The 72,089-nt window shown below is 37.6% G+C and overlaps 1 protein-coding gene, 1 long non-coding RNA gene and 2 pseudogenes across 2 annotated transcripts; 2 read left to right on the top strand and 2 right to left on the bottom strand.

Annotated features, from left to right (window-relative positions):
* Nucleotides 1-2,853: 2,853 nt before the first annotated feature.
* On the bottom strand, nt 2,854-5,248 carry LOC113311778 (serine/arginine-rich splicing factor RSZ22-like). Its single transcript, XM_026560574.1, has 5 exons — nt 5,241-5,248; nt 4,255-4,343; nt 3,510-3,621; nt 3,371-3,455; nt 2,854-2,949 (listed from the first exon to the last, which is right to left on the bottom strand). The coding sequence occupies exons 1-5, from the start codon at nt 5,246-5,248 to the stop codon at nt 2,854-2,856; spliced, it is 390 nt and encodes a 129-aa protein (XP_026416359.1).
* A 38,580-nt stretch (nt 5,249-43,828) lies between these two features.
* Nucleotides 43,829-57,610, top strand: LOC113310679. Its single transcript, XR_003341316.1, has 3 exons — nt 43,829-44,068; nt 46,461-46,530; nt 57,402-57,610. It is a non-coding gene; the product is annotated as an uncharacterized LOC113310679 (long non-coding RNA).
* Nucleotides 45,802-45,955, top strand: LOC113314669 (annotated as a pseudogene).
* A 661-nt stretch (nt 57,611-58,271) lies between the features above and the next one.
* On the bottom strand, nt 58,272-60,016 carry LOC113311776 (annotated as a pseudogene).
* Between the last annotated feature and the right edge of the window lie 12,073 nt (nt 60,017-72,089).

The following is a 72,089-nucleotide window of genomic DNA, read 5'->3' as shown; positions in this document are numbered from 1 at the left end:
ACTCTTGTAGCTACCTCCACGAACCACTCGGAGATCATTGCCCTACATGAAACAGTTCGTGAGTGTATATGGTTAAGGTCTGTCATTACACATATTCGAGGGACTAGTGGTTTGAATTCTACAAATGAAGAGCCAACATGCATTTATGAAGATAATGCAGCTTGTATCGAACAGATGAAGCAAGGATATATCAAGGGTGATAATACGAAACATATTTCACCAAAGTTCTTTTACAATCAGCAACAACAGTGTCTCTTAATCATTGAAGTCAACAAAGTACCTTCTGATGAGAATGTGGCTGACTTATTTACTAAGTCACTTCCTAAGTCCTTATTTGAAAAACACGTAAATAGGATTGGACTAAGGAAATTGTCCGAACTCCCTTGATTCAAATCAAGGGGAGATGGCGACATCATGGGGAGTATCTAATGATATGATGTCGACATTAGGGGGAGTGTTTGTTGAACTCTTTTTCCCTTTACCGAGTTTATTTTGTCCCAATGGTTTTTGTTACTCGGCAAGGTTTTTAATGAGACAACAACAACACCATGGTAATGACTCCCGATTAAGATTATCTTTTTCCCAAAGGGTTTTTTATTTTAGGTTTTTCTGAAGAGAGGTGGCCAGCTTTATCAACACGATGTACTCTTTTCCCTTCGTCAAGGTTTTGTCCCACTGGGTTTTCTTTGTCAAGGTTTTAATGAGGCAATACATCTGAAGTTCCTCTTTTGAACCGCACAAAGGGGATTGTTATAGGGCCCATGGCCCATGGATGTGCGGTCCATTAGAATACTAGGGTTTTTGCCTTTTTCCCTTGTATAAATAGAACACTAAACCTATGTAATGGGGTTCTCTCCTCTGGTTAATGAAAAGTCTTTATCTCTTTCCATTATCACTCCAAAACTAACGAAATTTTTTACCTGGAAACATGGATAACCCCTATCAACCAACTTATTTTGATTCCCAATGTCATTGGCTTCGCTAATCAACTAAACAAAAAAATAAAAAAAAATACTGCCATAACCTAGCGATCTCAAAGCTAGAGTCATTGACTTGGCTAGCTTATCAATAGTTACTGAAGATTTAAGTAACAACTGGGAGTGATGGTGTCCATCTATAATTGAGAGAGTTCGACATCAACAAAACTATGAGAAGTTGTCGCATGTTTTTTTCTCTTTAGGGGAACAAGTTTTTGTTTGTAGCTTTTAACGCATACTACAGTCTAACAGCCAAGGTCACTGCTTTATGCAAAAGTTGTTTCCCAGTTGAAAATGAGGTCATTAAGATTGATCCCTGTAAACCACTTAAATACTGAACCCCATTGAAAGATGCATTTTTGATCTCACTTATGATCAATTCTTTTGACCAACCTCTTTTCTTTGCCATTGTTCTTTTATTTCTTTCTAGCTAGATTGACCAAACAATGGCAAATGGAAGCATCCACCATACTTTCTTGGCAATTGGTTTATTTTGACTTGCATCCGGATATCTCTTGAGGGATATCTCTAGTTTGTTACCTAGGAGAGCATTAAATTCTCATGAGGGATATCTCTTGAAGAGTGAAACTGAACTGTTTTTTAAATTGCCTCCGGATATATTTCAAACAAATTGATCCGAAGGTTATTAGGTTTTGTCAAAACCTTTTGTTGGTCTAGTCAATTTTTCGATTAGAATCGTGAGAGAATATTTCAAACAAACTGCAGATGGTTTTGGAAACACTAGTGGAAAATGGAAGTTAAACCACTGTCGGAACAAGAGGTTATATCACAAAAAATAACTGTGTTCATCAGCTCTAATTTTGAAGTGGTTTTTTCCAAAACGACTGTGTCTCACACAAGTTGATTTTGTTCAAAAAACCACTTTTTTCCAACAGTAATATCAATATCACTGATAGACACAGTGGTCCATATCGATTTTATTTTATAAAAAAAATTCAGACTTGATTCAGTTGAATCAAAAGCTACAACCAACAACACAGTATAGGAATTCATAATTATAAATGAGATCAAAATTATGATCATAATGAATTTATTCCTGAATGAGCATTTTATTGCAATCTTCATTACAACTGAAATCACCCTTATTTCATATCTGACAACTTTCAACCCTAATAGTACTCAACTTCAATTCCTTTCACCTACTTAACTAGAAAAACTTCAAAACACCCCCATAAAATTTAGTAGCATTTTACTGGCACCACTTCACCATTCGTGTCTTCATTTGCTGATTGACAGCTTAATTCAAATTATTAGGTCTTCAAAACAGGAGAGGTGGCGACAAGATGTGAATCATACACAATACCTGCATGATATAAGAATATTCAGATGATAGCACCCTCACAAATAGTATGTGGGATGAAACATAATGGTGGAGCTACACGACTATAAGTAGAGATAAATGTCAACCTGCACAGATAATTTCAACCTTGCAAATGATTCTTATGTAACCGAAAAACTCAAGTGGATGAGTTCACTCAAGACAAAAGTACGTTAATTTACCTTGATGAGTCCAATTCTTTTTTGTCGAGTTCATGTTTCACCTTTCCCCCTCTTGGTTCTACCACCTGAGCAATATGTGTAAACACTAATGTAATATCAATTTATCCCTTACGTGTAATATGAGCACTGTCTTGTTATGAATCAGCAACGTTGATTAAATTTTGTAAACACACGAGTATTCATTCGCATACAGGAGCACCAGAGGGTATGAAGTCTCAACTTCTTACTCCCCATCCTTTACTTGCCGTATGGAAAACCTATCAAGATAGACATAAATCCATACATTACAGCAGGGTTCTTATTGATACAAATGTTATCAGCAAAATAAACAGATATGCAACCTCTAATTGGTTCTTTACCCCATGTTGTAATGATTTGTTTTCACAACCATCACCGCAACCACACAGCAGACCACGTTCATATATATAGAATTGATATTGGTACAACAAGTCTGCAAAATTGAAGGTAAGATTACTTTTAGAGAATAAATATAAGATGAAACTAAGAAGCACCACAAAAAAAAAAATGCATATGATATAATGATGGTTCATATGGCACATTCAATCGACAAATTACAGACGGTGTGTACCTGCCCCCGTCTCTGCTAACATATGGAAAATCAACTCCACTTAATTTTGCACAATCATAAATTCTTGGATTAGTGCAAGTCCCTTCACATCTGCATCCAGAGGCTCTTACAGGGAGATTCACATTATTTGCAAGTTTCGTAGACTTGCAGTATTTGAGTCCTTCATGCATTTTCAACAACTCATCAACTATGTATAAACTTTGATTATCTTTTTACACAAAAAGAGAACTTGACTTGATAATGTATATGATAAGGTAATATGGTTGCAAAATTTTGAACTTGCCTTAGGTGCAAGAGGAGGATCAATTAAATTGGTGACAAGAATCAGACTGGCTTCTTGTCCTCCACTTATGTCATGGCACACCAACCTACAACAATTAGATATGTAGGTCAGATACAAGCTTATGATAATGGAAAAGAACTTGTCCTGCCAACTGCTTACACCGCGTCCACGACCACCTCCACCGCCACCATCCCTGCCTCCACCACTACCCTTAGAGTTATGAGAAAGCTCAACCCCCCAACCATTCTTCGCTGATTAAAAAAAAACATTTATGTTAGATTACCTCTAATAAGGATAAGTAAGACATGAGAAATAACTTCCATCTAGTCCAAAATACAATGTCAACAATAGAATACCAAATGAATAAGAAACAAGCTACCATAGAAGAGGGTAATCAAATGACAATAGCATCACTATAGAGTCTGAGAGCAGAGGCCAACTGTGGCCCACACTGCAAGTGAATTTCAATGACAATGTGTAGCCAAGATAATTTTTGGTGTATACTTGAATAGCATAAAGGCCAAAGCAAGTAATGAAAACACATAAAAGATCAAGCTTGTATGACACTTAATAAAATACGAATATCTAATTGTAACATGGATATAATTAATACAAATAGTTCAGTGCAGATCATGCTGCAATTACAGATGCCAAATCATGACTTTCACAGACTACAAATAATATTATACATCATGTGAAATAGCAGAATACATATCCAATTAAGGCAGAGAAGTCATTTTGCTACAGAAGGTTATTGGCGCATAAAACAAGGAACAGATTACAAAAGATTCAAAAAGGCCTGGAGAAGAAATTTGATTTACAAAATCATGTCATTGATATACTTACCAGCCAACTTGTTGACCAAATGCATATTGCAGACTTACCATCCAAATCATTGATCGCATCTAAAGCATCTCTACAGTCATCAAGTTCAACAAAAGCATAACCCGGTGGCTTCCGTGCAACCCAAACACTGCAATTTATCATGAGAACATTCAAGACAAACTACAAAAATTGGAATACTTGAATAAAACAATATGAAGATAGTGCACTGATCTGCAGTTCAATTAGAATTAAGTATCTGATGGAAAGGAAACAACTACTTTTCAGAAGATTCTTTCTACTCACAAATCATATGATCGAGTTCACAAGCATATACTGCGACAGACCTCCCAAAGCTAAATGCATTTAAATATACCCCTTAACTCATACTTCACTTGGTTGTTAGGAAGGTATATGCTTCAAAATATTTTACCTATAAATTTGTTGCAGAACGTAGGGCGAAAAACCAGAATTGTGACTATTAAGGCCCGTCGGAAAGCACAAAGCAAGAAAAAGCTATCTAAGAAGTGAGAATGCTGGCACGAGTGTTGCTCTTCTGCAACCCTGTTAAGAACATATCCATGTGTGAGCTATTAACATAAAATTTAAACAATTGGATCAGAAAAATAAATCCAAGCAAAGCTCAACAAACTTTTTGTATGCTAATCAAACACCATACCTATTTAGTTGTCAATGGAGGATGGCCTTAGAGTCGTTTAAGGTGAAACTTAAAAACTGTAAATTTGGAAACATCTATCTCTGCACAGTTCTTAATCACTTCTGATATATGCCCACGAATGAGTCTCACAGAGACATCTTGGTTATAGTTGTTCTGCATATGGGAAGTGAATTTCAGAACAACAACAACAACAAAAAAAAAAAAAAAACCGAAAAAACAGTGAATCTGCCAACCAACCACGAAATCGCAAAATCCATCAATACAAAATCAAATTTTGCAAAAACTGTCAATGAATCAGGTATTAAGCAAAATATATATATATGACCCAGCACAGGAAAAAAATTAGGGGTTTTGTTTCATATTTCTTACCCTGCCATTTGTAGATGTGATACTTTGAATTACCCAACACAAAGAATCCACTAGGGATGGTCATGGGGCGGGTATGGGGCGGGGATCTTGTACCCCAGTCACTGCCCCGTTCAAAAAAAAAAACTCACACCCTCCCCATTACCCGCTTGATCTGGGACGTGGCGTGTATGGGAAGTACCCGTACGGGGCGGGTTTTTTACGGGTTATCCATTGGAGAACTTGGAATTGTCTCGACATGGTGTTCAGACTGTTCGGATTCACCTCGTGTGGATATAGTTGTCATTTTGGGATCAATGTGTAATATACACATAAAGTAATATAATATATATAATAAAGAAAACTTAAATAATATAATATAATCAATACAATAATTAAATAATATAATATAATATAATTTCTTAGTTTAAATATAATATAAATAATTAATGATATCTTATACTTTTACCTTTTCTTTTCTTTTATAATATAATATAATATAATATCTTAGTTTAAATATAATATAAATAATTAATAAAAATATAAAATCCTAAAATGGGAACGTACGGGGCGGGTATGGGGCGGGGACGTAGAATCCCATCCCAGCCCAATCCCCGCTTCACTAATTTCGGGTATTACTCATACCCAACCCCAACCCCAACTCCGTTTGTACGGGTAAAATCCTACCCAATAGGGGCGGGTACCCACGGGGATGGGTTTGGGTGGGGCAAATGGCCATCCCTAGAATCCACTAATAATTCCTAATGGAAGAATTTCTTCAAACCAAATCCTCTTCATCACTGATTTCTTTGGTACTCTTTTTCAATGATTTCTTCTTTGATTATAAAACGAAATAGAAGAATGGTTGATTAGAACAGATCGAAAAAATAGAAGAAAGAATAAAATGTTACAGATCGAAGAAATAGATGCAAATCCAGAGATCAAATCATCCTTCTGGGAGAATCAATTCAACTTGTGGGACAAAGACTATGGTTTTGTGGTAGAAAGAATTATAATGAAACGAGGGATTCAGGGTTAGGGTTTTGGTGGAAAAGATGAAGAAGATGGAAGAGAGAGCGAATCTAGGCTAGATTAGAAAGAGAGAGAGATATAAAGTTTTAGGATAAATATGAATCTCTGAAACCATTTTGTCCCACAGTAGTTCTTCACAATCAGTATTTTTATAAAAATACCCCCTAAAGAACAACTGTGTGTGAGACAAGTTTTCGTTTTCCATGTTTTTTTCCAAAAAAAAACCACTGGGGCTCACAGCTCCTATAATTACGTGAGGCTGACACCAGTAATTTTCATAAAACCCAGAGAATGGTAAAAAATCCATTTTCAACTAGTGAAACCGATGTTAATATGGAAATTTAATTGTTAAAATAAAAAATAAGGAAATAAAAACTATAAGGAGAGGAGGAAAAAAAAACCTATATATATAAATTTCACGCGAGTAATAAGAGGAAATATTGGTGGTTTGTTTTTGTTTTCTTTTGACGGCGTGAAAGATAGGCATAGGAGTAATCACATCAACATGGAGAATTTTCCTACTGAGATCATAGAAAACATACTTTTCTGATTACCTATTGAAGTAGCTTTACAGGCCAGACGTGTATGCACAGCCTGGAAAACTCACCTCCGGAATTATAAATATGGTAAGACATGTGGTTTTCTTTTCGCCATCTATCTTAGTGCTAAACGTGGTGGCGACAAGCTTAGACAAGAACTTTTTTATGAAGATGAGTATGATCATTATGTGTTGGGGAATAACAATTAAAATTGATCAAACAACTAAATAATATAAGAGGCACTTATCTGATTTTTTGTGTCTTCTCCTTTAGTTAACTGTTGATGTCTTGAAGACTTGAACATCCTGCTAAACACCATAAAAAGAAGAAACTGGTAATGGTGGATTGAGGCGCATGTTCAACATATTGTCCTTAAGACAAGAATTCCCTGCTACGCTCCAAAAAAGGATGTTGTTATAGCCCTACTGGACATCTGCCTCCAAGATACAACAATCTCAAACCTTATTCTATCTAGAACTTGGCAGCGGAAAACACATGAAAAGTACTAAAACCCTCGTATCAAAACGTAGAAGACGAAGAAGTAATTCTCAATGTATGACTGAAAATAAAAAAAAAGAGGTTCTTATTTATTTTCTTTAAAACGCTAACCCAAATCCAAAATATATAAGGTGAACTTATCCCGTAAAAACTAAGAGATAAATTTGGAAGGTGTTTTTATTTTTGGAAAAACCTTTTTATTATTAATTTTTATTCACATAAAACTGTATTTTTCCAACAATCCCCCACATGAATAAAAATACAATAAAACACGGAAAACAGGAAATATCACGAATAGGCATAGGTGTTCGTAAGGTCTTGAACCTTTGCTTAGTGAGAGGTTACCTGAACTACTTATTAGCCAATGTCCATAAGGTCTTGAACTGTTTAACATTTGGTATAATTCGCGATAACAACCACGCATGATATCTCCAAAGTTGATGCCAAGCTCCGCCATTGTGTCCTTTTGGGCCCTGAACGTCTTGTTACTCAGAATGCTCTAGAGAATCAGCTTATATTCTCATAGGAAGCGACCCACTTCCTCATTCAGATAGGTGAGTTCTATCAAGAGTGTTCACTGCTACACCCCACTTCAATCTTAAATTGAAACTATAGAACTCATTAAGACTTATTAAAAGTCATCCTTCACATGCAGTCACACTATCACATCTACACCATAGGGAAGGGACAGAGAATTAATTCTCTGATAGTGTTTACCTTTAGCCATCACAAATTAGTTGTCTCTTTCGAAACCTTGATCTTGGGATCTCCAGTCAACAAGGTTGAGTATCCTTCATGGCAAGTTATAATTTTATGATCTTAAGTCCCATTCCTCCTCGATGTATAATTACGAACTATCTCTTTAGAAAATCCTTTCGTCAAAGGACCACTAATTTTTCTGTTGACTTCCCTAAGTCTATAAGGTTCTCTTTTGACTTTATATGTCTATTGAAACCTCTTTTTGGCTTCACGAATAAACTAAAATTACTTCATTAAAGAGTATAGTTGTCTTACCGAATTAGCCTTCTCCGAGTATGTCTAGACTTTGTCATCGCTCATTTACTTTAGACTTACATAGTCAATTGAGTTTCTGCAATGATGGCCACAGGCTTCGGTCACAGAGGAATATCTTCTAAGAAGCATCTTAGTAATCATTCGTCTTCCTCTTATGCTTGAATTAAAGCACATGAACTTTGATTTTTCCAAAATACAAGTTCATCTTGTCTGTTTTAAGGACTTCCTTAGACAGACACTCCTTAAGAGGATACACACATAGGCTAAGATTTTTCAATAGACTGAAACAACAACATATCTTAAGGTCGGTACAATATGTATTACATACACAATTTAAGATGTACCTCAAGCATGGCAAGTCATATCGCAAGTCTCTGATCATACCATCCCACTCTTTTGAGATACTAGTGTATTTGTATACACTTGATATACTGCACATTTACAACACACATTAAACGCATCGAGTTTGACAAAGACCATTTTCTTTAGAATTTCATCTGGTTCCCTTCGATCCTTTAGATCATATCAGCCAACTTGGCCTTTTTCAGTCAAATCGTAAATATCACATATTTCATATGTGGTTGTAAAGCATATAAAAAATACATGTACTATTTAGTAGTACATTCTTTACATCTTCCTCAAGATTAAGGTTAGTGCAATATAAATCACATATTTGAAATTAAAATATGTACCTCATGCATTCCAATCTCTGATCCTTTAGTCAGAGAATCCTTGTGATTTCCCAGGGTAAATGCGGATATACACATCTGTTTTACAACACGTACTAAACACGTTAGACAGAAACTATATCCTCAAAAGTTCTTTTGGTTACCTAGTAATCCTTTAGACCACGTCAACAACATATTAGTTTCCTCTCAAATCTTAATACACTTATTTATTAGTAGATGTAAAACATGTTTATGTTATCACAAGATATATCATAATAAAGGCAGTCTATAAGATCAGTATCTTTAAGCGTATACATTTATATGTAAAATCAGGCTGCATCAGGTATACTTCATTTTCTCCAAACCTTGTAGTTTGTCCCACATTTGATTAACCTTTTAGAATACTACCACAACGTCTACTTATGTATCATTACAGAGTGACACCCAATAAACACACATGGTAATATGATTTTACTAAATATTGAAAACAAGCCAACGTAATATCCATATTACTTCTTTTCTCTAGACACCACTGCCTAAAATGGTCCATAACCACATCTCGATACTAATTTCCATAACTCATTTTGCAAGAGTTTATGAAATGTCTATATTAGTCTAAGATTCGACTTCAATAATAGACCCTCCAAGTCAATCTCAATACTGACTTCCTAGCTTCTTCGTAATTACAAAAAGAATCAAAATGGTTTTCTAGGGGAAATTTCTAGGTTCCTCTTGCAAAATCGACACCCTCACATAATATTGCTAACTCCAAAACATCTCATAAATAAGGTGTACTAATTAAAAGATCAATCATAGATCTCATCCCCCACACTTAAATACTTCTCTTAAGAGTTATTTAAGACTTAACTCTTGCTTTGTGTAAGTGCAGATCGACAACAAATACTCGTGATGAGATGACGCTCATCCCCTTTTCATGAATATGAAACCGCATATTAACTTGCTCATACCGTCGAGTTCCTTAGTACTTTTGCATGATTCTCAAAGGATATGAATTTTATAATACTTACTAGTACCGCACCATACAGTACGGTCGCACATGCTTTTGTTGATGGAGAACGCACTGTTGTTGGCACAACCTAGAGTTCCAATTCATGCATCCATCGCCTCGTTGTTTGCATAAAAATTGTTTCCCTGTAGGCTGTAGATATCCGATATGGAAGTTAACAATATGCAAGATCCACCAACTATTAACGTGATTAGTGGATACATTTCAAACTCAACAATATGATCCACATCACTTTCTTCAGTAGATGCTCCCAAAGTCCCAGTAATACACTATCCCTTGCATGGTTCTTATCTCCTTGATTGCCACCCAGCACAGATCTTCAAGTTCAAGTCACGAATTTAACTTGGAAACTTCTAGCTGAAATCATTCAACACATTCATAAGGATAATTCTGGATTTTTAGTACATCTCTTGACTTGGTAAGATATATGTCTCTCCTCCTAAGAACCCCTGCCAAACTATGTGCTAATTGCAATATCTAGACTGTAGTAGTCCCGTTTAAATGAAAGGGAAGGAGTCCCCTTGGAGTAGATGGTCCACTCTGGAATACTTCTAACTGTGCAGGAATCCCACGACCTGGAAAGTTTAAGATATATCTTTCTAGGTAGTATTTCATGACTACTTCCATTGTCGAACATATTAGTCTCTGATGGAGGAACAACCCAACCATTCTCACGGGGAGACCTGGATTTTTACCATTACTTGCAAATTCGAATTCCTTACTAGGGAATGACCTCTCCCTTTAAATGAACAATAGCTCGTAGCCTGGGAAAACGTCCCTGTTCGTCGCAGCTTCTTTGTCTACTCGACACCAAAATATAAAGGCAACCGGCTTCAGCTCCTGCTCCGCTCTTGTCGATCTCTATTTGAATAAGGTGAGTCACGACGAGCATGACGATATGGAGGTGGAGACCTGCTAAAGCTACGGCCTCGTCGAGGTGTGATGCTACGACGTCGTGGAGGTGGAGATCTCCTTCCCTGGGGGATTACCACTGTAGCAGAATGGAGCAGAGGCAGAAGACAACAAACATCTGTGGCTTCTATGATGACCTATATAGGATAAACTTCGCAGCTTCAACTAATCCGTAATTGTGCAGGTGGGAAAGAACTACCGTCCTTCAAGTAACCGAATGCATCATACATGCCGGTATAATTATGTTGTTGTATATGTACCAGGCCGGATGACCACTATTCCTGACTTCGATTATGGCAGTTGAATGACCATAAAGGTTGTACCTCAGTAAATTCGTAATGAAAATAGCACAAGGACTTATTCCTTGCTCAAAACGCCAATTAATTCCAGTACTCACTTGTCAGCTCCTTAGCACGTCGGAACATCGATACCCTTGTGTAGGAAATAGACCAGATGATAGCTTGTTGCTGTCATCTCTTTCTCCCAGGTACCAAGTCGTGTTGATGCACTTGTGAAGGTACCATATATGTTGTAGCTTTATGCTGACCCAAAAACGAACACCTGATAAGATCATGAAATTGATGAGAAATTCACTTATGACAAACCAATCAACTAATACAAATCAATTTTTATGGTTGCAAATTGGAATCTTAGAAATTTCTCATTGGCGATATGTCAAATAGTTATATGCGAAGGCTGAAAACTTGGTTTTCACTTTGCCAATTAACACGTCTAAAGTTTTGTATAAACAAAGAACTAAAAGATGATCAAAAACCATGGTACACCATGTCCCGCATATTTGAGGATATATAAATACCATATACCCCACGAAATCTATTAACAAAGCACACACTAACCAGGTACAGTTTCATGACGACCACAATAGTAAAGAGACAAAACATTCACCGTAAGAAACTGATACAACTCAAATCTAACCCTATTTGATTATTTCTTAATTGTTATTTGTTAAGGATCAATCAAGAGAGAGGAGATCATAAACGCGCGGAAGCAATAGACTACATTGAGAATGATTCGGTATGTCAAGTTTCATGGCTCAACAGCCTATTTATATTGTTCACAAACTTGACGACCACTCAAGGCACTTTCCTAACTAAGATCAAACTCTAAACATAGACACTTTCCTAACATAAACCAAACTCTAAATAGAACTCTTCTAAAACTCTCATGAAGTATAACTCCAACTAACCTAAATTATATCTCCTAATTATAGTCTCCTATATTATTTCCTAATACCCTCCCTCAAGATGGAGCATGTAGATCACGAATGCCCATCTTGGACAAAAGAAATTTTTCTTCTTTTTTTTTCAACGCTTTTGCGAAAAAAAAAAAATCTTCAGATCGTAGTTAAAGAAAGGACTTTTCGGTCCTCTTCGTAGTTTAAGAAAATCTTTCGGTCCTCTTCGGAAGTTTAAGGACATTACGGTCCTCTTCGTAGTTTAGGGACATCTTTCGGTCCTCTTCGTAGTTTAAGGACGTTTCGGTCCCCTTCGGAAGTTTAGGGACATTACGGTCCTCTTCGTAGTTTAGGGACATTTCGGTCCTCTTCGTAGTTTAAGGACATTACGGTCCCAATGGAAGTTTAAGGACATTACGGTCTCATCTTCGTAGTTTAGGGACATTTCGGTCCTCTTCGTAGTTTAAGGACGTTTCGGTCCCCTTCGGAAGTTTAAGGACATTACGGTCCCAATGGAAGTTTAAGGACATTACGGTCCCATCTTCGTAGTTTAGGGACATTTCGGTCCTTTTCGTAGTTTAAGGACATTACGGTCCCCTTCATAAGTTTAAGGACATTACAGTCCCGATGGAAGTTTAAGGACATTGCGGTCCCATCTTCTTCGTAGAATACTTCTTGTACTCTTGGTTTCTTGGTTTCTTCGATGGAATACTTTTTGTACTCTCTCGACAACTCATAGGATTTTAACCTACTATTGTTGTTATTTTTCTCATCACCTCTTGGTGATTGTTTTTTTTTTCTTCACAACATGAATGTTGTTTATTCTTTTCTTCTTCCAGTCACGCTATTGTTGCGAAACCTTCACACTTCTTTGTTCTTAAAGATTCTCTCACAATCTTTCTCTTGTTACGTTTCTGCCACAAGCAATAACTAACATCAATTCTGCTTTCTGCAACGTCTATGCCACAAACTGTCACACTTTTGCACCGTCACAATTCTTTTGTCACACCTACTGTCACAAACTGTGACCCTTTCTTTTATCACACTTCTGTTATTGTTCAACTGTAACAGTTATTTAGTTACGCTTCTGTAACAGTTCATTACTGTGATTGTTCTTTTTTTTTTCGGCAAGCAATAATATTGGCTGATCTTAGGATTGTGAAACCCCAAATCTCCAGCAAACGCCGCCTCCATAACTCATACCCATCAACTTCTAAATACCGATCAACATCTCTGTTTTCTTCTCTAGATCGACTGCAAATGGCCATCAGCACACTCCCATCTCCATACGCACCATACCGTCCCTGTTTCCTTTCCTTCCATCGTAGCCTCAATCACCGATGGCTCTTATCCATGGCACCAAAGAGACGTATCAAGTATTCCTTTGTCATCCTCACTGCCACCATAAGCATCTCTTGGAGTTGCCACTAGGTTCACCATTAATAGTAGCAACCCATCTTTCTCAATTCCATCGTCATCATGATCATCACCACAATCAGCAATACTCTGTCTCCCAATACGACTCCTACAGCAGCTGCTCTTCCATCAAGTTTTCGTCACCAGCTCAAACTCTTTCTCTATATTCACCATCACGATCACCACCAGCAGCAAGCTCATGGCGTACTCAAGAAATCCATAGCATATCTAAGCACCTATCATCTGTTCCTCTTCGGCAACATCAACGAGAATCACCAACAACTCAAAACAATTCGAATCTCAGCATCTCGCTGGCAGCAACATCATCTTCTCTTCTATCGAGTTTCATCACCAGCTTGAGATCTTTTCTGTAATCACCACCATGATCGACCATGGTTATCAGCAACATCACAGATTCATGATCGATAACACCAAGCCTTCACAACGTCGAGTATCTCTCAGTTTTATTCACCTCCAATGGTAATAGTGAAACTATCTTCTATTGCTGTCATCTTCAGCTCCATCAGTCATCGGTTGTGGTATCACTTCCAATCACTCATCGTCCCCATCGCTGCCATGCTCCATGAAGATGAGCATTGACCATAAACACATCAACTCAGGCTCAAACTTTTCCAGCATCAACGAACTCGCCTAAACCAATGTTTTACCGGCGATGACCTTAGCACTTAATTAACATCCCAGCTTTGACATATTGAACTTACAGACGTGATTCAATTACCAACGAACACTTCAGCAACAACAACAAGGCTTGACAAACCTTCAACTTCTTTCTTCTTCACGCAAACAGCAACCAAACAACTATTTTTATTTTATTTTATTTTATTTTATTTTATTATTGTTATTATTTTATTTTTTTTGATAACCCTAAAATGAAAAACAATAGAAATTCTATATCTTTTTCTCCTTCTCCTCTCTTCCTCTCACCTTGCTCTGATACCATGTTAAGGATCGAGCAAGAGAGAGGAGAGCATAAACGCGCGGAAGCAATAGACTACATTGAGAATGATTCGGTATGTCAACTTTCATGGCTCAACAGCCTATTTATATTGTTCACAAACTTGACGACCACTCAAGGCACTTTCCTAACTAAGATCAAACTCTAAACATAGACACTTTCCTAACATAAACCAAACTCTAAATAGAACTCTTCTAGAACTCTGATGAAGTATAACTCCAACTAACCTAAATTATATCTCCTAATTATAGTCTCCTATATTATTTCCTAATATTATTCTATGATAATTTCTTGTCTTAAGATTGTTGGGGAATAACAATTAAAATTGATCAAACAACTAAATAATATAAGAGGCACTTATCTGATTTTTTGTGTCTTCTCCTTTAGTTAACTGTTGATGTCTTGAAGGCTTGAACATCCTGCTAAACACCATAAAAAGAAGAAACTTGTAATGGTGGATTGAGGCGCATGTTCAACATACTGTCCATAAGACAAGAATGCGCTGCTACACTCCAAAAAAGGATGTTGCTATAGCCCTACTGGACATCTTCCTCCAAGATACAACTATCTCAAACCTTATTCTATCTAGAACTTGGCAGCGGAAAACACATGAAAAGTACTAAAACCCTCGTATCAAAACGTAGAAGACGAAGAAGTAATTCTCAATGTATGACAGAAAATAATAAAAAAAAGAGGTTCTTATTTTTATTTTTTTAAACCCTAACCCAAATCCAAAATATATTAGGTGAACTTATCCCGTAAAAACTAAGAGATAAATTTGGAAGGTGTTTTTATTTTTGGAAAAACCGTTTTATTATTAATTTTTATTCACGTATTTTTCCAACATTAATTATGATCATGCAAACATAAACCACTACTACACTAACAAGACACTTTCGAAGATACAACACGGGAGATATATTACGAAATCTTCCCCGAGCACGGATATCGTAGGGTGTTGCAATGGTTTGGCTTGTTTTGGCGAATATATTACAGATGTTGAAGGTGTAGATCCTTTTCTAATCTGCAATCCGTTAACCGGAGAATCTATTCTTCTTCCGGAGTTTAATTACTTAGAATTGCATCGGGATGTGTCGAGCACGCTGAGTATCAATGGTCGTTTAGCAGCTAGTGGATTTGGCTATTGTCCTTCAACTAGTAAGTACAAGGTTGCTACAATATATTATTGTCAGGAGGAACAAAAGGGATATGTTCATGTGTACACTGTTGGAAGGGGATGGAGATTCGTTGGATTTATCGACCTTTACACTTTCGAACATTCTACAGGTATCTATGCAAATGGAGCACTTTACTGGTTGCACCAAAGTGATCGCGAATTAGAGGAATATGAGATCGTGGCCTTTGATTTGGAAGGTGAGAAGTTCCACTCGGTCCCATTGCCACTTTCAGAAGATTTTGTATATGAAAACGGTTTCCTCCTTTCTCGACGTAAGTTGCTTGGAGGGAATAATATATAATTTGTATCTGGCTTATACAAACTATACATTTTCTCACGCTGACACTGAAATATGGGTATACAAGAGTAACAATATCAACGATGAAGGTACTAGTTCGTCATGCTGGATTAAGGAGTTTAGTATACAACATAAGGACGGTTTTTCATATACTAGTCCATTTGCAATCACAAAGAACAGTGAAGTACTGTTTTGGTACAACCGCTGCATGCCTTCTCGCCCAAGACTGTATTGTTATGACACTAAAACTTAAACATAAATAATCTTTGGGATGAGAATGCTAAGGGTATGGATTCTATTGAAAACATTGAGGCAGTTCCTCACACACAAAGCCTTGTTTCTTTGAAAGATCTGGGAGAGAGTGGTCTTACTTATTTGAAAGATTTAGAGAAGCATTTGTCACAGAAAGATTTTGGCAAAAATGATGTTATGGGTTGTAAATATACACCAATACCTTCAACCGAAGACGAGGAGGGTTAGCAGAAGGAGAAAATATGTTTTTGAAAAGAAAAAAAACAGCCAGACCAAGAAATGCTTAGATCGAAGAATCGTTAATCATCCACAACAAGTAGTAGTTTAGGTTCATGCTCTCTTTTTTTTTATACTTCTAATAATAACAATGTTTGATCTATTAATTATCTTCCCTATAAACCAGTTACGCTAATCTCAATTATAAGTACCTCAGTTGGATTACAATGTTTGATACCCTGTGGCCTATGTCATTGGCTTGGCTAACAACTGGGAGTAGTGGTGTCCATTTATCTTGAAGCGTGTGTAACAAAGTCGCAAATTGTTTTGGAAACCGTTATTAATAAGGAAACAAACATGGTTACCACCAAAGTGGTCGAAAGGTAGAAGAATGTGAGGTTGTGGTCTTTCATTTGGAAGATGAGAAGTTCCATTCGATCCGGTTGCCACGTTCTGAAGAGTTTGAACTCGAAAATGGTTACTACCTTTCTCGACGTAAGTTGCTTGGAGGGAATGATAATTTGTACCTGGCTTATACACATTATACAGCTTCTCGGGTTTACAGCACCGACATATGGGTGTACAAGAGAAACAGTTTGACGATGGTCGCGGTACTAGTTACGCCACAAAAGAGTATAATCGGAAAGAAAGTAACCACAACGAAAGTTCGTCATGCTGGATTAAGGAGTTTAGTATACGGCACCAGGACAATTATTTAAATTTTAGGCCGTTCACAATCACAAGGAACGCTGAAGTACTATTTTGGTATGAAAGCCCCATAAGACTCTATTGCTATGACCCTAAAACTTCAACCCTAAGCAAACTCTGGGATAACAATGCTAAGATTGTGGATTCGCTTGTATACATTGAGGCAGTTCCTTACTGCCAGAGCCTTGTTTCTTTGAAATATTTGGGAGAGACTGATGTTATTTATTTGAAAGATTTAGAAAAATATTTGTCACAAGCCGATTCGAAAGATTTTGGCCACAAATATGTGCCGACACCTACAACCAAAGGCAAGGAAGATTTTGGTCGCAACTAATTAATGTTACAAGCCACTGAACTATCCAAACCAGCTGACTAAGAGATGCTAATTAAAAGATATTGTTAATCATCCGAAACAAGTAAGATCATTGTTGCTTTTCGTTTTACTTACACGTCCAGACGTCCTCAATTAGTTTAGGTGAATGTCTCATCTTCTTTTTTGGTGCTTGCTCCCATTTTTCTTTTATAATTCTAGCGATAACAATGTTTGATCCATCCTATTGTAAGTTACTCGATTGTAGTAGTGAATACTCGATTTGGAAGCTGGAACTTAATAATTGCTTGACATTCAAGAAATTTACTTACAGCGATTAACCGCATTGTCTGCTTACGTATCCTCTAAACACTGAGTTTACCCCCTCACTGTGTTTGGGTATCTGACATACAATGTTACTTTCTTTAGTAGGACACACTCCTAAGAATCCTGATATTAAACTTGTCCATATCCCATGTTATTGTTAAACAATAGTTTCATCATTTTGGAGAACCAAAGTGACAGATCAAGATGGTTCTCCTTTTTATTTCCTACAAATTTAGCAATAACTTAATAGTCTTTTTACATGCCAAGGCTTTTACGTTAACTTTCTAAAGACTTGTTGAGTTTGAATCTGGTATTGAGTGCTGCCTACAACCAGTGAACTGTCCCCCCTATCCATTAGAGTCGGACTGATCAGGAATTCTTATGTATAATACTAGGTAGTTAACTTGATTCTGACAAAAAAGTTGCCGTAATCTATTAATTTTCCAGCTGTTGTTTTATAGATATATATCTACCGTGTCTACGTTTGCTGCAACTGCTTCCTGATTATATGTAAATGGTTCCTATTGGGTTATGGAAAACTTCCTTGCCCTCCTTGTGGGAGAAGGGACCATATATATATTATTATTAATAATCTCTATTAAAGAAAATATCCTTGGTCCGCTAAATATGGTAGAATATAATCTATTACACCCCCTTAGTCTTAGCGGGAGAGGAACAAACACTAAGACTAGTACGAAAACGAAGAAATAATTGTCTAGGAAGACCCTTCGTGAAAATATCAGCGTACTGATTTTCGGATGGAATGTGTAGCACCCGAATGTCCCCAATACGGACGCGTTCACGAACAAAATGAATGTCGATTTCCACATGTTTGGTGCGTTGATGTTGAACCGGATCACCCGACATGTAGACAGCACTCACATTGTCACAATAAACGATAGTAGCCCGTCGTAGTGGTATATGTAGCTCAAGAAGTAAATTCCGGAGCCAAGTCGTCTCGGCCACGGCATTAGCCACACCCCGATATTCAGCTTCAGCACTGGAGCGGGAGACAGTCGCCTGACGTTTGGAAGACCAAGAAACAAGGTTGTCACCCAAAAAAATGCAGAAACCAGAGGTAGATCGTCGTGAATCAGGACAGCCCGCCCAATCAGCATCAGAGTATGCATGGATGCCAGAAATGGTGGATACAGATAAAAATAACCCATGGTCGATAGTGCCCTGGAGGTACCGAAGTATACGCCGAAGCGCCTGCATATGAGGTTCTCTAGGGTCGTGCATGAATAAACATACCTGTTGAACGGCGTAAGATATGTCCGGACGAGTAAAACTAAGATACTGTAAAGCCCCAGCCAAACTTCGGTATAGAGTAGGATCCTTAAGAGCTGGTCCAGAGGTAGCGCTAAGCTTGGAGTTGGTTTCGACCGGAGTGGCCACTGGATTGCAGACAGTCATGGATGCACGAGAAATGATGTCCTTCGTATAGAGTGACTGAGACAAAAACAACCCGGAGGATGACCGAGAAGCAGTGATTCCCAAAAAATGATGTAAGGAGCCAAGGTCAGTCATACAGAACTCTTGTTTCATCATGTCAATAAAACGGGTGAGAAGAAGATCAGTAGAGGCAGTGAGTATGATATCATCAACGTACAGTAATAAGTATGCCGTGTCCTGTCCTGACCGATAAATAAATAGAGATGGATCACATACACTACCCTGAAAACCACATTGAGTTATGAAAGTCGCAAACCGCTGAAACCATGCCCGAGGTGCCTGTTTGAGACCATAAATAGATGTACGAAGGCGGCAAACATAATTCGGGTGAGTAGGATCAACAAATCCCGGAGGTTGGTGCATATAAACCGTCTCAGTAAGATCCCCATGAAGAAAGGCATTCTTGACGTCCAATTGGTGAATGGGCCAAGATCTGGAGGTAGCGATGGTGAGAACTGTGCGGATAGTTGCGGGCTTAACAACCGGACTAAACGTCTCAAAGCAATCAACAACAACTTGTTGTGATTTACCGTTAGCGACAAGGCGGGCTTTGTGACGTTCCAAAGTGCCATCTGCATGAAACTTGTGACGGAATAGCCACATGGAGCGAATGATATGAGCACCAAGAGGTCTCGGCACTAGATCCCAAGTGTGAGTTTTCAACATTGCAATATATTCATCTATCATGGCTTTCTTCCAGTTTGGGTCCCTAAGAGCATATAGGTGAGATTTGGGGAGGGTGGAGATGTGGTTTCTGGTTTGAACGTGGAGATTGAGCTTGTTGGAGGGACGGAAAATCCCATGAGAGGCCCGAGTGGCAGGGCGAGAGGGAGCAGCAGGAGTGTTGCTCGGGGGGGAGGGAGGGGGGAGTTGTTGTCGGACAGGGAAGGTACTGCTGGGTTTGAGGGGGAGTTAAGGGATGGGATGAGTTGTTTGGGATTGCTGCTTGGGCCGGAGCGGGTGAAGACGGCGGAACAGCAGAGTGAGAAGAGCTGGGCTGAGACGCAGAGTTAGGTGAGTTGGGCTGGGTAAGAGAGGGAGAAGAAATGGGCCTGGCAGAAGAGGGGGAAACGCTGGGCTGAGCAGGGGAATCAGAGTTGCTGGGTAATGTGTCCGTGTGTGGGAGAGCCGGACAGGTAGAGGGAGAACAGGAGATGGGTGGAGATGGGACAGCGCAAGAAGGTCGCCGTGGACGGCGGTGAGGTGGAGTGTAGAGGTGGTGAGACGACGGTTGGGTAGAAGGAGGAGATGGGTAAGCCAGTGGGAGTGGAAAATGAGGAGAAATGTATTGGGTAGATGGTTCGAGGTTGTGAGAGCGATGGTCGGAAGAAGTGCGGAAGGGAAAAACGTTTTCATCAAACGTTACATGGCGAGACAAGATAATTTTGTTAGTGTCTAGGTCAAGGCAACGATAGCCACGATGATGAGGAGAGAAACCAAGGAAAACACATCTAGAGGACCGAGGGGAAAGCTTGTGAGGAGTGGTGGCGGAAAAATTAGGATAACAAAGGCAACCAAACGTACGTAGGTGATCATACGTCGGTTGGCGTTGATAGAGAATTGACACCGGTGAGGCGAAGTGAAGCACGACGGAAGGGAGGATGTTATGGAGATAGACGGCCATATGGAGTGAATCGGCCCAATATTTGTATGGGATAGAGGCATGGGACATGAGAGTGCGGGTGATGTCGTTAACACGACGAATCATACGCTCCGCTTTCCCATTTTGAGATGAGGTGTGAGGACAGGAGAAACGAAAGACTAAACCAGAGTTCTTAGAAAAATCATAAAAAGAAGAGTTATCAAATTCACGTCCCATATCGGATTGAAAACATTTGATATATCGCTCAAATTGAGTGTTGACAAAGGACCGAAACTCCAAGAATTTGAAGTGGACCTGAGATTTGAGCTTCAAGGGATACACCCATAGATAATTAGTATAGTCATCCAACAAAATAAGATAATAGCGAAAACCAGTATCAATATGTATAGGACAAGTCCATAAATCACTATGAATAATATCAAATGGAGCAGAAGTGAAAGAATTTGAGTCAGAGAAAGGAAGACGAACATGTTTACTAACTTGACAAGAATGACAAAGTTTGGTAGACTGTTGTTTATTACATTGAATTAAAGAGTGGGAACGTAAATTATTTAAAATAGCTTGTCCAGGATGACCAAGACGGCTGTGCCAGACATCATGAGAGCAGACGGTAAGAGACAGTGGTGGAGACTGAGATGATTTTGAAGTGGGAACGGCAGAAGTTGTGAGAGGATAAAGTTCCCCAGAGCTATCACAGCGAAGAAGGATCGTCCTCGAATTCAAATCCTTCACAGAAAAACCATAAGGATCAAATTCAACAGACACATGATTATCAGTTGTGAACTTTCGAACGGAAATAAGATTTTTGATAATATCAGGAACTACGAGGGTATCGTTGAGGTGAAGAGGTCGGGACGAGAGGTTTATAGAGTGGGTGCCACTAGCCATAACTGGAATAGATTTACCGTTGCCAACCAAGATAGATTTAACATTGCTAGTGTCGAAAACAGTATGTAACGTACCTGGATCCGCGGTGGTATGGGATGTCACACCAGTATCCATGTAGAACGTTTCATATGGTGGCTGTAAGCTCAATGAACTGTAGGCTTCCGCAAAATCACTGGGCTGTAGTGTTTCAACTGAAGGAACAGCGCACGCATGGGCCTGTCCAAGAATTGAAGAGCGTCGCTGCTGGGCTTGACGAGGACGTCCAGCAGATGGGCCTCGAGGTGGTGCAGTGGGCTGCCAAAGTGGAGCAGTTGGGTACGGGCATGGAGGTTGAGCCCAGTATGGCATCCAGGATGCTGGGTTAGCTGGGTACACTGGGCCGCGTGGCGCACTGGGCTGGCGAGGTGCACTGGGCTGGCGAGAGTATCCTGGGGTTGGCAGAAGAGGACCGGAGTTTGCAGGGTTGACAGGTCTTTTTCCGTTGCTAGTTCGGTGATGGCGTTGAGAAGAATTGTTTCCAGTGGCTGCTAGGGCAGTGGAAGATATCATGGTGGTTTGTTGAGCACGTCGTATTTCTTCAGTGCGTAGTTGTGAACGAGCAGCATCATAGGTGGGCATAGACTGTTGTATGAAGGAAGCAACAGTGTTGTATTCCTCCGGTAGACCATTGACAAGTTGGATAACCAAACGTTTGTCATTCATGGGAAAATCGAGATCGGTCAGTCGATCCGCTAACGACTTGAGTTTGTCACAGTAATCATCGACACTAGCACAGTCAACAAACTTTAGATTGACAAATTTACTTTCAAGGGTTGCAGCACGATTACCTTTGTTATCTTGAAACAACTTTTGAAGATGATCCCAAAGTTCTTTGGCGGTTTTACCAGATTTTAGAACCGTGAGCATGAGATCCTTGGCCATGGTGGAGAACATCCATTGGTGGCATAGGGCGTCGAGTTGTTTGAGGGTATTTGCATCAATCCCTGTTGGTGGTGTGGATCCGTTGATGAGAAAAAGGAGATCGTGAGCTTGTATATGTAGTTCGAAGAGAAAAACCCAGGATGAGTATTCATCTTGTTTGATGTCAAGAAGAATAGGAATCAGGGTTTTGATGTTGGTTACGGCAAAGGCCGGATGCAGAGTTTTCTTATCACCTGTCATGGATTTTGTGTTGGAGGTTTAATGGAGAAGAAGAAGAAGAAAAGAGAGGATCGAGATTAGGGATGATACCATATTGGGTTATGGAAAACTTCCTTGCCCTCCTTGTGGGAGAAGGGACCATATATATATTATTATTAATAATCTCTATTAAAGAGAATATCCTTGGTCCGCTAAATATGGTAGAATATAATCTATTAGTTCCCAAACAGGCTTAAATGATTATAATTATTTTGTTTAAGCGAGACTGCACCACATCTATTGCTTAAAAATTGCTTACTTTTTTGCTCCCCTTAAGATTTTTGTTGTTTATGAAATGACTATCGCTAGTTTTTTGTTGTTGTGATGTGTCGATCGAATTAGGAACATTTGATCAGAGTGAAGCCCGACTGAGTTTGTCATGCGACCATAGACAAAAACTGCCAAGCAACAAAATAGTGAAGCTTGTAATTTTTACAACAAAAATTCTTAATAGATCGCAAAAAAGAAACACGTCTGAAAAAAAACCGCCCTAAAAGCACTCACATAAACAGCACCCCTTGACGTCCTCCGCGGGGCCAATCCGGACCCACCAAAAAAAAATGAGTTAGTGCAAGATTGTCCAGAAGGACAGCCTATTTAGAAGGCGTTGTTTTTACAAACTAATTCCTTGGACATATTGAACTAACCGTTTGTGTGGGAATTCCTATTAGTGTGTTCTTATAATACTCGTTCTAGAAGAGAGTATTATAATTAGTTGTAATCTCTTATATTCGCTTCATTCAAAGACTTTTTTGGGATCAAAGAAGTTCTAGTAGTACCGTTGGTGGTAAACTAAGACTCGTATTGTTACTGTAATTTCTGATTATTGATTTGATTGACTAACGGTGAAGTCTAACCTTGATAGATTTGGTTTGTTTATTATGTGATCCTTCTCTTTTGATATAAACATTGATGGAGCCAAAGTTTTTCCTTGGTGGGATCGAACCAAATTACACTACAAAAAAACGTAGCAAAGGCCACTAAAATCTCGCAACTGTTCCAAAAAATTAGTTTCCACAAGATTCCGAAACTAGTCAAAGGAAACTAGTAGTTCCTATGTACTTCAGCTACAATTTGACCGCAACTATTATTTTTATTAGTGTCTGAATTCTTTAGTAACAAGTATATGCCAACTACATGAAATATACTAGTAGCCTGATGCTTTAGGAACTAGGCGAAGACAACTATTAGTTCCTATATGGTTTGACAACACGTCAATCGCAACTATTGGTTTCATTAGTTTCCAAACTCTTCAGCAACAAAGATATTCCAACTACATATAATGCATTAGTTTACAAACTCTTCGGCAACTAAGCTTCCACAAGTAACAGATTGCATAGTTTCTTAAGACTTCGGAAACTAAATCCAGCAACTGTGATTGCGAAAGGTTTGAGCACCCAAATACACCAACTACATTATGTTAATTGTTAAAACACATGTTGACATTTAAATTAAAAGTTTGAGGCCCTTTGCAGTTATATTTCTCGTTCTTCGGTAAATAGTTTGCTTAAAAATAAATAAAATAGTTTGATGTTTTTCTGCTCTTGTTTCAAGAAGTCACCTACAGTATTACTCGTTGCAAACAAAGTTATATTAAAGAAAATACAAGGGAAAGGGTAAGAATATCCTCCGAATTGAGTTTCCATTAATTAAATAAGAATTTGCTAAATTATAATACTTGTTCTTGATTCGCTATCACACTCATTCTTGATCAGTCTTTTTGAAAACATTAAATTGTGATTTAAGTTAAGGAAGTTGAACTACTACTCTTCCTTTCGAGAATCCTTAACTGTTAAGATGGTGTCACTGTTTGGTATGGGATTTATAAAAGTTTTCACAGTTAAATGTGTAACTTAAATCCTTACAACACTCTGGTTGAATTATTGTTCGGAAATGGAATTAGTGATTAACTTAAATCTCTTGATTAATAAAATGACAGATTCTATCTAGTGATGATGAGCCCTACATTTATTATACAAGGTGGTCAAGTCAGTCCATATTGGCAGCATTGTGTTGACGTTAAGTGGTTGTCATGATGATTCTTTGATAGTGGTGGCTGCTGATGCATGAGGGTGATTGATGGATTGTATCAAAAAATAAAAATTGAAGAAATGTGACGAGTGAAAAAGAAGGGGCAGAGAATGGAAGGGCTAACAACGGTTCAGAGTGAGCTTTCCAATTACAAGGCTAAAACGACAACATTTTACAAAGTATAGACTTGTACCCAACATATCCGGAAAGATCGAGAATACAGGTTGAAGAAAGTGTTTGCACATGAGGTATGAATGCCTAGAACCACAGGTATCCTACAAATAATAGACATGAACTCGAAATAGGTCCAGACAAATCTTGAGAAAGGAAATGAACATCTACCCTTAACAAAAAAAAATAGAAACAAAGAAGAAAGAAAGGGACCAAATTAGCTGGCTGTAAACGAGCAACAGAAGAAATTTACAGTGGAACAGGAGTAGGAAGGTCAGGAGAGCTAACCAAAGCAAATGAGTTGATCTAAGTTAACTGAAAACAATTCTTCGAATTCAGATGCTTATAGCCAGAATACAAGCTCGGAACTGCGTTACACACATAAATGAGGAAGGACACCCGAGTGTTCAATATTTTCCTACCATTTGTGAACTGGGAACTATAGACAGTGCAATAACAATTGAGGTTTCTACAAGGCCGGGGAGAGTGGCACAGAGATTTTATGAAATAAAGATTACAATAATTGTTAACCGTCCATTTTGTAAGAGAAACGAAGAAACCCGTCCATTTTATAAGCCATTGGCAGTTGATAACCGGACAGGTCCTGCAAAATATGGATTACTCAGTAACTAACTCATAGATTACACTTAAATTCAATACAATCTAAGCATCACACAGGGAAAAACTTTTATTAGATCGATAAATAATGCTCACCACTATTAAAATTCCATATCATCGCGGTTGTTATTATCATCAAATTCATACTCATCCTCGTCATCAGAGGTGTAAACGGCATCCGTGTCATTTTCCTCTTCATCTTCTTGGCTTCGACAAGCTACTGCTGCTGCAGCACGACTGATAGTTTCTGGGGGAACGTCGTTCCTATCCCAAACAAAACTGTCACTGCGATCCTGATGTGGCTCTCCTCTAAGATCTTTTATCGAATAGCTTGAATGCCATTCTTGATATGCCTCACTAGAAGTCGAGCTTTCTGTTTCATTCTCCCCATCCGAATCTATTTCTAGAATATTGAAAGACCGACGAGGTTGTGTTTTTATAACCACTTCATTTTGTTTATTATATACATCATTGATATAGAAAACCTGTTGTGCTTGAGATGCTAAAATAAACGGTTCATTCACATAATATCTTCTATTCATATGGACACTAGTAAATCCAAACTCATCTGTTCATTTTTTGCGCGAGTTCACTTATATGTTCATTTTTAATATTAAACAGTTGTACCATTAAGGAAAAAAGAGGGCGCAGCTATATGAAGGAACTTTCCAAATTCAGGAGACAAATACTTGAATTGGATCTCTATGAAGGTAGACTATGTGGTTATAAAAACGAAGTCGCAATCAATTCAGTGTGCATGTGGACTAGGCAAAGTCAGAACTGTCCCTTGAATTACGATGCATTTGATGATATTCCTCCTGAAAAAAATTCAGCGGGTGATCAAAAATCTCTATGTATGTATTAGAAGTCACTGTGTTATTCCAATTTTAATAATATTTTTTGTGAAAGCAATAATTCGGATGTTTTAATGGCAATTATAACTCCCAACTAATCAGTTTTTTCTCAACCAGGACTACTTTACAATCAAGTCTCGCACTGGAGAATACCCAGAGGAAGCAATCAAGAAAATAATGAGGAATGCATATAACAGGCATAGGCACAAAATTCATAAAGCATACCTAAATATTCAAAACCTTAGTAGTCACGAGGTAGCTTTGGCCTCCGAACCACCCTCTGAACTGGAGATTAACAAAGAGGATTGGATATATATGTGCAAGACTTTCGACATGCCATATTTCAAGGTATATACATTCAGTTACATGTGATCTTTTCATCAAACTATCATTGCTTATGTGTTAGATTCTGAATTTACTTGTGGATACATTATAACCATAAAATTAGATAGCATATGCAAGTTTATGTCACCTAGTGATACACCCCTTATACAATTTCATTGCTTCTTTGAAAATTTATTGTTTCTAGTTAGGAGTGTGTTCTTTTCCGCAAGGGTATGCATTTGAACTTCTTATATGTTCTTCTATTGTCAAATATGCGTAGCATACCTAGTTTTAGACTGTCGTAAATAAAATGAAGTTTTGACTTTCCATGAAAGAGCCTCCTGTAGTATGTGTAGAATGTTTAAAATATCAAGCTATATATGTTATGAATACACTGCAGAGTTGCTTAAGCTAACAGATGGTGGAGTTTAAATGACAGAAAAATCAGACAGAGGGACTTCGGCTGCTAAAGCAAAGGAAATTAATCATAGTGCGGGCAACAGAAGTTTTGCCAGCGTAGAATATGATTTGGTATGCATTAATTGTATCTCATTCTTTATCTACTAATGTTGGTCCGAATCCGTGTTTTGTATACCGTGTAGTGTTAACTTACTTGGTTTGTATGCAACTGCTTGCTGCTTCAAAGATTGCGGAGAACAAGCCTTGTGATGCAGTGATTTTGTTTTCAGAAACCCATGGTTCTAAAAAATTACCACCGAAATGTCAGGAGATGAAAGTAACACATACTACAAATATACTTTGAATTTTGTGTCTAAATATATCTCTGCAACAGTATATGATCATGTATAGCTATCTGTAATTTATGTAAAAAACAATGGAGGACATGAAAGAAGCAACACTGTGAGGAGAATCTAGTAAAACTCCATCTGACATATATGAAACTGTCTATAATGAACAACGTGGGAGTCTTAACAAACGTCGTCGCAAAGCTTCTCACACTCACAAGAGTTTGGCTGATTTAAGGGAAAAAGAAATACAATTGTTGAATGAAAGAATTGAGTCTCTACAGACAGAAAACATTCTACAGAGAAGAGAAACACGTCGGCTTACTGATCTAATTAATAGTTTTTTTTCTAAACATTATCCTTCCATGGTTGTACCAGATGTATCAGATGATGAAATGGAGGATGATGCAGAGGCCAGTGGGCGAGATGAGGATCTTGATGTAGAAGGTCAAAATGATGAGGATGACTATGATGACCTAGAGGATGAAAACTACATCCGTGACTATCCTGATATGGAGGATCGAAATGTGGAAGGTGCCATGGATGATGAATGATTTTCTTTATTTGAAAGACTGACGTGGAGGATCCCAGTTCGGAGTGGGCCAGCCAGTGATGAATGAATTTCTATTTTATTTTGTTTTATGTTTTTTTTATTTCTTTTTTTTCTGGTATTAGGATATTAGGGTAGGGAGGATGATAACGTGTAGTATGGCTTTTTGAAGCATCCTGTAGTAAGGTGTTATGACTTTTTACTCTTGGTTATGGAAATGAAATGCATATTTTATTAATTTGTTTTGTCGATGCATACATTATACAAAAAAATTATTAATTAGGATATGATCAAAAATGGTAATTAACTAATTATGAGGTTAATTACGATATTATCATTACCATATTAATTATGATAATTATTTGAGTTTAATTACGATATTAATTACAAGATAAATGAAGATATTTATTACCATATTAATTATAATAATTAATTGTGATATTAATTACGATATTAATTACAATATCATCCATGCATACAACCAAAATAATTACATTATGAAATGTTAGTTTTCGTCACAGTTGTGGAATGATTTGGGAACCACATGCCAACTAGTAAATTTAATTGTTTAACGATTCGATAACTATCAATCAACTTCAACTTAATTGTCTATACCTATTGAACTTATGAAACCATAGTATTTGGCTACCACCAAATTAATTGCTAAATAAATCCACAACAAGATTTTAATTTAGTTGCCATATTATGTGGCAAGTTACTGACAACTACGATGACTATGTTGTTAATATGTTTGGCAACTCTAGAACAACTGCAAAAATTTGTGGTTTTAATTAATTGCATTTAACTAAGTAACGTATTTGGCTCATTTAACATAAGTTGTCAAATGAAACCATGGCAACTATGTATTTTTAGTAATTGCCTTTACATTTGGAAACACCCCATACGGCAACTTAGGCTCCGCAACTACCATTAGTTGCCAATGTGTTTGGCAACTAAAAACTCATATTCGGCAACCAAACTGGCTTGGTTGACAATGCTCAGGTTTTTTGTAGTGTTAGCACCCATGTTTGCCCCCATAAAATCCTAGAATTTCTAGGATCCCCAAGAAAATTACACTAAAATATACTAGAATTTGAAGACAAGTGGGAGATGGTGCACCCATTTGTATCCATATGGCTCCGTCACTGGATATAGGGTCACTCGAACTAGTTCAACAATTGACGATTTCAGATCAGATCTTTGGATTTAAGATCTGAATATGACTTTTAATTATTCATTGTTAATAGACTATGTTCTGTGTGTGTGCATGATCGATCATTTACGGAATCAAGTTGTTTGTGCAGGTACTTTGAAGAATAAAGATTGAATGCTAGAAGATTTTCTTTTTGGTATTATAATCTTTGTGATAACTTGGTGCACACTTGATTTACTAATTCAGGGTTCAGGCTTGTTGACATCACAACAGGCAAAGCATTATAGTATCAGACGAGAATATTTCCTTAATTGACATCAGGCTTGTTGTATAGATCAACAATATATATCTAGGTGTTTCTCTTTGAGATCTAATCTGATATAAAGTATGAGAACTAAGATTAGTTATTTCGATAATCTTGATCTTAATTAAACGGAAAAACCTTTGTAATCAACTTATATTTGATTAACTTTTTTGGTCTAGGAGATTTCAAGAGGTTACTGAAACATGTTTGTCCTTTATTGTTTCGGATTATGATCCAAAGAAGTTGAGTTGCTTAAGACTTCCCAACAGGTAAAAAAACTAGAGATAATGGGCCCTATCTTGGGATTCACATGTGAAAACCAATTTGGTTGTAGATGAAGGGATACATAAGAAACAGAGTAATGAAGAAGTGTTTATTAGGTCTCTGCTATACGAAGTTGTTGTACTCAATTTGTGTAGCGACTTTATTTTGAAAGTATTCAAAACTGGACTAGAATCTTGTATGTCGTGTGATTTACTTTACTTCTGTTACATTTCTTTTTCGTTATAATTAAAGTAAATACTAGTACGTTCATCAAACACTTGGTTTGATTCCATAGTTTCGTTACCAAATGTATATCCTGTTTAAGTAATTTGTCCTTGACAGTTTGTATCTGTATTAGATTACACAAGGTGTGTCTTGCATAAGTTGATATCGAAAATATTGTGGTGTACTTGTTATCCTCGCCATTTCATTATTGAAAGGGACATTTGGTGGACAAAGTTTAGTCCAAGCTCTGCAAACTAATGCAAAGGGGGGGCTTGGGATTTAGATATGCTCATAAAGAAAATTATAATAATCTAACTAAAGTGGTTAGGAGACTCATCAAAGAAAATGATGTTCTCTGGGAAATTTTTTTATACTTTCGAACTACATCAACATTAAAGGTTAAACCCTATAGGAATAGTTCTTAAAGAAAGAAATGCATTTGTAAAGATCCAACTCTCATTGCCCAGAATAATATTTGAAAAGTGGGAGATTGGAGAGATATAAATATTTGGGAGGATATCTAGATACCTTACCTAGAAAGCAATTTAGTTTCTTTCATTATGCTACTATTAACCATTTAACACTTGTGGAGGATCTTATTAGTCCAGCCACTCTGAAGTGGAAAATTTCTCTAATCAACCATGGGTTCACAAACCTTATTGTTAACAAAATCCTTAATATATATAAACCTATATATTTACTGGTAAAAGCAAAGTATCGAAGAATATTTTTCTTGTTAAGATGGTTGATTACACTATCTGGAGAATTTTCAGTTAAATTTATATAAGATATAATTCGAATGAAGTCAATCTAAATATCAATAACTTGAATATGCATGATCAGTTTTGGACAAAAAATTGGGACCTTGAAGTCTATCAAAGAACCAAATTATTGATGTGTGTTTACAAAATGTTATTGATTACAACTAATGGTAGGATGTTTGGCATCATTCCAGATATTTCTTGCAACTTTTCTTTTAGATGGGAGGAACCTGGAACTGTTGAATATTTGTTATTTCTTTGTACCTTCGCTAATCAGTTTGGGCTCTTCAACCTAACCTTCTCCATTTCATCAACACATTAGATAAATTTATGTACATTTGTAATATCTAGATGCAGCAACCTACTAACTCCTTACCTATAGAAATAACACTGACCAATATCGTTTATTTGGAAAGAGAGATGAAATAAAGTCTTTCAAGGAAAACATGATGATTATCCAAAGACACTTGCATTTATAGTCTAAAAATAAAACCTTTCCAAGAAAAGAGAACATTTGAACATACGAAAAATTCTAAACAATTAATAGATGTAACCTGAGATTATAAAATAAAAAATAACATTGATGCTAATTGGATATCTAAGTCAGAATCTTCTGGATTTGCGCTAATTTTGAGAGATGATGCATGCGTGTTTATATAAGGAAGAGCATGACCAACATCATCCACACAAAGGCAAAAAAAAAACTCAGCATTTGCAACTTCTCAACCGAAGGAGACTGTAAACTTTTGTTTGACTATCTTAATGGAATAAATTATTCTATATTTTTGAGAAGTATAGCTATTATGGAGGAGGCGAAGAAGTTAGTTGAATTTTGTTCGACCTTTCAGGACTTTCAGTTTATATTAAGAATAACAAACTAAGTGGCGGACGAATCAGCTAAAGAAGCAAATCTTTTATCTTGAATTTTGAATTGGGACTGCTTCCCAACCTCATGTATTAACTCTTTCTTATCCGTGGATAAATCTAATATCAGACCTCCGATAATATGGCTCTACTACCTTTGCTCATGTTATTACTAACACCGAAAGTTAGTCTTTAATGAATTCCTAATTTACAATAACAACAAAAAAAAAGTAACCTGGGTAGCAAAATTCGAAGTCGAATTTTCGACCGTCTAAAGTTTTAGACATGCCTCATCATTGTACCTGACTTGTATCCTTATATTACAGTATATGTCCTGATAAAGTTATGCGTAATTGGCCTTATGGTGTGTATTTCTAAGCCGTCAAACGGGTATCTCAATAACAAATGGTATCATATTTTATTATGTGTAACTCTAAAATGATATTAGCATATGATTGATAATTCGTAATTCTCAAGTTGCTCATACTCTATACCCATATAATAGCACCTTTGGATACAATTCTGCTTCTGATTTGTGCTTCTCCATAAGTAGAAGTCAGAAGAAGAAGTCAGAAGCCATGATGTTTTACTTCACAAAAAGTGAACTTTTCTGCTTCTTTAAGTCGTTTTAAAATTCTACACCCAAACTGACTTATAACTTTTTGACTCGTAGAAGTTAAAAAGTTACATCTAGACGTGTATCCAAACGCGCTATGAGTATGTATATCTATCTTTGTTTCTTTCTGTTTATGTTCTTAATAGAAAATGAAGAACTCTTTTCGGATTTAGGGGTTAGGGTTTTACTTTAAACAAAGTGTCAAATGAGTTTTTTTTAATAGGGGAACGTACCTTTTTGTCTTATGGCTACTTAATTTTTTCTGACCGTAGCTTCCAATGGATGGCTACTTGATCTTCTATTTTTGTTTTTGTTTTTGTTTTTCTGATTATATTGTGTGATGGATAGAATTAGATGGCCAAAATATCATGGTTTAAGCATTAATATTTCATAAAAAGATATCTAATTTTGGGTCTAAATGAGTGTAGCCGTACGAAGAAGGAAAAACACACTCGGCCATTATCATACTCTTGTGTATTATTGATGCATCAACAATTTAATCATTTGCAGATTCAACAGACCATTGACAAACCCAAATTAATTGTTTTGTTCCAATAAAACTGACAAAACATTTTAAAACTACGGTTTCAGCGGTTTAATTAATTTTCCAAGTGAAATGTTTCGGACGTCAAAACTATCTGTGTCGCGCAGAACACGCAACAATTTTCGGTCAACTTCCATTCAATCAGAGACAAAATTGTGTAGCTTGTCTTAAACATGGATTTCTAGCTTTCAAAAATAACACTTATGGAGTTTTTTTTTTCTTTCATTTTTTCTTTTTATTTTTATTTTTTAAGCACCTATGGAGTTATTTGTTTATACTCCCGTCCATACTAGTTGAATCCTGTTTTGATGCATGCTTAAAAATTTTGAGCCATACTGGGTGGCTTATGGGTAATAAATTACTTAAATATCCTTGTATACTATAAATCACAAAAGTATTTTTTTATGAGTCCAAATTTGTGTGTCTCTCTAATACCGGGGTGCACATTCCAGCCCTGGTCATCGGTCGAAAAAAACTCGCAAAACCGCTTCACTTTCCGCTTACCTTTTATATTCATATTTATAAATTTTTTAAGAATTACAAACTGAAATATATATATATATATATATATCTTTGAAACTGATGCCTCGTCTCTCCCAACTCAATTGAAATCTCTAGCGATGTCTTCGATTAAATTCAAACCTCGTCTTTCATTCATCGTTCGAGAATTATATTGATATATCAGGGGTTTTCTATTTTCATAGTTAGAATTTGAAGTTGGTTAGACTGTGACCAAATCCTCGTAGAAATTATCATTGTTATTGGAATCAGTAAGGCTCGTGAAAGAAACCCCTTCAAGTTTTAACCCTAAGATAATAGTATGATAAAAGACGAAGAAGTTCAGCCAGAGAGAATTTTAATTTTGGTCTAAAACACAATCCACAAACTTCATGAAAACACGATGACTAGAGTTTAAAATAAATCATCAAACTAATCTCGAGTATCTGATTATAAACAATCAAATATTTCTGATGACATTAGAGTCTTTTTTAGGAGACGGAACAATAGAGGGTGAAGATTATATAGAGATTCATGACTTATGTCATGTTGATTTATTGGGACCATAAAATTATTCCAACTCTGACCAATTTATCGATGATGATGTAATTTAAACGAAGCGGTAGATGATGAACTTGTGAATGAAGTCTAAACATTCAATTTATTCTTCCATTTTCCATTATCATGGTTGGTACTTTATTCTTTAGATATGTACCTTTTAAAATTGGAAGAGATGAAGCAGAGAGAGCAAGGAAACGTTTTTAATTATAGAATTAAGTTTAAGAACTTATATTTATTTAATTTATTTTAAAAAGGAAACCGATTAAAACAAAAACCGGAAACCAGCAATGACACGTGGACCTATCATGGGAGCAGGAACGTGCACCCCGGATTTAGAGGGGTGCACATATTTGCACTCTTTTTTTTATTAATTAGATATCTAACTTAAAAACTTTTAATTATAAACTTAATTATCGCATTATCAGTTTTATTTCCTTGATCTTCTCTTCTTAACGTGGCTTCTTTGTGAAAATCTGATTATCATTCTTGATTCATAAGACATTGATTGTCGATTAAACACAACAATAAACTGATTTTCACGAAAATTCTAAATTATTCAAATCGTTCTTCTAATCCGCAAATCGAAGAAGAAGAAGATATTAATTCGAGTAGGGTTATGTACAAAGAAATTCCCACAAACCCAAGTCTGATTTTCTAGTGTTTGACTGAAACATTAGGTTTAAATTAAAAAAACCAGGTGTTTGTACCATATTAAAATAGTGTACGTGCGTACCACACAAGCTATTTGATATTAGGGTTGATTGTGGAAACCGGTGGGTTTATTGAGGAAACCCACATGGCTTACTATGGAAGCCCAATACAGTTTATTGTGGAACCGGTGGGTTTATTGAGGAAACCCACATGGCATATTATGGAAGCCCAATGCGGTTTATTGTGGAAACAGGTGGGTTTATTGAGGAAACCCACATGGCTTATTATGGAAGGCCAATACGGTTTATTGTGGAAACCGGTGGGTTTATTGAGGAAACCCACGTGGCTTATTATGGAAGCCCAATACGGTTTATTGTGGAAACCGGTGGGTTTATTGAGGAAACCCACATGGCTTAATATAGAACCCCTGTCTAGCTTATTATAGAAGCCCAAATGACTTATTGCAGAAGTCATTTTGGGATAAACACAAATCTTGGGAGATAGATAAGAATCTTCCAAGATAGATACAAACCTTATGAAGATATACAAAGATATTTCAAAATAAACTCAAATCATGTGAAGATATACAAGAATCTCTCAAGATAGACGTGGATCTTCAAGGATAGACACAAATATTAAAGGATAAGTACAAATCCATGTGGTTATTTTGGATAATTACTAATCTAGGGTTATTATGGAACCAGATTAGGGTTTTTTTGCCTATAAATAGAGGCCAAAATCTAACTCAAAGGACATTGAATTTTAGGTTAGCTAACCCGTAGAAAACTATTGTAATCCTCAATCAATAAAAATATTTCTCTGTTCCTCCGTGGATGTAGGCAACACTTGCCGAACCACGTTAAACCTTTGTCTTCTTATTTGTTTGCAATCGTTTTTTAGCCCTAATTCATCATTATCAACACCAAATCATCGTGTTTAGTGCCTAGAATTTATTTTGGGTACAACCATTGGCGCCGACTAAGGGGATTACGAGTAAACGACCGTGTTCCCCATTGTGTGTAATATTTTACCAAACGTTTTTGAAAATTAGGGTTTCAATAACGTTGTGGAAAAAGTTGCAAAAAGTTTTCTGAAAGTTGCGATCGATAAAAGTTGCAGAAAGTTTCCAGAAACTGTTGCGAAAGGGTTGAAGAAACCGCACGGAGGTTGAAGAAACTGTTGCGAAAGGGTTGAAGAAACCGTGACAAACTGTTGCGAAAAAAACGTTACGAAAACCTAATCTTCATCCAGCCTCCCGTACACCAGCGATTAGGTGCTTCTCAAGCGCTGACTAATCAGTGCCACGTGTGTCCACATCAACAACGACTGTCCAGTCACCATCTGACACGACAGCAACTTCGTGCCACGTCAATACAGTGACACGCCAGCAGCGACTGCCACGTTAGCAGCATTGGTCTAATCATAGACTGCCATGTCAGCAGAACGGTCCACCCATATACTGCCACGTCAGCATAGTCGGCCACATCGGTGTGTCAGACACGTCAGCATCCGGCCGCCACGTCATTACATGCTTGCCACATCAGTGTGTCAAACATGTCAGCATCCGACCACCACGTCAGCCCATTCTACCATGTCAGCACATGCTTGCCACATCAGCACGTGATACGACAGCAAGTTCAGCGCCACGCCACCAGTCCTGCCACGTCAGCGCATTCTTGCCACATCAGCACGTGATAAGACAACAAGTTTCGTGCCACGTCACCTGGTGACACCTGGCCTGCCACATCAGCACATTCTTGCCACATCAGCACGTGATAAGACAATAAGTTCATGACACGTCACCTGGTGACACATCACTCGAGGTCCACGCCAGCGCGGCAACACGACAGCATATTTCTGCCACGTCAGTATCTCTGGACCAATCATAAGCTGCCATGTCAGCAAAGTGGTCACCATCTGTTTGACCACGTCATCATCATCATGGAACAGTCATCGAAGCCACGTCACCATCGGTGCATAGTCATTTGCCACGCTGGCGTCATGTCACCTGCCAGCTCATCAGCCAGCGAAGCTGCCATATCTGCGACCTTAACCAACTGTTCCACCTTGGAGTTCAGGAAAAAGATGAAAAATGCGTGCTAGTTGGGATTCGAACGCCTGACCACCAGCTCGAGTTCAACACTCTTGACCAACTGTGCGAACCATCATGTGTGTAATAAAGCATGACTCAGTAGCCTTAGTCTGTTCTTCACGCGTGCTTCATGCAAATCTTGTTTCGCCAATAACTTCTTCGTTTTAAGTCTGAATTAATTGATTTTTGGCTCGTTTGAATCGTATTTCGATCCCTACAGCATGGTAGGAAAAATTTCTATATTCGAGAAACTTTTGTATGATCTTGGGGAAGCAATATGACCGAGTTCGAGGTTCGTGGATAGCAACATGATCGAATTCAAAGTTTTTTTGATTTATTGCTCAAGGTTCGTTAGCAACATAATCAATTGAAGATAAGCAAAGAAAGCAAAGTTGTCATGTACGGCGAAAGGGTTCGGAACCGAGGGACACGCCACACCAAAACAACATTTTGAGGGCGATTCCAAAAGGAAAAATCACGATGAACCCCGAAATAAGATGGCAACGGAAAAGATACCATAAGACCAGATCCATCTAGCAAGTGAGTATCGGATATAATATATCTAGTTCCTACTTCACAAGGGGGCGTCTTTTCTATTCGGGAATATCTCTACAGATATTGGGGGCGGCTAAAGTGACGCCTAACATGCAATCAAAACCAACATGGTTAAGGAAGTCAAACAATAGGACGCATCCTTTTCAATATCATTGGAAGTAATGGGGGCGACTAAGATGAAAAACGCTTGCATGTATTTATTAAAGAAATACGTGCAACATGTCTTTTTAATGAACAGAAAGACAAAGAAGAAGTATTTGATAATTAAGGAAATAGTTGCAATGTTTTTCTATAAAAGAGAAAGACAAAGGCGAGGTATTTTGGGTATCAAAGGAACAGTTGCAATGTCTTTCTAATAAAGAGAAAGACAGACAAGGTATTTGAATATAAAGAAAATTGTTGCGATGTCTTTCTAATAAAGAGAAAGGCGAAAGAAAGTGTTTCAATATAATTAAGCTGAAGCTAAAATGGAGCGAAAGGAGCGAAAGAAAAATATTACAGATTGCATGTATTTATTAAAGAAATACGTGCAACGTCTTTCTATAAAAGAGGAAGACAAAGACGAAGTATTTCGATTGTCACGGAAATAGCTACAATGTCTTTCTAGTAAAGAAAAAGCCAAAAGAAAAATGTTTCAATAAAAAGATGAAACAAAATGAGAAAAAGTAAAAGCGTTTTGTAAACGAGGTGGAGCGAAAGAAGGGAAATGTATGACGAAAATCTAGAGACAGTCGACCTGTACACCAGAGATTGTCATACATTCATTATTCGCATACATAAGAGCGTTCAGTCGGCAAAATCTTAGCCAGTACGGGAACAAATGGGCAACCGGTGTGCCTAGAAAATTACGGGAGCAACTTGCATTCGAGTGAGGTATGTTCTCAAAGTCGAAGTTGAGTTATTTATTTAATCCTGATAATTTTTCTATTAAAAAGATAAATTGGAGCGTTTTTTTATCAAAGAGAAAAACCAAGGAAATGAATTGTCATGCAAAGTCGAATGGTTCTAGCAATATCTTACAAATAACAATGGAGCAAATGACAATAAATGTTCCAAAGCAAGATCGGAACGACTAGGAAAGCATGAATGTGGGATTCAAGATCCTAAAGAAACGTTGGAAGATTTACAAGACCAACACGTATGTCATTTGTTAGCTAACGGAAGAGCAAGAGGACATAACATGCCGGATATGCACTAGAATGTGCCATGATTCATTTAGGCAATTATGTACATGTCGTCGTTTCATGTAGCCTTTGTCTTCTTAATTCTTCAACAAGATGGCCAAGGCCACGAAAGGTTATCGAATAAACAACATATAGAGAATTTGAACAAGCCGGGAAGGTTAGTTCTTCTTTTGATTTTCTTAATCCACACAACAAGCTGGCCAAGGCCACGAAAGGTTATCGGATAAACAACATATGGCGAATTTGAACGAGACGTGAAGGTTATTTCTTCTTTTGATTTTCTTAGTCCACACAAGAAGCGGGCCAAGGCCACGAAAGGTTATCGGATAAACAACATATGGAGAATTTGAACGAGCCGCAAAGGTTAGTTCTTCTTTTCATTTTCTTAATCCACACAACAAGCTGGCCAAGGCCACGAAAGGTTATCAGATCAACTTCATATGGCGAATTTGAACGAGCCGTGAAAGTTAGTTCTTCTTTTGATTTTCTTAATCCATCAACAAGTTGAGAATTAAGAGGGAGCGATGTTTGTACCCTATTAAAATAGTGTACGTGCGTACCGCACAAGCTATTTGATATTACGGTTTATTGTGGAAACCGGTGGGTTTATTGAGGAAACCCACATGGCTTACTATGGAAGCCCAATACGGTTTATGTGGAAACCGGTGGGTTTATTGAGGAAACCCACATGGCTTATTATGGAAGCCCAATACAGTTTATTGTGGAAACCGGTGGGTTTATTGAGGAAACCCACATGGCTTATTATGGAAGCCCAATACGGTTTATTGTGGAAACCGGTGGGTTTATTGACGAAACCCTAGTGGATTATTATGGAAGCCCAATACGGTTTATTATGGAAACCGGTGGGTTTATTGAGGAAACCCACGTGGCTTATTTTGGAAGCACAATACGGTTTATTGTGGAAACCGGTGGGTTTATTGAGGAAACCCACGTGGCTTATTATGGAAGCCCAATACGGTTTATTGTGGAAACCGGTGGGTTTATTGAGGAAACCCACGTGGCTTATTATGGAAGCCCAATACGGTTTATTGTGGAAACCGGTGGGTTTATTGAGGAAACCCACATGGCTTATTATGGAAGCCCAATACGATTTATTATGAATCCGGTGGGTTTATTGCGGAAACCTACGTGGCTTATTATGGAAGCCCAATACGGTTTATTGTGGAAACCGATGGGTTTATTGCGGAAACCCACATGGCTTATTATGGAAGCCCAATACGGTTTATTGTGGAAACCGGTGGGTTTATTGAGGAAACCCACGTGGCTTATTATGGAATTCCAATACGGTTTATTGTTGAAACCGGTGGGTTTATTGAGGAAACCCACATGGCTTAATATAGAAGCCCAGTGTAGCTTATTATAGAAGCCCAAATGACTTATTATTGAAGTCATTTTGGGATAGACACTAATCTTGGGAGATAGATAAGAATCTTCCAAGATAGATACAAATCTTATGAAGATATACAAAGATCTTTCAAGATAAACTCAAATCATGTGGATATACAAGAATCTCTCAAGATAGATGTGGATCTTCAAGGATAGACACAAATATTAAAGGATAAGTACAAATCCAGGTGGTTATTTTGGATAACTACAAATCTAGGTTTATTATGGAACCAGATTAGGGTTTTTGCCTATAAATAGAGGCCAAAGTCTAACTCAAAGGACATGGAATTTTAGGTTAGCTAACCCGGAGAAAACTATTGTAATCCTCAATCAATAAAAATATTTCTCTGTTCATCCGTGGATGTAGGCAACACTTGCTGAACCATGTTAAACCTTTGTCTTCTTATTTGTTTGCAATCATTTTTTAGCCCTAATTCATCATTATCAACACCAAATTATCGTGTTTAGTGCCTAGAATTTATTTTGGGTAGAAACACCAGGGTGTTACGATATTTACAGCGTAAAGTTCGGATGATAAGTTCGGCTTATAATTAAGCATGAAAAGGACAGCCGAACTTCACTTTGTGCAAAAACATACTAAGTTCGGCTGTTTAACATTATCTTCAAATCAGCCGAACCTAAATTCGTCAGTCACGGAGTGAAGTTGCGATGATAACTTGTTAGCCGAACCTATGCTTTTTGAAAATATACCTAGGTTCAGCTGGCAAATTATCAGCTGAACATCTGGTAATTCTTCAAAAAAAAAAAAACATCCTTCGTTATCAGCCGAACCATAAGGTATATTTTCGGAAAAAAAAAGTTCGGCTGACAAGTAATCAGTCGAACCATCTGGTCAGCTGATCTAGCTTGTAAAAACTAAATTTTTTGATGAGTTCAATTTATAACAAGGACATTAGACTTTGTTAGAAATCTAGATACATATTAATAAACCTTAATTACCTCTTAGTTCAGCAGACCTCAAAATCCTTTTTCTTTAACGTATCCTAATTGTCTTTCAAAAGAAAAAAGTTCTCTTTAAAATTAACACTATGACCATTGATATTAACCAATAATCGTTAATATTAGATTCTAATTATTACCATTAACACCGTTGAAGTAAGATATTACTGTGATGATAAATATGATGAGTAAGAGATCGTTGATTTTTACTACATAGTGACACTATTATGTCATTACCTTGTATGCCACCGTATAATCATTTGAAAGGATGTTTAATCAAATTGTTAATGGGAAAATTTCATGGAAACATATATGCATTATCAATTTGACAACAAGCGACTGGCACAAACATTTTGGATAAGTTAATTAGTAAGACAATAAATACATAGTAGGTCATTTGGCTGAAACGAATAACTTTATTCAGTGGTTTTATTCAGTTCCTTTTAAAAAATGAAATGTCGGTGAACAGATTTGAACCTGGGAGGTCTCAGGTGCATGATACCTCTCTAGCCACCTTTCCAAACGTTCGTTTTTGTTTATTGCTGCATATATTTTGCATATAATGCTTTTTAAAACATAGAGCTCACACCCACGTCTTAAAATGTTATTTTTCCTTCCTAAAACATATATATGCATATGCAAATATTAGTCATTTTAAGATTATAAATATTAGTCATTTTAAGATTATAAATACTTATTTTTTTATTATATGTATAACGAATTTTGCTTACCGAATTCATATATCTAAAACGAATTATACAGTATGTATGCAGTTCCGAACTACAACCGAATTACGAAACGTTGACCGATGTTTTGACCAAATTTGATATGTACAAATCCGAATAATACACGTACGTTTGTCGTTTCGTACATTTGTCGTATCCCGAATTGCTAATTAGGGCTTAGACTCATTATTTTAACTGCTGACGAAATTGAAAACAAGGGTAAGTCATTGATATCTACATATCAAAGACCCAACAACCTAAACTGAGAAGATACAACGACCAACATTCAATTGCACAAATTTCACACCTTCATGACTAAATCCGCAGTTAATCCGTATCCGGCCCGTATCACCCCGTTGATCCGCGAGTGATTGGGCCGGATACGGTTGTATTTTTCAAATCCGCAATTTTGACGGTTTGGACACGGGTGACCCCTAATTCACATCGGTCCGTTCGTTGGACACGTCTACTCAAAATAGGATTCTACTGGCCACCTTGTACAGTATTTGTTGGAACGATTTTTTAGGGACCATGGTTTTTTTGAGGGGACCACGATTTTATTAGGCCACCTTCCCTATAGTTATAAAGCATTGAAATGGCTAACCCATCCTTAACCTAATTTAATTTAAAACCAACCCAATAACCACCTATATATATATATACATATATATATAACCACCACCTCCTCCCACCACCACCTCCCACCGTCGTTGATTACCACCACCACCACCTCCGATTACCACCACCACCACCACCTCCGATTATCACCACCACCACCATCGCCCACCACCGCCCATTACCACCACCACCACCTCCGATTATCACCACCACCAACCACCGATTACCACCACCACCTCCAATTACCACCACCACCAACCACCACCACCATTATATATATATAGCTTAATTTAAAATATTAACAAAGATATTCTCACAAACCCATTACTTGTAATTCGTTTTTGGTTGAATAAATGAGAAGTAATCATTAAAATGAGTTGAAAATGGAAGTTGTATAGAGGTTTAATGGAGGTTTTTTTTTTCATAGAAAAGTTCGTTTATCACGAATTAATTTTTTCTTAACCGAACTCAGAATTCGGTTGATCCGCAAAAAAATACTTTTAACCAAACTCCTTGTAATAGAACAACACAAGTCCATAAGTTCGGTTCCTTCGCAAAATAAGGATATCACCGAACTTTAGTTTACGAAAATAATGAGAAGTCCACAAGTTCGGTTCGTTCGCAAAAATGTTAAGTTTTCTTTGTAACCGAACTCTACCTTTGAAACTTCATAACCGAACTCTACCTAATTCGCCAAGAAATAAATTTCGTAGTAACCGAACGTTTGCCTAATTGCATATATAAGCCCAGTTCGGTTGATTCCCAAAATATGTTGAAGTTTGCGAACCAACCGAACTTCTGACACTAGGTTACTTTTAACCTGCAGTTCGGTTGGGAACTTGGTTGCGATGAAGTTTGTGAACTAACTGAACACACAAGATGTACCCAAATAAATTGTTAAGTTCAAAGTTCAGTTACTTACCATTTTATCCTAGGTAACCGAACATTACACTGTACAACCAAAACCTCCATTAACGAGCGAGTTCGGTAACCTGCGTGTTTGGAAAACGTAACCGAACTACACTTTCAGGTGTGTTCGGTTACATGTTCTTGACATATGGTAACCGAACTGGCCCAAATCTACATAAATTTTTTTATTTTTTTTGAAAGTTCGGAACAATTCAACCAACATTATCTAAGTTTGAAGCATACCTGGGTACCCAAATACCCTTCCTCCGGTTGTGGTTGGTAAAATTCGTTTTTCATGTTTTCCTTCTTCGTATTCTCTAACTTTACTTTCTCAATAATTCTACTTCTTTAAAAAAAAACCATCTGATTTTTTAATCTCACTAATTATCTTTAACTTAATCATCTCACTAATCATTACACTAACTATTATTAACACTAACTAATCATCACCCAAAATTAATTAGGAGGGTAATTAAGATATTAATATAAATATCTAGATAAGGAATGACCTAAATTTACTTCTAATGTCTTTACCCAAAATAAAATCATGGTCCCAAAAAAACCATGGTCCCCAAAAAATCACTCATTTGTTGGCATGCATCATGGGCCTCTCAATCTCTTAATTCTGATATACCCATCCGAAAAGTCCACTAAGGAGGGCGAAATAGTAAACTTGCGCGAGCCCTAATTTCCCCTGGATTGAATCACAAGTGTAATAGAACCTCCGGCCTCCATTTTTAACTCAGCAGTGCTTCTCTCTTCCCCATGACCCAACCTCGTTTGTTTCCTTTCGCTCTGTGTGTGATCTTCATAGTGATTAGAAAGTGTGGGAGTTCGGAGAAGATCTGATGTGGGTACTATTTTGTGTATTTCATACCCGAATCTCTTGTCCAATTTGATTCATGAACACCCAATGGCGTTCAGGAGGCCATTTCTTGGTATATTGATTTTATCAAATGCACTTCGAAGCTTCAATTGTAAGATTCTTGTTTTCAGATTGATTTTGTTACATTTTTATGATTTTTTACTGTTTATAAGAATCATGCCAGTGACTAGAAAGAGAGAGGGATCTAGTTGGGCACCATAAAATAATTTTATATCTGTTTTATCTCTTGATTAAGAGATGAAGATAATATGAATTAGGTGCCATCTTTTGAATCATAGTAGTAAACCTCGCACGTAAGTTTGGTACCCCCTTTAGCAGTGTATGCAAATCTATGATTCAAAAGTATTAGGTATCTTTTGAATATTTATTCTTCTGTTTTATGATGGATTTCATATTGATTTTATTTTCCCACCGTAATGGAGTCAAAATTACACTTGATATGAGCCCTTGTATATCTATATGCTATATAACTACAGAAATTGTGCCAAATTTTGTTGCTAGAAGATTGCATTTATTGGGTTTGTTGAGTGTGAAGGCTATGTAACCTTTGCAGTTGTTTATACTAATAATGCAGACATTGAACACCAGTTGAGATTTGTGTTTCAATTGATAGCGGCCAGACAACCGTAGGGATCTGGTATCCACAGATAACGAGTTTCATTCAGTCCTGATTTGTCTGCTAACTCTTAGTCACTTTTTATATGGTTTCTTTTTGTTTTTCCGTTATTATAATGTTCTGATGGATAAGAGTTTTGGGTTATTAATTTGGTAAATGGAAAACTCTAGGCTTACCAAGGGCTTGTCTCTTGCGGGAAAACCCGCGGGATTAGCCCTCGGTCAGTCTAGAATCTTTGTTTGCAAAATGCTAGGCTCACTGCCCGCCTGACCTTGGGGTGTATTCATAGGCCAAAAGCCTTCGCTCTGCTAATTCTCGCAGACCAACACTGCCTGTGGTATCCAACCCGCGGTAGGTCTAGCATTGTTGTTTGGATTATTAAGTTTAGCCAATCTTGCTAGACTGATTGTGGGTTGGGTCTCTCAGACAGGACACTGGTGGGAGACTCACTGCCCAAAAAACCCAGCTCCTTTAAATTTATTTTTTTCTTAATTTTTGTGGTATTAATACTGTGTTTGTTATTTTCACTTGGTATCATTTTGTTGGATTCGTTGATTGATATAAGCTTCACATGGAGCTGACGAAAAACCCACCCCCTGCTAGTCTTTGGGAGGTGAATCTCACCGCCCTAGAACTAGCAGGGGTGGGTTTTTAAGCCCATGGGTCCTATTTTTGGGTCACGCGGGACAACACGCTGAACCCAACCTACGGTCCGGAAGATTCAACTCTGAATGCCTGAATGTATTAAATTTTGTATGGAAAAATTGCAGCTAGCATTTTGAGTTCATATCTTCTTCACTTGGATCATTGAAAGACTTCTACCACTAACAACAGTATAGGGTGTTATAATCATTTTGCATGAGAAAGTGAAAGTGCAAGTTAGATTTTCATTTGAATCCACGTGTGGACATGCAATTAATGTACTTGTCTTTGAGGTTACATAAGATATATGATTCCACAATGCTAATGCTAGCAAGATAACAACTAAAGAAAAACATTTCAAAAACTTTATATGAGTTTAACATTGCTAGACAATTATTAGCGTTTTTGTTTTGAATATCTAATATTTTCTTATATTATTTCATTTGATTTTATTTTCCTGCGGTGATCGGGTTTAAATTACAGTTGATATGAACCTATAATGTTTAGTAAATTTCGTAATTATAATAATATCGCATCTGTTGGGTTTGTTGAGTTCAAAGGCCATGTATTCCTTTGCACTTGTGTTAGAGTGGGGCAGAAATTGGAAACCAGTTGAAATTAGTTTCAATTGGTAGCGGCCAGACAACCGTAGGGATGTGGTATCCACAGATAAGGGGTTTAATTCAGTCCCGATTTATCTACTAACTCCATCTCACATTTTCGGAATGCATTTCAGTACTATAGTTCTTCTTTGTGTGTTGGTTTAGTTTTTCCATGATTCCATCACCAAAATGCTACCTTTACCTTGGGCTGTCCCGGGATTTGTCTCGTGGGATCAAACCCTGATCAATCTCACCCGTAAACATACCTCGGGTCTCATTGGTTTTGTCACATGGGATAAACCGTCGGATACAGCCCTCTATCAGGTTAGCAGCGGTGTTTACATTAATATGACGTTTTGATGGATAAGAGAGTTTGGGTTAAACCCAATTATCTGCCAATCTTTGAATCTTAGGGTGAGTGGCCACTCCCTTGGGTCATTTGGAATAACCTGCGAGACCCTTGCCAACCAGAACTGCGGGCTGGTTCTTACAGTGTTCCAAGGGGTGGCCCCGGAGGTCCATAAACCAGCCCCTTGCTACCTGTATATATGTTGGCTTATTTTATAATCGAAGCACTATTCCATCTATTAAATATTGGGCTCATATGTATGTCATCTATAAAGCAAATAGGTCAGCTTGATCCCAACTTTGTGTCGGAAGAAGACTACATGGATTATGCTTCACCAACCCCAGGTAACCCGTATTAATTCCCCCTTTTTTGCTTTCATTAAACTGCTTTTCTAGTCAATTCAATTATTGCTGTTGTTTATCCACTTATACTCATGCTAACATACACTGTTGCTTCTCATAATTTCTCTTAAATCTCAGAATTTCATGTATTATTTTAAGGTTTTCTGATTATTTAATTCTCTTGGAATCCACTGTTTGGCATTATCCATGGTGTTAGTTTATGCATTAAGTAATTTTAACATGGAAGGTTGGCTTTACATCCTCACTGTTCTAGATACGTAGAAGCTTCATTTAATGACATGCTTGTTGGGAACAACCTGTTTTTCCCCTTTGTTATAAATTGCTTCACTTTCATCACATGCTTGTTGGTTATCTTGTAGGTATGCTAATACTCTCACAATTTTAGATTCATATTCACCTTGGTGATAAAATGCGTGCTGATTTACTTTTAGGACAGGCTTGTTAGTATCATAGAACTTTTGAACTGTTGTGTGTTATTTTGGATGATCTTCTTACTTAATTTAGCACCATAATTATACTCTCTTGGAACTGTCAGAGCATTCATTCTAAACCAACATAACCATAGCTGAACAAGTTGTGCCTAGCACATAAACCTGACGTCGTCTTCATTGCTGAATCTAGCCTATAAAAAAGCTAAGCTATAGGGTACTTTCTCTGCTTGTGGCTTTGCGAATTCCTGCGTGTAGGACTTTCAGGGTGTTTTGGGATTGGCTTGTAAATTATGCATCAGCGTAGGAGAATGATTCATAATTATTTCTTATGTCGTAATATGGTCATCCCAAGAAACCTAAAAGGCTAAAGGATTGGCTATTCATTGAGTAAATGGCTGAGGAAGTGACTAGTCCCTCCATTCTTAACTGAGTAGTTCCATGGCTTCTCTCTACCTTTAAATAGTGTGACGGTGAGGGTTCTACCATATAGTTTAATCTTTTAGATTTCTTGATTTTCGCAATATGGGTGCCATCTTCTGGATTTCGTGCCCGAATATTTCTTGGCTTAGATGATCCATGAACACCTAAGGGTGGTGAAGATGCCATTTTGTGGCCGTGGATCATCTCAGGCCAAGGAATGTAGCTTGATATTTTAATTTTTTTTTGCCAAATGCGCTTCGCCTAATACTACGTACAGTTTCACCAACTCTTTCTTTGCTTGTATCACTAATTTTTCCACTTAACCTCGTTCAGTAGATTTAGCTCTTCACTCTCTAGCTTCAATTGAAGTATCTTATTTTCAGATTGATATTCAGTAAAACCCTTGACTTTCTTACATTTTTCTTCTTGGCAGTGATTAGAAAAAGAGAGGGCTCTAGTGGGGCACCATAAAATTTTATCTCTTCATTTCTTGATTAAGAGATGAAGATAATATGAATTAAGTGCCATATTTTGAAACATAGTAGTAAGCCGCCCAATGCAAATTGGTACAATCATATATGTAAATCCATGGTTCAAAAGTATTAGGTATCTTTTGAATATCTATTCTTCTCTTTTATGATGGATTTCAAATTGATTTGATTTTCCCAGCGTGATTGAGTCAAAAATTACACTTTGATATCGCCTTTTGATATCTGTATAACTATAGGGGTTGTGCTAAAATTTTGTGATTCTATGATAATGTTGCATGTATTGAAGGCTACTGTCATCCTTTGCACTTGTGAATACCAAAATGACGCAGAAATTGAAAACCAGCTGAGATTTAATATTGTTGTCAGACTTGTGAACGGGAATGGAAAATTGGTCGCTGCTATGACATGGAAAATGCTTATTAAACTGTTTCGAAGTAATATATGGTGGTAGTAGGAGTTCCGTTTGAAGATTGATACATACTAGGATAATCGGGATGTTAGGGAAGACCCTTTAGCATTGGGATAGGTAACGGGCTAAAATGGGATCCAGCTTTATTTCTCACGAGATTTTGTTCGGGATAAACGGTTGATTGATTTTAGCCCATTTATCTTTCCTAATGATAGAGTGGCTTCCCAAACCTCATTAAATCTTTTCACGTGATAATCCTCAGTGCGTTCTTTAGGGTTGCCTGTAGTTTAAAATGGTGCACGGGTTTTTTGGCTGTTCAATTTGACCTTTCCCACTTGATAGATAGTTAGTTTGAGAGGAAAAGGATTAAAGACCCAAAACAATCAGTTTCGGGTGGGGAGACTACCTGCCATACGATTAACGGGGTGAGCTTTTGTTGCATGGGTCTTATTCTTTGGTCATCCGAGACAACACGCGCAACCCAACCTGAGGTCTAGTATGAGTTCATATCTTCACTCCGAGCATTGAATGACTTCTACCGCTACAACAGTATAGTGAGTCATAATCTATTTTCCATACACATCAATATAAATTGCATGAGAAAATGCAAAATATTTTCATCTGAATCGACATTTTGATATGCATATAGTGTAGTTGCTTTTGAGGTTATTATGATATTTGATACAACAGTGCTAGTTAATCAACAAAAAGAAACATTTTAAAAAACCAACTTCACTAATGTGAATGGTGGGTCTTGCATTCTATGTGAGTTGGTACTCTTTTTGTTTTTTCATTTGTTGTCTGTTAGGATTTATTGTATTTGATACGATTGTTCTCAACCAATGTTACTTAAAGTAATTTAAAGCAAGAATTCTCTTAGTCTACTGAGCAAATGCACAATGTTAAAACCATCCATTCTCCTGTTACCCCCCCCCCCCCCCCCCAAAAAAAAACCAGTCTCTGTAAATCTCAGGGGCCCACCATGTGAGTGGCGGTTTTAATATTGTCTATTTGCTCATGCTCGGTATGTTTAGCAGGACTGCATCTAAAATTTATAATCCACTAGTGTTGTTGTATTTGAACACCCAATCTTCTTCTCTTTTTTTTTCCTGATGATTTCAATTGATTTTATTTTCTTACAGTGAGTGATTTTAAATTATGCTTATGAGCCTATAATGTTTAGTAAATGTTGTAACTAGGGGTACCATATTACTGGGGAGGGTACCAAATCCCATATAGGACAGAGCACTTTCTTGTTTGTCTTATATGGGATTTGGTACCCTCCCTAGTAATCTGGTACCCCCATTAGCAGGCATGCTATAATAATATTGCATGTATTGGGTCTATTGAGTGTGAAAGCTATGTATTCCTTTGCACTTGCGTATACCAATGATTCAGAAATTGGAAACCAGTTGAGATTAGTTTCAATTGGTAGCGACCAGATTTTTCTACTAACTCCGTATCATATTTATGACGAATGCATTTATCAAGTTCTGTAGTTTTTTTTTTTTTGTATCTGTTTGTTTGATGGATATATAAGGTTTTGGATTTACCTTGAAAACAAGTATAGGGTTTTGAATAAGGAAAACGATAGACGACCATGGTGATGTAGTATCCCAACCACGGTTTGTCTCGAGTGAGATAGGGAAGGGTCTCAAGGGCTAACAACCCAGCCCCCTGTTAGTCCTGGGGAGGGTTTAATATCCTCCGTAGGACTAGTAAGGTCTGGATTTGTAGACTGGATTCTTTTCACGTTTCATGGACAAACTGAAAGATCCCTGGATTTTTAGACTGTGGGTTCTTTTCATGTTTCACAGAGCAATTGAAAGATCCAGCTCACAGTCAGTTGGATTATTTGTATTAGCTGGTTTGTCTGTATTATTATTGACAGGTTAGGTATTTTACTACGTCTTCTTGTTAGAATATTGCATTTATTCGGTTTTATTGAGTGTGCTACGTATCCTCCTTTGCACTTCTGTACACCAATCATGAAATTGAAAACCTGTTGATTCGTTTCATTTGCTAGCAGTCAGACAGCCATAGGGATGTTGTACCCACGTACGGGTTTAATTCAGGCGCACCTATTGACTCCGCCGCACATTCACGATGATATTAAACTCATTTTTATGAGCTTTTAGTCTTTTTTCGTATGTTTTGTTTCAGTTTTTTCATTAATTCGGTGTTTTGATGGATAAGACAGTTCCTTAATTCTTAATAGAGGCCTGTGTCCCAGGATTTATTTCCTGAGACACAGCCCAAGGTGAGTTTAGATCATCTTCTGTTAATGTTTGTATAATTGGTGGGTGGGGCATATAGCAGTGTCTTGCGGGATAAATCCTGGGACAAAGCCTCAGTCAATGTATTTTGGGTTATAAATTTGCAAAAGGAAAATTCTAGACTGATCCTAGGCTTGAACCAAGGAGATTTCAAGGGCTTGTTTTCTGTCAATCATTCTAGGGTTCTGTTTGCAAAATGCTAGGCTCGTCGTCCTTAATTTTGCAAATAATCCTGCTAGACAGACTCACTGTGGGTAGTATCCATGGTGTTTCGAGTGTGACAGGTTGAGCCCACGGTCCAAAACCCAGACCCCTGGTTATATTTTGTGCAGTGATTCTGTAAATCCTAAAAGGAAAATGGTTGTGCGGGAAGCCCTTTTAACATTGGGATTGTAAAGGGCTGAAGTGTCCCCCATTCTCTAACTCGAGATGATATCCTAGACTTTCTCTCATAATATTTTCGTATCGAAGATGCTAGTCAGACATTTCGCGAGAAATCTTGTATGAGAGATTTGTTAAAATTATAAACTTGATTTTAGAAGTGTCTAGAATTATCTAGGCCCAACTAGTCTATTGTAGATTAGTCCACAATACTCTAGCCCATCTAGAGGCTTCATGGCTATAAGGGCCCAAGCTTACTAGAATATTCATGAATGTACAAAAGGTTCTAAACTATCTAGAAATATCTAGCACATGTTGTAGTTAGTTGGGATAGATATTTCTCTAGGGAGTTCTAGAGAATTCTTAGGTTGGCTATAAATAGGGAGGTAGTGCAACCAAGTGAAGGTGTAATTGAGTGAAAAACAAAGTTAGTGGTAAGGTGAGAATTAAAGGGAGTGTGTGTAAGAAGTAAGGTCTTGTACCACCAAACAAAGTTTTGAGAGCAATAAAATTTCATTTCTCTTAAACCACAGTTGAGTGTCTGTGAGCCCATTCTCAAATCATTTTCAATACCCATTTAGCCCATTAACTCCAAAATCATTTCCAACAAAGTGGTATCAGAGCCATAGATCCTAATGGCTAGTGAAATGTTTCCGTTTCATGTACCTAAACTCACCAAAGATAACTATGAAAATTGGAGTATCCAAATGAAGGCGTTATTAGGCTCGCAAGATGCATGGGAGATTGTAGAGAAAGGTTATGTTGAACCGGATGATGAAGCGGCGCTTCCGCAAAATGAAAAAGATGCGCTGCGCATTTCAAGAAAGAGAGACGAAGGCTCTCTACCTCATCTATCAAGGAATGGATGAGTCGTCATTCGAGAAGATATCAAGAGCCGCTAATGCAAAGAAAGCGTGGGAGATTTTGCAAAATTCATTCAAAGGCGTGGACAAAGTAAAGAAGGTGCGGTTGCAAACTCTAAGAGGTGAGTTCGAATCTCTCTCCATGAAAGAGTCCGAATTAATATCGGATTATTTTTCAAGAGTTTTAGTTGTTGTTAATCAACTAAGAAGAAATGGCGAGGTCATGGGTGATAGTCGTGTGATTGAAAAAATACTACGGTCACTTGTTCCTAAATTCGACTATATCGTCGTTGCAATCGAGGAGTCCAAAGACGTTGAATCCATGACCGTGGATGAGCTCATGGGATCTCTTCAAGCCCATGAAGAAAGAATGAGAAAGAGAAATAAAGAGGGAGCGGTAGAACAAGTTCTACAAGCTAAGCTTACTTTAAAAGACAAAGGAGAGAGCTCTAGTAATAATGCTAGAGGAAGAGGACGTGGCTACTACGGCGGAAGAGAAAGAGGCAAGCAAAATAACGATGATCAGAGAGGCCAGAGGTCAAGCTCCACAAGAGGTCGTGGTAGAGGAAATAATTCATGGCGCAACAATAATAGGCCAAGGTATGACAAATCTCAAGTCGAATGCTATAATTGTCATAAGCTTGGTCATTATGCTTCGGACTGTCGATCTTCTTCAAATAATGTCGAGGAGAGAGCAAACTACGCTAGTAAAGAAAATCAAGAAGACCAGACCTTGTTGGTGGCATGCAAAGGAGGTGACTATGATGAAAACTGTACATGGGTGCTTGATACGGGAGCAAGCAACCATATGTGCGGCACGAAGGAAAAATTCGTGGAGCTTGATGAATCAGTTTCCGGCAATGTGACGTTTGGAAATGGAGCGAAAACTCCGGTGAGTGGTCTTGGCAAAATTTTGATTCGATTAAAAAATGGAAGCCATCAATTTATTTCTAATGTTTATTATGTCCCTAACGTAAAAATGAATATATTAAGTTTGGGACAACTCTTAGAAAAGGGCTATAGGATGAACATGGAAAACCTTAGTCTTTTCATAAGAGATAGGAGAGGAAAACTAATTGCCAAAGTGCCAATGACGGGAAATAGGATGTTCTATCTGAACATTCAAAATGACATCGCGAGATGTCTGACTGCTTGTGTGAAAGACTCGTCATGGCTCTGGCATCTTAGATATGGACATCTAAATTTTGGAGGATTAAAGTTACTGTCCAAACAAAATATGGTTAGAGGTTTGCCAAGAATAGACCACCCGGATCAATTGTGCGAAGGATGTTTACTTGGAAAACATTTCAGAAAAAGTTTTCCTAAGGAAACACTGACGAGAGCCACAAAGCCACTGGAGTTAGTTCACACGGACGTTTGTGGACCAATAAAGCCAAGCTCGTATGGTGGAAATAACTATTTCCTCATATTTGTCGACGATTTTAGTCGAAAAACATGGGTTTATTTCTTGAAACAAAAATCGGAGGTTTTCTCCAATTTCAAGAAATTTAAATCCATTGTGGAGAAAGAAAGCGGCTTCGAAATTGTGTCTATGAGATCAGATAGAGGAGGTGAATTTACCTCGAAGGAGTTCGAGTCTTACTGTGAAGACAATGGAATCCGTCGGCCTCTTACGGTTCCATATACACCTCAACAAAATGGAGTTGCCGAAAGGAGAAACAGGACAATTCTCAATATGGCTCGGAGTATGTTGAAGACAAAGAGAGTGCCCAGGGAGTTTTGGGCAGAAGCAGTTGACTGTGCGGTTTACCTGATAAACCGATGTCCCACAAAAAGCGTGTGGAACATGACTCCTTTAGAAGCATGGAGCGGAGTGAAACCCGGCGTCTCACACTTACGAGTATTCGGAAGTATCGCATATGCTCATGTGCCGAACCAGCTGAGAACGAAGCTGGATGACAGGAGTGCCAAGTACATATTTATCGGTTATGACTCTAGGTCCAAGGTATACAAGTTGTACGATCCAATCAATAGAAAGGTCATCACAAGCAGAGATGTGGAGTTCGATGAAGAAGGCATCTGGGACTTCGGTGTTCAAGAAAAGGATTACAATTTTCTCCCTATCGTAGAAGAAGAAGAACAACAACCACCGGTACCAGAATCTCCAGCTAATACACCACCTCCGTCTCCTTCAGCGTTGCACCAAAATGATCCATCATCAGCAGATGAAAGCTCAAGCGAGAGGCCCTTACGGACGAGGAGTTTAAATGATATCTACGGAGACAATATATCTCTCTTTTGTCTCTTTGCAGATAGTGAACCAATAACTTTTGACGAAGCCGTGGAAAGTGAAAAATGGAGAAAGGCGATGAATGAAGAAATTAAGGCTATTGAGAAGAATAGCACCTGGGAGCTTGTAACACTTCCGAAAGGACAAAGAGCAATTGGAGTAAAGTGGGTGTACAAAGCCAAGAAAAACGCAAAAGGGGAGGTTGAAAGATACAAGGCAAGATTGGTAGTAAAAGGATATAACCAAAGAGAGGGCATCGACTATGATGAGGTATTTGCTCCTGTTGCTCGTCTTGAAACTATAAGATTAATTATCTCTCTAGCTGCCCAGAATAGATGGAAAGTCCATCAAATGGACGTCAAGTCTGCCTTTCTAAATGGGCATCTTGAAGAGACGGTATACGTCGAGCAGCCGCCGGGGTACGAAGTAAAAGGACAAGAAAATAAAGTCCTGAAGTTGAAAAAGGCTTTATACGGCCTAAAACAAGCGCCGAGAGCATGGTATATCAGAATCGACAAGTACTTCCAAGAAAATAATTTTAAGAAATGCCCACATGAACATGCTCTCTATGTGAAGGTGGATGAAAAGGGAAATATGTTGCTCGTCTGCCTATATGTGGATGATTTGATCTTTACCGGCAATAATCCTACAATGTTCGAGGAGTTCAAGAAAACGATGACGAGAGAATTTGAGATGACGGACATTGGTCTTATGTCATACTATCTCGGGCTTGAAGTAAAACAACAAGAAAATGGAATATTTATATCTCAAGAAGGATATGCGAAGGAAATCCTTAAGAGATTTAAAATGGAGGAGTGTAATCCGGCAATTACTCCCGTGGAATGCGGAATCAAGCTATCAAAGATCGATGAAGGAGAGAAGGTCAATCCGACTCTTTACAAGAGCCTTGTTGGAAGCTTGAGATACTTAACTTGTACAAGGCCAGATATTCTCTACGGAGTAGGACTAATCAGTCGCTGCATGGAAGCACCTACGGTTACCCATATGAAGACTGCCAAGAGAATTCTGCGCTACTTAAAAGGTACGCTTGATTTCGGTTTATTTTACTCGTCGTCAGACAAGTACAAACTCGTTGGATACAGCGACAGTGATTGGGCCGGAGATTTAGATGAAAGGAAAAGTACTACTGGTTTTGTATTTTTCCTCGGAGATACAGGCTTCACTTGGAGTTCGAAGAAGCAACCGATCGTCACGCTCTCCACTTGCGAAGCTGAGTACGTCGCAGCAGCATCGTGTGTTTGTCACGCGATATGGCTAAGGAGTTTAATGAATGAACTTAAAATGGAGCAGGAAGAACCGACTACAGTATTTGTGGACAACAAGTCAGCAATAGCTTTAGCAAAGAATCCAGTGTTCCACGACCGCAGCAAGCACATCGACACACGGTACCATTTTATCCGAGAGTGCATATCGGAGAATAAGGTACAACTGAAATATACAAAGTCTCAAGACCAAGTTGCGGACATATTCACGAAACCTCTAAAGCATGAGGTCTTCGTCAGATTGCGAGAAATTCTTGGAGTTACTTCAAATCAAGTTTAAGGGTGGCTGTTAAAATTATAAACTTGATTTTAGAAGTGTCTAGAATTATCTAGGCCCAACTAGTCTATTGTAGATTAGTCCACAATACTCTAGCCCATCTAGAGGCTTCATGGCTATAAGGGCCCAAGCTTACTAGAATATTCATGAATGTACAAAAGGTTCTAAACTATCTAGAAATATCTAGCACATGTTGTAGTTAGTTGGGATAGATATTTCTCTAGGGAGTTCTAGAGAATTCTTAGGTTGGCTATAAATAGGGAGGTAGTGCAACCAAGTGAAGGTGTAATTGAGTGAAAAACAAAGTTAGTGGTAAGGTGAGAATTAAAGGGAGTGTGTGTAAGAAGTAAGGTCTTGTACCACCAAACAAAGTTTTGAGAGCAATAAAATTTCATTTCTCTTAAACCACAGTTGAGTGTCTGTGAGCCCATTCTCAAATCATTTTCAATACCCATTTAGCTCATTAACTCCAAAATCATTTCCAACAAGATTGGTGAGGATCACTAATGCCCATTACGATCCCAATGATATAATAGCTTCCCAAACCCTTGTTGGATCTCCTTACGAGATTTTCTCGGGATTTAATGTGGTCGTATTATGTATGTAGCTACGATCCTTAATTTTGTATAATGGTGTTTTTCTTTCCTATTTTTCAAGAAGAATGGAAAAATTTATTGATATGAACATGACATGGAACTGAGTAAAGTATACTGTGTCGAAAGAATATTTTGCTACAGAATGAGTTTAATATAGTTCTAAGACGGTTTAGTTTAGCCTTTTCCAGCTTAAAGAAATTTATGTTCTAGAAAAAAAACTTTACAAACCTTACTGTGGGAGTCAAGTCTTTAGATATATGAACCAATAGTATGCAACTGTCGCTATGCACCGAGAATGAAGAAGAATTAATTGAGGCCAAGGCAGAGAATCGAGAAACGGGAAGCAGATGAAGGAACCATTATTGATCCCAAACTACTTATAAATCCTAGTCCATTCAATTGACATTACTGCTGTCATTTATCCACTTACTCTCACTGTTGCTTCTCATATTTCTTTCAATTCTGAATTTCATATATGATTATATGGTTTTCTGTGGCATTATCCATGGTGTTAGTTTATATGATTCTCCAACACAATTATTACTTGTGTCATAGATACTGTGTCACAGACTCTCACCAACTTAACTAGAAAGCCTTCACTATTCCCTCCTTTCCAAACTCAGTTTTTCTACAGACTACAGCTTCTCTCTACCTCAAAGTTTCTGTCATCCAACCTTGTTTTTCTTTCATCTTTCAATGTGTGATCTTCACAGTGATCAAAAAGTGTGACGGCCGGTGAGGGTTCTATCATATAGTTTAATCACTTAGATGGTTCTATCATATAGTTTAATCACTTAGATTTCGTGATTTGAGAATATGTGTGCCATCTTCTAGATTTCATGCCCAAATATTTCTTGGCGGAAATGATCCAAGAACACCTTAGGGTGGCGAAGAGGCCATTATGTGGCCGTGGATCATCTCAGGCAAAGGAATGTAGGTTTGATATTTAATTTTTTGTCAAATGCACTTCGGCTAATACTACATACACTTTCACCAACTCTTTCCTCTTTCCTGGATTGTATCACTACTTTTTCTCACTTAACCTCATTTAGTAGATTTGGCTCTCACTCTTTAGCTTCAATTGAAGTATCTTGTTTTCAGATTGGTTTTCAGCAAGAACCTTGATATTCTTACATTTTTCTGATTTTTTCTTCTATGTTTGTGATTCTTGGCAGTGATTTGAAACAGAGGGATCTCTTTGGTTTCTTAATTAAGAGATCACTCCTCCCCTGTATCCCTAGATACAAAGCAGAGAAGAGAAGAATGTCAGCACCTTTCTCACCTTTTACAAATTTAGCAAGAAATGGAGACTGTAGTAGGTGTGCTGCAACCAGGACCTTTGGGTATTATTGAACACAAGTTCTCCGCAGAAGAAGTACGTCAAGCAAAGTTGCTTACTTGGAGAAGAGTAACCCAATTGTGAAGGATTATATTGATATATGAAAAAAGTGCTTATCTGTTTGCTTCCCCCCCCCCCCCCCCCCCCCCCCCCCCCCCCCCCCCCCCCCCCCCCTTTTTCTGGTTTTGATTACAGGCTTTATATGAAACGCATGAAGCCATGAAATGGTGCTGTCAAATATCCGCTATACACTCTATGATATTGATAGTATTATTTGGATCAGTAGTTGCTTGAAAATATTTTTGTGCTTCAGAAAAAAGAGAAGAAATATGTATCATCCTTAGCAGTTGTGTCTACAAAAATGATGCAGAAATCGAAAAACAGTAGAGATTTGTGTTTCAATTATTAGCGGCCAGGAACCAGTTTAGATTGTTATTGTTATGATTGCTGTGGACCAGTTTTTCTTGATCGCTGTTAGCATGTGCCTTGCAGTGAAAGAACTTAATATTGTTGTCAATATTAATAAAGGGGAATGGAAAATTGATTGTTGTAAGCTGTGACATGGAAAAGGCTTATTAAAGAGTTATACCCCGCGGGTAATCGGGTGGTTTAGGTTAGGAAGCCCAGGATAATGAGCTTGGCAATATATGTCAATAGCGTTGCCGGGAAGCTAAGTTGGATGGAAGAACTGCAGCTTGCGGGATAACTAAACAACGTATTGATTTAAGATGACGAGTTTGGCAATTTTTTGTTGGAAACTAGCAGGAGATGAACAAAAAGCATCAACTAGTACAACTTTTGCATCCCTGTAAATGCCTGCGTTTTCTGTTGCCATAAGATTAGCATAATGCTGTAAGGTAAAAAAGATTGAAAGAAATTAGAGTAGTAAATTATGGCAAATCCAAAATATAAAAAATCAAAATGTTGTCCAAATCTCGATCCTAGTTTCTACGAGTTCCAGGACTCGAACATCCTTTTCTTTTTCCTTTTCCTCATCCTCTTCATCTTCTTCTGATTCCTCTTCTTCTTCTACTGGTTGTTTTTCTTCTTTTGATTTCTTAAGTGCAGAAATCAAATTCCCCAAGGCAACCTCAGAGTAGTCCCCTCCATTCACAGTTTTAGGCATCAAATTCTCAGCAACATCAGCAGGAGTTATCTTGGTCTCATCAATCAAACAACGAATAGTCTCAAACGATGGGTGATCATCAATGTTCAAATAGTTCTTAGCCAATATCTTAAACCCATCAAAACAACAATACCCCCATCTCAATATGCTTATCCATACGACCACGTCTAGTGAGTGCAGGATCCAATTTCTCGACATGGTTGGTAGTAAAAATGACAAGTCGTTCACCACCAGTACTCAACCATAACCCATCGACGAAATTCAGCAGCCCTGACAGAGTTACATCCCTGTCTCCACGCGCCTCTGCCATCATTTCATTATACGTTTTTTCTTTCTTGCTCTTTGTTTTCTTCTTTGTCTTGCGCTTGTCTGTAAGTGCCATGTTGCAATCGATATCTTCAATCACAATAATCGACCTGTCGGACGTATCAAGCAAGAGCTTTCGCAGTTCACTGTTGCCACCTTTGACTGATTTTAGCTCAAGATCATAGATATCATAATTCATGAACTTAGATACTGCAGCAATCATCGAAGACTTGCCGGTACCTGGCGGACCGTATAGAAGATACCCACGTTTCCACGCTTTACCAATCTTTGCATAATAGTCTTTCGCTTTGCTGAATGAACTGAGATCTTCCATTAAATCCATCTTCTTTGCTGCATCCATTGCTAGATTATCAAATGTTGCAGGGTGATTAAAAACTACATGACTCCACGTCATTTCCTTGTACCAACGTTCCCTTGCGTTATTAGTGTAAAGCTTCCTCAGCTGGTTTTGCTCATAGATTTCCTTCCCTTTCTCCATTACATGATTCAGATATTTTTCCCTGACCAACCACCGATCCTTCTTACGAAATGTAAGCGTAAAAGCCCGTTGCGGATTGTCGTTGTCTGTCTTTTCGTGGTTTTCCGAATTCTTTAGCACTGGTTAACATCCACCAAACTGTAGATCCATGAAACTCATCAGGGATGTTCATCTCATAATCAACCATGCTCAAAAGAAGCTTGCTGCTGTTCTTTGGAGTATACGCCTTGAGCTGCAGTGCACTGTTGATTCCTAATTCACTGATATAAGCTTCAGTGTAAGTGTAAGATTGGTTTTTCTGATCAATGAGTTGATAAGCAGGGTATTCATCAATGCTGATTTTTACATAAAGATCTGCAAAACGATTTAAACGCGGCTCTATGTGTTCTTCTACGAAATTATGTACACAACCATTTGGGAAGAAATATTCAAAAATCATTGTCAAGATAACCATTATTGAACCAAGAACACTTGTTCCTGAACCAAGACTTGCTCCTAACATTGCCCAGTTATCTCCCATTGCCCACATCATGATTGTTGATTTTTTATTTTTATTTTCTGAAAAAAAAAATGAAAAATGAAAAATATTAGACTTAGGAAGAAGATGTATCCATTAGAGCATCCACAATCACGATCATAATTAGGGACTATACCCAAATTTGGTCAGGATTGGAAGCGTAGTGGAACAGACTATAAGCATATTTGGTCTGGATTTTTAGGGTTTGAGACTAAAACTAGTCGTCAACCCAGACCAAACCCAAGTATAGTGGGACGAAGATATAATGAGCGTATGGTTTAAGCGTAAGTATAAGGGCCGCTTGACAGTGGGGCGTTTATTAAAAGGGCGCTTGAGATGGGGCGGTGATATAAAGGGCGCTTGATTGAGGCGAGAGTATTATCAGCGCCTGATTGGGGCGAGAGTATTATTAGCGCCTCACATCAAGCGCATATACTATCACCGCCCAACATATACAATAATTACTCCCCCAACAAGACGTTTGCTATAAGTCCGCCTGCTGATCGGGCGTAGTATTTCATTTCCGTCTGCTGATTGGGCGTAGTCTTTCATTTCCGTCTGTTGCCAGGCGTTAGTAATACTCACGCCCAACACCAGGCGTTCAAAATACATTCGTCCCATACATACGCCCACAATACCAACGCCTGACCATTGTACGCTCATTGTATATCCGTTCCATTTCATACGTTGTTATTTTGTTCGCCTGACTAAATTTTAGTCTTTCACCACTACGCTTGACCTCTGAAAATGCCAAATAAATTTAGCTTTTGGTATGGCGTTTGGTCTTTAGTCCCGTTTATGATTGTGGTTGCTCTTAGATATTTTAAAGGGGTACTGTAAATAACATAATAAGAGGAGACACCGACTTAAAAGGAAACTTGATTACCAAGAAACTTACTTACTAGACAAGGCCTCGCGAGTTTTGCAAGTACATAGTCATAGTATCATACTGCCTTTTGTGTAAGACTAGACTTTGTAGACATTGATGATAATAAAAAGCATACAATACTGAAAGAATGGTAAAAAAAAGGAAGATGAAGCCTTGCTATCTCAATCTGAATGATATGGCCTTGTCGGGCACAATACATTTTGTCATGGTTGGTACACAAGTATTCTCCTTGTTGCATGTTTATTAATCTTAACTCTCCAGGTACAACACCGGACAATTTTTTACTATTTTTGACTTAGGTCTTTGGTGATTTTTTTAAGAAGTCAGCTAGTTTCCATGCACACAATTTACTTTACGGGGTTGTACAAATTCATACAAAATTTATTGGATTGATACATCTGTGTAAAGTAGTCTCCCCTTGACTCTTGTAGTAACTATGATAAACCCTAGCTTCTTTTAATAGATTATGTTTACAAAAAAAAAAAAAAAAAAAAAAAAAAAAAAAAAAAAAAAAAAAAAAAAAAAAAAAAAAAAAAAACCTGACTTAGTGTGCAAGTAAAATTTCTTAAAATAATTCTAGTTCCAGAGTGACAAGCTAGATGTGCAAGTCCGAGGCATCATGCAAAGACTATGGAGTAGTTAGCAGCTAAAAGTTCAACATAAATCGCAAATTTTCGGACAGTCCGAGGCTTCATGAAATGAAAAGACTATATGGAGTGGTTAGCAGCTAAAAGTTGTACATAAATCGCAAATTTTCGGACATTACATATAAAAATTGCAAAAAAAACAGTTTACGTGAAATACCTTTAAACCTGTAAGCAGTTGATCAACTAGTAGTATCTCAAGTCTTGGACTCTTTGGTTACTCTCTCTTGATCGTAAACCTAAACCTAATCGAACTCTAGATTCTTTCAGTAGTGTATGCTTTTATAGGCAGAGCCGCAGAGACATTCAACACTCTTCAAAGAATAATTAAAAAAAAAAAAAAAAAACTCAAACTCTTAATAAGAATTAAACTATTAGAAGAAACCATGCATGTGTGGCAATATCCTGATATAGAGTTTCATAAAAATAGAACTCGGCACTGTTAAATTTTGCAGTAGCCAAAATAAACACGCTAGCTAGAGCCGAACTCTTGGCCTGGATCCTAAACCATCAAAACTGTTGGTTCGAATAAGTACCACCAACCTGTTTGAAGGCAGGAATTAAGACCAAGAAAACAATCATGATTTTAAACATAGAGTAGAAACCCTACACGAGTCAGCTCTATACACACCCTGGGGACTTCCCTATTCAGTCAAAACCTCACCCTAAACTTACAAGGGCAAATGAAAGAAGAATTCTTCATCAGCAACATAGATCATAGAAAACATACTTTTTCGATTACCAATCGATGTAGCTTTATAGGCCAAACGTGTATGCACGACTTGGAAAGCTCTCCTCCGTAACTGTAAGACAGGTTTTATTTTTGCTATCTCTCTTAGTGTAAATCGTCGTAGAAAAAGGGTTAGACAAGAACTTTTCTACGAAGATGAGTATGATCATTACGATCATGCCAAATTAGACTATTACTACACTGACAAGACACTTTCGAAAATAGAACACGACAGATATATTTTGAATCTTCACAAATATAGAATTGAGAAGAAGATAATTCTTATTATGATAATCTTATCAATTCTGGTTACACAGCTCATGAATATATAGATCCCAATATTACGATAAAACAAAGATCCTATATACTAGAAAACAATATATAGTATCCTTAAATAAGGATATATATTAACACTCCCCCTCAAGTTGGTGCATAGATATCACACATGCCCAACTTGTCCAGAAAACTCAAGTATTTTTTGCTTGACACTCCATGTGTGAGAATATCTGCAAGTTGTTCTTCAAACCGAACCGGTGGCAGCTCAATAATGTTCTTGTCCAGCTTCTCTTTGATGAAGAACCTGTCAACCTCCACATGTTTAGTACGATCATGATGAACAGTATTATGAGCAATATCACGCGCAATTGTTATCACAATACAAAGTAATAGGATCCTTCAGAGGAACCCCCAAATCCTTAAGGAGAAGCCTCAACCACAAAGTTTCACAAATGCCATCTGCGATACCTCTGAATTCAGCCTCTGCACTTGATCGTCTAACAATATTTTGTTTCTTACTTCTCCAAGTAACTAAGTTACCTCCCACAAAGGTAAAGTAGCCTGCAGTAGAATGTCTGCCATCTATTTCTCCTGCATAGTCAGAACCTGTATATGCCACAACCTTTCTATAATCTTCATTTTTAGAGAATAAAATTCCTTTTCTAGAAGCATACTTCAAATACCTCAAAATACGTAAAACTGCATCCATGTGTTGCTCACCTGGATTGTGCATGAATTGACTAAAAACATTGAGTGCATAAGCAAGATCTGGCCTTGTTTGAGATAGATACATCAATATCCCCACAATTCTTTGATATCTCCTTTTATCAGCAGGAACTTGATCAGGTTCAATACACAGATTTACCTTTTCTTCTAAAAGTGTATGGACTGGCTGACATGCTGACATGCCCATTTCTTTTAGCATATCAAGAACATATTTCCTTTGTGATAAGAAAATTCCTTCATCGGATCGAGAAATTTCAATCCCAAGGAAGTATTTCAATGAACCAAGATCTTTCATTTGAAATTCCTTTGATAAGTATCTTTGCAAAGATTTCCTCTCCTCTGGATCATTTCCTGTCACCACCATATCATCTACATATATGATAAGAGCAGTGATAAGTGTTGTAAAACACCATAATATCTATCTATTCTTTATGCTTTCTTTGCGAGTTTTCTTGTAAATTATGTGTCTTATGTTTTCTTTTGAGTGTTTAGGTACTTTGGAGTCATTTGGAGCAAAAGATGGAGAAACTACCTATTTGGAGCGTAAAGGGCACAAAGATCAATTCACAAGCGAGTACTAAAGGCAGTTGGGCCAAGGTTAAGGGTCGACTAGTTCTATAGAAGCATTAAATACAGGCCCAACTGAAGTTAAGGGGATGTCACTTTGGGATGACCCCTATCCGCTATCATGGGTGTGGTGTTAGCACCCAAATCCCAATCCTACGTCCAATCGAGAAGATATTTTCTTCTCTTGTCATTTTACTTTCCTCTCATCACCTGAAATTGAGAGATAACAACAGTTGCTACCGAAACCAAGAGAGAAAAGCTGTTGCTAGAGATTGGATCGAGATACAAAGAAATTGAGATGCAGTCGAGAGTGGAAATTGAGGAAGCTGATGATTTTCATGGGTATGAGGCTAGGTTGAGTTGCAGACATCCGAGAGAAGAAGATTTGAGAAGAAGGGTTTTGATTTGAATCTGAGAAGAGCTCGTTCTTGCTGCTATGGATCTGTCGATTGATGAACAAACAAGGAGAATTTATGGGCTTAGATTTGTGTGATACTGCTGTTGAATCGAGAGAGAGGAGTAATTGAATCTAAGATTAGTGATAATATTTTTTGTTGATGTTGTAGTAATGAGGTTCAAACTCTCGGACTTGTGAAGATTCAATTTAAAAATTTAATAAAATTATATACAAAAATATTAACAAAGTGGGCGAGAGGTATGAGAAAATAACCAAGACACTGATTCCACTATTACATATGAATTAATGATGGTAAATAATCCAAAACTCTAATTATCTTTTAAGTCCTTTATATCTTAACCCACTAATAATCAAGCAAATTCTCAAACATCAATTGTATCCCTTAAGCATAGATTATCTAAACAAAGCGTAGCCTATCTAATTGAATCACAACTGATTAGGAAAATTACGCAAACAATTTAAAACTCTGCAAAAGAAGTGATTGAGTGAATTATAATTAAATATCAGAGAAAATAAAATAGTTACCAATTATTCATGCGTAAATAGCTTCCTCATTTCCTTGGTTGTGGGAGAATTAGCCGCTCATCATGTTGGAAACACGCTCGAAAATCATTATTATTGCTCAAAGGGTGTTTACAAATGATGAAAATGGAGAAATAATTCAAAACCGGGTTTATAACAATTATATTTGTTACAAACCAGAGAACTACGACTCACAGTATGTGTCACTGATACTGTTGCTCTAAGACCCACGGCTCTGTGTCGCAAAAGCTGACAAATAAGTCTGCCTCTGATGTACGACCCACGTTTGTGAGTCGTTGTTACTGTTGGAAAACGACGGTCTTGGATGGTCCGTTCTTCGTGTTCTTCATGTTCATCATCAGCAGCAGCAGAAACCGAGTTTGGGAAAACTCAAATTTCTCCTTCTCTGGCTCTTCTCAGACCCCAGACTCTCTACACCCCTTCTCTATGATCCCATCCACCTATTTATACTCCTTAGACTCATTCAATCACGCCATGATTCTCAATATTCTTCATTGAACTCGGGCAGTAAAGAAAATATTTTGGGAATATTTTCTTCCCTGATTTAGCTTCTCACGCGTTTCTACTGCAGAAAAATCTCCTCATTTATCTTTTTCAAGGTCCATAGTGTTGCTAGAGTCATCATACATGAGCAGAACACGTTTAAATTCTCCAGAACTCATGTAATCCCGTGAACTGTCCCTCTCATGCACGTGCTGCCTGATTTCTTCTCACGGATTTTTCAGCCAAATTTGATAGACAAAAACACTTGTAATAGCTTTGTATATGTCCCAGGAACAATCCCATAAATTTTCAGCCATTTAGTCTCCCTATAACACCTCCAAATCCTTGATTGAAATCTGACAGTGAATAAAAATATTTCCCCGCCAATATTCAGTTCAAACGAAGGGGATGAAGGTGCCCCTTAACCAGCTGCTTTGGTGCCAATAACAAATGGGTGATGTGGACAAATTTGGGCTACATATTGCCCTGGGTGCTGAAGATGAATTTGGGCTACACATAAACATTGGTGCCCCTTATCCAAATATGGGATCCGTATAGCAAATGTTCTCCGGAGGTGTCCCGAGCAACTTTTCGAGCCGAATTTTCTAACAATGTTTATTTCCAAAAAATACCTATAAACACACAATACAACATAATAAGTACGAAATCGAGTACTAACAATATGAAACATTGAGGACAAATTAGACACATAAATGCGTCTATCAGTAAGCTACACTAGTGTCATCATATTCCTTTTCATCTTCACCTTGATCGCAAAAAGACTCCATTGTACACTCCTCGGGGATGTCACCATAAATTGGTTCAAGCGATGTACTTTCATAGTCATCGTCACTATCATAGTTAACATATGATTGGCTACCACTTCCCAAAGATTGGTCTTTCGCAGAATTTTGCATGTCCTCTTTGTATTCTTCAATGCCTTGTCTTAAAATGGAAACACCTTTTTGAAGCTCTTGGAGTGATCCATCCAAATTTTGAAAATAGTGTTCCATTTGTTGGAAAAGCTCGTTCTACAAGGAAAAAGTAGAATCACTTACTTAAGTATTGTTAGGCCAATTATCTTCCCTTTGAATGGGTGAATGATCATAACTACGATCAGAAATTGAGCCAAACATACTATGAGCACATTCGGTCGATGAAATTGGTTCCATCCTCGGTTGTCTACAAACTGACTCCATGTTGTCCATAAATTGTTGCATCTCATCTACCAAACTAGAAGAAATATGAATAGGAGCACAACTATTCTCCCCTCCTTGTGGTTGCTCACTTACATACCTACCATAAGAAGGTTGATATGTATGAGAATAACTCAAAGGGTACGTAGAGTATTGACCATAACCAAAGGATTGGTTTTGATTGTACTCCCCATAAGGGTGATAGTTGTCATAATGTTGTTGAGGTTGATAACCGTACCCATTTTTCCAATATGCTCCGTCCATAGAAAATGGTACCTGAAAAAAGAGTTCTCAAAACTATGCCAAGAACCAGAAAATAAGAAAAACGAAATAGAAAAAAACAAGACTAAAAACAAAAATAAGAAACCAAAAACAAATGACAACCACTGCCTCCCCGACATCGGCGCCAAAATTTGATCGTTGTCGTAGGCGTCAAAAATAATTACACTTTCTTACTACTCAAAATATATTATATAGAAAGGGTAAGAAAGGATCGTTCCCAAAGAGAGGTCTAGGTTGTCAATATGTTTTGGTATCTTAAGCAAACAATGGGGGGATGTTTTGTTTTTATGAAACTAAAAATAAAATAAAAGCAAACAAAGAAATAAACAAGCAAATCAATAAGATGAGAAAATATTTGATAAAGGTTTCATCTTCATTAGCAAACAAGTTTTGAATGTATGATTAGAATTCGTATTTGATCTCGCTATCATCAAAATCCCTTGAATACCTTATTGCAAGAATACTCCGTAAATTTCCTAAGTCATCAACACACACATTAGAGATGCGTATGTGAATTCTACCTAAATAATAACCTAACGCCTTGCGCTAATTAAGTTCAATTCCTAGGAGCATTAAGTTTAAGAAATAGGCTAATCAATGCAATTGTCATACATTTCTCATGACAATTCGGACAAAGGTAACTTTCTGTATATGATTACAAGAGTGTATCACTACAAACCGTAATCATATCATGCTACTCATATTCAAGGTTATCGCTCGATGATGAACCCTAAATTAGATATAGATATGGATGTGATTTCAATCAATTCTAGACTTAAGTAAACAAACATTCAATCATATTGCAATACATCAATCATGCAATTATTATACGCGGTAGAATTCAAACGATAATATTGAGAGAAAGCTAATTCATAAAATCAATAACTTGATTGCAAAATCCAAATACATCTTTAACCAATAATAAAACTTAGTTACTTGTGTTTTTGGAAATCATCATAGAAAGCAAAGAAGAACTATCATGTGAAACCCTAGAAAACAAGTAGAAGCCTCCCTCATGGAGATTCCTAGGTTTAGAGAAAGACTTTTCTATTTATATGTTTCTCTCATTCCAAAATGATACTCTTTCGAATATTAGGTCTTCTCAAAACCCATCTCCAAGTGGTCCACCAAGCCCATGTGTAAATCTCTGCCAAATTCGTCCAAATTGGTCGCCGGTCCCCTGAAAATGCTGGTCCCGTTGCCTGAGAATCTCCTCAGAGACGGAATATTCCGTAAAGGTTCTGTTAAATATAACGGTCAATATGGTCAACCATTAGTCAAGAGAGTCAAGGGAGGAGAGATTCAGCCAATGAATCAGTTGATCTAAGTCAGGCTGCGTTGGCTTACTCGGCTGGGTCGGTCATCGCTGAGTTGACTCGCCTGTAAGAAATTCAGGCAGAGTTTCGTTTGTTTTCTGGCATTTCTCAGGCCGAGTTCAGGCCATTCTTCTTTCCCTGCAACAATTTCCTAACATACATTTGTTGTTTCACTCATTCTCATCACTCCCTGTGCAACAGAACACAAAATCTTGTTCTTTTTAACTGATTTCTCAATTCTCAACTCACTGTAGAAACCAACACAAAACCCAATTTCTGAATCTGCTTCATCATCTCTATTGTTCTTGCTATTATAACATTAACTCCAGACTGCATCTTCATAGCAGCAGCAGAACAATCAAACCCATTTCTGAATTTCATCTCAACTCCACCGGAAACCCATCTTCTCTTACTTCAAGCTGCTCCATTCAAAACCCAGCTGCTCTTCTTCTTGACTCGAACCCATATGTCAATTCGCTTCAATTACAGCAAAACCCCAATTTCTATTTGATAGACGCATTTATGTGTCTAATTTGTCCTCAATGTTTCATATTGTTAGTACTCGATTTCGTACTTATTATGGTGTTTTGTGTGTTTATATGTATTTTTTGGAAATAAACATTGTTGGAAAATTCGGCTCGAAAAGTTGCTCGAGACACCTCCGGAGAACATTTGCTATACGGATCCCAAATTTGTATAAGGGGCACCCATGGTTATGTGTAGCCCAAATTCATCTTCAGCACCCAGGGCTATATGTAGCCAAAATTTTTCCACAACACCCATTTGTTATTGGCACCCAAGTAGCTGGTTAAGGGGCATCTTCATCCCCTTCGTTTGAACTGAATATTGGCGGGAAAATATTTTTATTCAATGTAAGATTTCAATCAAGGATTTGGAGGTGTTATAGGGAGACTAAATGGCTTAAAATTTATGGGTTGTTCCTGGGACATATACAAAGCTATCACAAGTGTTTTGGTCTATCAAATTTGGCTGAAAAATCCGTGAGAAGAAATCAGGGCAGCACGTGCATGAGAGGGACAGTTCACGGGATTACATGAGTTTTGGAGAATTTAAACGTGTTCTGCTCATGTATGATGACTCTCGCAACACTTTGGACCTTGAAAAAGATAAATGAGGAGATTTTGCAGCTGTAGAAACGCGTGAGAAGCTAAATCAGGGAAGAAAATATTCCCAAAATATTTTTTTTACTGCTTGAGTTCAATGAAGAATATTGAGAATGATGGCGTGATTAAATGAGTCTAAGGAGTATAAATAGGTGGATGGGATCATAGAGAAGGGGTGTCGAGAGTCTGGGGGGCTGAGAAGATCCAGAGACGCAGAAATTCGATTTTTCCCAAACTCGGTTTCTCCTGCTGCTGCTGCTGATGAACATGAAGAACACGAAGAACTGACCATCCAAGACCGTCGTTTTCCAACAGTAACAACGACTCACATCCGTGGATCGTACATCAGAGGCAAACTTATTTGTCAGCGTTTGCGACACAGAACCGTGGGTCTTAGAGCAACAACATCAGTGACACATACTGTGGGTCATAGTTCTCTGGTTTGTAACAAATATAATTGTTACAAACCCGGTTTTGAATTATTTCTCCATTTTCATCATTTGTAAACACCCTTTGAGCAATAATAATGATTTTCGAGCGTGTTTCCAACATGATGAGCGGCTAATTCTCCCACAACCAAGGCAATGAGGAAGCTATTTACGCATGAATAATTGGTAAATATTTTATTTTCTCTAATATTTAATTATAATTCACTCAATCACTGCTTTTGCAGAGTTTTAAATTATTTGCGTAATTTTCCTAATCAGTTGTGATTCAATTAGATAGGTTATGCTTTGTTTAGATAATCTATGACAATTGATGTTTGAGAATTTGCTTGATTATTAGTGAGTTAAGATATAAAGGACTTAAAAGATAATTAGAGCTTTGGATTATTTACTATCATTAATTCATGTGTAATAGTGGAATCAGTGTCTTGGTTATTTTCTCATACCTCTCGCCCACTTTGTTAATATTTTTGTATATAATTTTATTAAATCTTTAAATTTAATATTCACAAGTCCGATAGTATGAAACTCATTACTACAACATCATCAAAAAATATTATCATTTTGGCGCCGCTGACGCAGATTTGTGCTTAGGTAGAATTTTTAGGTTTTTTTTTATTATTTCATTTGTTCTTTTTACGTTTCTTTGGGTGTGTCTTTGTATTAAAGTTTTGAAGTTGGATACTAAAGACTTGGAATCAAAGCTTAAAGCCAAAAGAGAAGCAAAAAAGACAAAGCAAAAAAAAAAAAGAGCGAAAGAAAAATAAAATAAAAAAGAGAGATTTTTTTTTTAGAGACCTTCCATTTTTTTGTAATTATTATTTTTATTTCTTTTCTTTTGTACTTTATTTGGACTTTAGACTTGGACAATTATTTTTTTTAAACCCTAAGGAAGGGTACATTAAATATAAAACTGTTTGCAGGGAAGGACGACGATTACAATATCGTCTCGGCCCCTCGGGTTCGCACATGACACAAGAGTCGTGGCCCAAGTCGACTTCAACGGCTCTGCGCCCGTCTGGTACGGTAGGTAAGCTTTCGAAATACCCGCGAATCCCCTGTCAGCGGGTTTATTATATGCCTTAAGGTGAATATATGCTGAGGATTTGAATACGGTTGTTTTAATTTCCTAGTAAAGGGCAAGGCCTGGCCAAATTAAGATAAGGACTCGGATTTCATCACCGTTTCCTTCTTGCCCGCCTTAGCAAAACGAAACCAAACGCGAACCTAAGCTTAAAATTTTGACTAGAACGAGACCTATAGGGTAACAAGCTTAATAGGAAAGTCGTTCGAAAAATATTGGTTACTCTTTTGAGCATACTTTGAAGTTCATGATGGTTTCTGCGAGTTGAATGCGTGAATACGCCGCCTTATAATACCGGTGAAACCTTGGGTTTCAAAGCTCCTCGCAGCTTCCCTCGTCTCAATTCAACTTACTTAAACTCGGATTCATTCCAGAGAGGTTTGCTCAGATTGTAACGAATTTCTTTTCGAAAGATTAGAAGCTGGTCTAGAAACAATCTAAGTGGAGCCATCATGCTTGTTGTTTGCTAGATTTTATAGGTTTTATTTGGTCGAGTCATCCTTGTTTGTGATTTTGTAGAATTCCCTTGCGGTTAGGATGTCGAACTGGTATTATAATAGCCAATACAATGAGTATCTGACTGAGCAGCTTGGAAATTATCCTTTTTATGACCATAGTGTGAATAATGATTGGGAACGCGAAACTTTTGAAGGTTATGGTCCATACCATTGTGAGACCAATTACTATCTATATACCCACAGGTCATACGAGCAATACAATCCTTCTATTTCTCTAGAAGAGTCTCTCAAGAGTTTCAATGAGTCAACACGGAAGTTATTTATGAAAGAGACTTATAATATTCTTCTCCCAGAAGAGTCTGTAGAGCGGTCAACTAAGATATCTCTAGAAGAGACCCTCAAGCAATTTACTGAGAGTACAAATAGGATTGTGGAAAAACTTGCTCAGGATAGTCTTAATTTCCAGTGTAGTTTTCCCAATACCACCCTCGAAAATAAGGATAATTTTTATTCACATAATCAAAATGACGAGGTTAGAATTGGTAACACTACTTGTTTTGATGAGGTTCGACCTTTTTCATGTTATTATAATGAGGACTATGATGAGGATAGTATTGACGAAGAATCTGAAATATATATAGGCATACTGATGAGGAATCTGTTACTCCCAATGAGCTCTTTAATGATAATACTATTTCTAGTTCAAATCCAAATAATTTTAATAATTATTCACCTATTCAAAAGGATGAGGATTTGACTAGAGATACCCCCGTTTTAGACGATGTAGTATTTCCTGTTTACAAAGCCGATAATGATTTAGAGGAAAGAGTTTACCTTGAGAATACTGTTTTAGAATCTAGCGATTTAGAAACACTAGTCTTAGAAGATGATAAA

This window comes from Papaver somniferum, chromosome 9 (assembly GCF_003573695.1).
Source record: "Papaver somniferum cultivar HN1 chromosome 9, ASM357369v1, whole genome shotgun sequence".
Lineage (NCBI taxonomy): Eukaryota > Viridiplantae > Streptophyta > Magnoliopsida > Ranunculales > Papaveraceae > Papaver > Papaver somniferum.
Note: the sequence above shows the minus strand (reverse complement) of the source record. Positions and strands in the feature narration are given on the sequence as shown.

Excerpts from the sequence above, each read along its gene's own strand:
- LOC113311778 (XM_026560574.1), bottom strand. Across the intron at positions 3,622-4,254 it reads TGCGATCAATGATTTGGATG|CGAAGAATGGTTGGGGGGTT; the intron begins GTAAGTCTGCAA and ends TTTTTTAATCAG. Across the intron at positions 3,456-3,509 it reads GTAAGCAGTTGGCAGGACAA|GTTGGTGTGCCATGACATAA; the intron begins GTTCTTTTCCAT and ends TAATTGTTGTAG.